This window comes from Manihot esculenta, chromosome 13 (assembly GCF_001659605.2).
Source record: "Manihot esculenta cultivar AM560-2 chromosome 13, M.esculenta_v8, whole genome shotgun sequence".
NCBI classification, from domain to species: Eukaryota; Viridiplantae; Streptophyta; class Magnoliopsida; order Malpighiales; family Euphorbiaceae; genus Manihot; species Manihot esculenta.
The window spans coordinates 9,123,665-9,195,753 of NC_035173.2; the positions used below are offsets into that span (position 1 = coordinate 9,123,665).

General features: G+C 39.2%; 3 protein-coding genes and 1 long non-coding RNA gene across 4 annotated transcripts; 1 reads left to right on the top strand and 3 right to left on the bottom strand.

The window, feature by feature from the left end:
* Nucleotides 1-3,588: 3,588 nt before the first annotated feature.
* Nucleotides 3,589-5,585, bottom strand: LOC110608127 (S-type anion channel SLAH1). The gene is made up of 2 exons (XM_043949523.1): nt 4,480-5,585; nt 3,589-4,047 (listed from the first exon to the last, which is right to left on the bottom strand). Exons 1-2 carry the CDS (start codon nt 5,302-5,304, stop codon nt 3,778-3,780), a joined length of 1,095 nt encoding a protein of 364 aa, XP_043805458.1. The 5' UTR covers nt 5,305-5,585; the 3' UTR covers nt 3,589-3,777.
* A 34,556-nt stretch (nt 5,586-40,141) lies between these two features.
* LOC110607903 lies at nt 40,142-47,991 on the bottom strand. Its single transcript, XM_021747066.2, has 2 exons — nt 47,573-47,991; nt 40,142-40,841 (listed from the first exon to the last, which is right to left on the bottom strand). The coding sequence occupies exons 1-2, from the start codon at nt 47,853-47,855 to the stop codon at nt 40,576-40,578; spliced, it is 549 nt and encodes a 182-aa protein (XP_021602758.1). The 5' UTR covers nt 47,856-47,991; the 3' UTR covers nt 40,142-40,575.
* LOC122721577 lies at nt 41,674-47,566 on the bottom strand. The gene is made up of 2 exons (XR_006348273.1): nt 42,056-47,566; nt 41,674-41,962 (listed from the first exon to the last, which is right to left on the bottom strand). It is a non-coding gene; the product is annotated as an uncharacterized LOC122721577 (long non-coding RNA).
* A 5,978-nt stretch (nt 47,992-53,969) lies between the features above and the next one.
* Nucleotides 53,970-56,660, top strand: LOC110607906. The gene is made up of 5 exons (XM_021747069.1): nt 53,970-54,202; nt 54,401-54,995; nt 55,100-55,184; nt 55,282-56,301; nt 56,392-56,660. The coding sequence occupies exons 1-5, from the start codon at nt 53,970-53,972 to the stop codon at nt 56,658-56,660; spliced, it is 2,202 nt and encodes a 733-aa protein (XP_021602761.1).
* Nucleotides 56,661-72,089: the final 15,429 nt, after the last annotated feature.

The window sequence follows — 72,089 nt, forward strand, 5'->3', positions numbered from 1 at the left end:
TTTTAAGAATATTGTAATATATTTTTTAAAACTAAAAAAATAAATGGGTTTTTCTTTTAGTTGGACACTTTTCCTTAAGTTTCTATAAGATTCATGGAAGGAAAGTTATCCTTAAGTTTCTATAAGATTCATGGAAGGAAAGTTATCTTTAAATGTAAGGAAGGGGAAAAAAAACAAAGGCAAGGGAAAGTTCGTAAGCTTTGATGGAAAGTTTTGGATAAACTATGGAGGCAAGCACTTGGTGACTAGCACAAGACTCTTAATTAATTACATTGAATATATGCAGCAAAGGTGATTTAGATAAGGATGAAGTTTGTGGGAAGTGCATAGAATGAAACTTCTGGGACTTTCCAATTGGTTTCTAGGAAGTAATGTTGATTGTTCCAGAAACATTGAAAAATTCTCAATACTAGAAAGTCCACTCTTGGATATTCTATTCTACAAGCCATCTTTAGAATTTCCTTCTTCCACAAGTTTCTATTAGACTTTTTTTATAAGTTTGTTCATATTCTAGGATAAATTTTTTAAAAATCTATTAGTAAATTTGTCTATAAATTTAATTATGTTGCTACATTTATTAGTAAATTAAAATATATTATTAATAAAATATATAATCCTTTAATTTAAATTTTATATTAAAATTAAATATATTTTATATTTAATATAAGTAATATTAAATATAATATAAATAAATTTATATTATATAAAATATCACATATAAATAATATATATTAAAATATTTCATAATTTTTATTATTATTTTTAATTATTCCAAAATTATTATCTATTTTTTTACATTATAATCATATTTTCAACAAACTTTTCAAAATATTTTTTCACATTTAATAAAGTTTAATATATTAAAATAAATATAATTAAAAAATTATTTTTGTTAATATATGTGAAATATTAAAATAAATAAAAATTATAGAATAGAGAGAGTATTATATTTTTTAAATTGTAAAGTTTTATTTTTTTTCATATTTTAAGTTTTTATTAATAATCTATAATTTTATATAAAAATAAAAATAGGAAATAAATAATAGCATTAATAAAAATGATATTATTATAATAAAAAATATGTATTTAAGGATTATTAGTCAAATAGAATTTTAAAGGGCTATATTATAAATTTATCATTAATTTTTTTAAATTTGATTAGTTCTCTTGCAATAAAGTTAATTTTACTATCAAAATTTAAAATGTTACATATAAATATAAATTATAGTAAATATTTAATTTTTTTAATAGACTAAAAATATTATATATAGGAAAAGATTTTTAAATTTTATTTACAATAATTTTAAATTATTGTTTAACTGTTACTTTAGTAATAATTTGAAATCTCTCCCTAGTCTTAGTAATCGGCTTTAGCTCAAATACTTCAAAATTGAAAGCTCTCGAATTCAAATCTTAATTAGAGTCAATCTAATCATAGAGAATCGAAACAAAACCATCCCTTACTAATCAACAGTACCTAACCTACTCTTAACCAAACCATTCCCAGAGCCCATTGGGATTGTTTGAGATTTTCTACACGCCGAATTCCTTAAACCAACCCATGCACCGTCCACGCAAGGGCTAGAACTTTGAGGCCTATGGCCTCCATCTTATACCAACAACTCTTTTTGAAAATAAGATCCTAACTTCTGCCAACTTGGGCCCCCTCGTTGCCTGCAACTGCCTAACAACCCAAACCCAACCAAATACCTCTTTATTAGACTTAATGGTCGTTCAACGAACACTCCAAATCAACCCAAACATGAGGAAAATTCAGGCAGCCTGCAGATAAGAGGGATAGACTAGAAGGAATAAGAAGAGAGTTTCATTTTGATTCATCAGTTCATGTTGGATCTCTAATCATTTTATCAATGCAAAGGGGAATATTTCAACCAAATTTGCTGGTTCACATGTGTGTATAGAGCTGCTATAGACCAAACTTGTAATCTGAAGAAAATTTAGAATACATGGATTCTAATTCATGTGTTATATAATTAATTTATTAATTACAATAAAAAATTCAACATCGTTAGATTTATATTTATAGGTATAGTAAAAATAATATTCGACTATTATGATATCCTGTGTTATACAAGTTTTCTAATTCTCAAATTTTAATATTAATATGTTATATTCTTGTACTTTTAATGAATTTAATAGGAGTTTACCGACGGGAATCATTCATTACTGCCGTAAACCTTACAAAATATTATTTTGAATTGTAATACGATACTTTAAAATCGAGTCATAATTTATTGTAAAAAAATATATTCGATATTTATTCCTAATCAATATATATAAAAGACTCGAATATAAATTTATTAAACGAGTGATAATTCTTTTAGCAATTGAACCAAATCAGAAAAAAAGTATGTTAGATATATTCTTTTGCTTTAATTAGGTGAACTTCAACTTCTATGAGAATTGCATAAGTTCCAAGCTTACAATGCATGTGTATTGTGAAGTAAAATTAAAGGGAATCACTGAGATAACCAAGCAAGGAGCACTATTTTTATTCTTGAAGATCAAATCTAGACCATTAAAATTGTTAGTCGTACTCTACCATGTTGATTCCCCAACATGATCGGTTGTAGTTAATTGAAACTATAAAATCACTTTTCCAGCTTTTTACGTCATTAAGTACTTCACCTCATTTACTCTCCAATTTCATATGTGATCAACTTGTTCAACAAAACTTCAGCCAAATTCTTTATAATTTAAAATTAAATTTTTTTTTATTGAAAATATAATAAAATTTATATATTAATCTGAAATTAAAATATTTTATTAATTAAACATACAAATCAATTTATATATTCATATGCGTGCAAAATTTTTTAATTTACTCCTTAATCAAATACCTATTCAAAGCGGCTAATATTGATTCATTCCTTTTTTTTACTATTAATTATTTAATCTTTAAAATTTTATAATATAAATCGAATTGAATTTTATTTTTTAATTATGTAAAAAAATTTATTTTTCAAAATCATCATTTCACTATTTAAGAAGAAAGAGAGAAATAAAATTTATTTTTGTTTTTCCATATCTCCCCATTTTTTCTCTGAAAATTATTAAATATATTTATTTTATGTATAATAAATTTATTATATTTATAGATTACAATAAATTTTATAAAAAATTATTATTTAATTTTTATATTATGAGAAAACTCATTAGTTGGTATATTAATTTTAAAAAATATATTAAAATATTAGTGATATTTTAAAAATATATTAAGTAGTCTCTCCATTAATTTTAGTTGTTAATTATTTTATTATTTAATCTTTGTAATTTTAAAAAAAATAATTTTTTATATTTTAAAAAATTATTAATAGATTTTTTAAGGTATTATGGATGTTTTAATAATATATTTTTTAAAATATAGAAACTAATAAATAAATTTTTTCCATAACATAAAATTTAAATAATAAATTTTTCTAAATTTTATGTGAATATCATCGTTAGTCAGAATTTATCTATTGCATATATCATAGTTGCATGGAATAAATTCTCTTTTCCTTTTTGTTCAATGGAGATTAAAAGGAAAAAAAAAAAAAAGAAGGCTAAATATGAGATAAACTTGGCTGAATGGTGGTTTTTGCCCCAACATATTTATCTTGCCTGAATTATATCATGGATCCAAATCACAAATACAAATATCTCTACCTATATATTTGTAACACTAGTCATATTTTTCCTTGCTGAAATTTTTTTTTTTAGTATCACTTTTACAATTGGAGATTTGAAATTATAAACCTCAATCAATCATGTGGCCTAAGGATTGTTACTGCTAGGACTTGAAACTGCAGGATCATTGGGTAGAAAAAGCTTGTCAGTATTCAGAGCAGTGAACACCACCAAACCAAGAGTTACCAGAACTGAGAGAGAAGATAACACCAGCATTACGCCATGTGCAATGGTATTATTCACCTCTTGTGCATAATCTGCTGAAGCCAATGCCAGAATTGTCATTGGGAAAGAGTATGCCCACCATGCCACGTTGAACTTTCTTGTGGATTTCTTGAATAGGGTTGGCCTTGAAATCTGCTTTCACATAAAAAACAAAAAAAAGCAAATTAGAAGCCAATACTAGACTTCAAATATGTCCGTAAAGTTAAGATATCTCTACGATAAATTATTCAGTGCGCCGGTGCATGTGCTCCGTTGCACAGTAAGAAAAAATTTAAAATTGCTTTTTAAAAAAATTAATATTTAATTCTGTATAACAAAAAATTATTAATTAATTTTTTAATTTTAAATGTACCGACTAATTCTTCCTTAGCCGTTCATAGTAAAAAAAAAAAGTTTAAAATGACTCCCACTTGCTGGGGAAGCACATGTTGCAAGATCTTTATGTCCCTACTTGAGTTCTTATTTGAAGACCAATTACATATCAACATCATCAGCTATAACAAATCAAATTTAATTTTACTTCTTGAGCCTAAAAGAAACCCTAGCAAATGCATTATACATTACCAGGGATAAGAAGAGGAAAAGAGAGAGAAAGAAGAGCATCTTTGCCAAGTTATCAAAGCATCCAGAAATGGAGTCCCAAGCCAAACTCGCCATGCTTGGAGCAGCAATGAACAAGAAGAAAACTGGGCTTAACATCGTTGGCAGGCAATTTCCCACGTTTAATCTTTGATATAAGGTGACAAATAGCACAAGATAATGTGCCATGCCTAATGAAAACATGCAAATACAAGTCTCTTTCCACCCCATTTGAGCTGCCGCCCTGGCTCCCACCAGGTTCCCTATCACCGACAGTTGACTCGTCGGATTCGCGGCGGTTGACAAAGACCTCTTTCCTTTGGTAAACCACTGGCCATAGATTTTAACATCAAGAACCACCATTGGAATCACAAAAACCCACCAAAGGACAAGATAATACATAGTCTTTGGGGTGAAAAATGGAGATGATTGAAGCAAAAGAAGCCAAGAAATCCAAGGAGCAAAGAGATAATTTACTCCTACATGGTGGAGGAATTCAAGCTTCACCATCTCAAAGTGAACTAAACATCTAAGTATGTAAAGAAGAGAAAGTGAGGTTACTGTGAAAAGAGCAATTGACCAAATAAGAAGAAAAGCTGTGGAGGGTAGCATTTGAAACACACGACGAAGAGCATGTGCATCTTCTATTGATTGATCTCCGAGGATCTTCCACAGCAGGGCTTGGCTGCAAAGGGACAGGCTTATTCTAAAATATCCAGCATGAAAACTTGCCAAGATTGAAATAATGGAGTCTTTAATGATCTTGAGAGGGCTACAGTGTTGAGGTGGTGGTGGAAACAATGCCTCCATGGTTGAGGAAGCCGAGGGAATGCAGGGTTCTCCATGGGCATGTTGATAGAATTTTTATATAGAAGAAGAGATGCAAAGTGAAGTGATTGATAATGACCAGTTGAAAAGAATGTTATGTGTGGTTAGCGAGCTGAAGAAGAAGATATGTGGCGGCTGACTCGGGTAGCCTTTGTGGACTATGTGTTGTTGATTTTATGAGTTGTTTTCATTTCTTTACAGCTAGATCCCATGCGTGTAAATACATTTTATTTATTTTGATAGTAGGAAAAAAGTGTGAATTTTTATAAATGGGTCAAAATAATTACCCACCTTTGAATAATATGAAGGTACTGACGAGGAGTCAAATCGATTTGAGAGGAAAAAAAGTACAGGTTTATTGGTCAACAATGCTCAGGACTCGCCCAGAAGCTACATGGAGACCGCCTGAGACGAACACAAAAACTCATAGAATTGCTTTTGGCGGTGGCTTTTTGAGAAATGAAGCCGGTGGACTGGTGGGGCCGCGATGACCCTCAATCACCAGTTTCATTTAACCTGCTTTTATTTGAAAACTAAAATTTTTAGGAGAGCGATCTCCGACAGCTTTTCTGTTACTAACAGTTAATGGGAGTTAACGAATAAAATTATTTATAAATTATTTAAAATTTAATTTAATAAAAATTTAATTAGTCTTTATTCGTTTTCTAAATGAAATGAATTCGAATTTACTTTTTAAACTTGTTTAATAAATGAGTTAAGTTTGAACTTAGCAATATTTGACTAGTTTAATTTCGCGAACTGACTCGTGAACAAACTCGTGAACAGACTTGTGAATAGACTCGTGAACAAGTTTATTTGCTAACACTAATCCCATATCGAAAGTTGAAGGAATATAGATAATCATAACTTCTATATAAAGGACAATCCTTCAACATTTTTTTCATTAATTTTAAGTTCGAGAGATTTCAATTAAATAAAAAAAGTTTAATTTAAAAATCTTTTAATAACCTTATAATTTAAATAAATTTAAATTATATTAAATTTATTTATAATGTAATCGAGCTCAAATTCAAATTTAAATGAGTTTAAATTTGAGTTTTTTTGAATGGAGTTTGAATTGGCTCATTAATGTGATAAGCGAGTTTCGAGCTCGAGTTTAATATTTATTTTATGAATCGAGTTTGAGCTTATAAATAAAGTTCGAGTCGAGTTCGAGTTCGAACTCGAGATTTTAAATTTATTTTCTAATCGATCCTGAACTTATCAAAACTCGGTTCAGTTCGATTCGATTACGACCCTACTTATGCTAATTTTTATTGCAAGTCCGATTGATTATACAAAAGATTAGTTTTTTTTTTTTAAATTGATCTTAATGTGCTGAAACTATATAAATACACACATGTTTTAAATATTTGATATGCAATTAAATCATTAATAGTGTGCTATTATAAAAAAATTTAAAATAAATATATCAAAATTATAATTATAAGTCAATATAGAAAACCGATACATTTAATCACAGCAATACTTCTATTTACACGGCTGTAGTGTAACATAACGATTTATGTATTTTTTATAATAGATAATTTTGTTATTAATTCATAAAAATTACGTTACTAATATTTATAGTAATAAATTAGCAATGGATTAACACATGTTCCTATGAACTTGTTATTAATTCAATAGTATCATTCGTTATTAATTTAATAAAAAATTATAAAAATTAAATTCGTTATTAAATTTAGCATATACTGCAATCTGATTTAATAAAAAAATTAAAAATTTAATCTGTTATTAATTTAAAAAACATATAAAAAATTTATTCAATTATTGATTTTATTATTGTATTTTATGCTAAAATATTATTTTTTAGTATTTTAAATTATATTAATTTTATAAGAAAAATTATTTTAAAATTAAATGAGGAAAATTTAAAAAAAGTTTAAAAATGTGAAAAAAGAGAAAATGAGGAAAAAAATAAAATGAAAGAAAATTATGATAGAAAAATGTAGAGAAAATGAGGAAAATGTGAAGTTAAAGAAAAGGAGAAAATAGGAAGATAAAATGAGATAAAAAGAAAGAAAATAAGAGAAACATGAAGATAAAATGATGAAAAAGAGAAGAGAAAATGAAAGAAGATAGAAGAAAATGAAAGAAAAAAAATGTAAAGAAAAGAAAGCAAAAGGAAGGAAAATGATAGAAATGAAAGAAAAAATACGAGAAAATGGAAGAAATGGAGAGAGACGAAAAGAAAAATGAAAAAAAATTAGTTTAAATAAAATTTTGATTTGTTCTATAACATTATTAATTTAATTCATTCATTCATATAAGTTTTTATCCGTTTCACATAATTTTTTTAATTTAAAATGTTTCTAATACTAATTATAATAGTTTAATTAAAATTAAATTAAATAATTTTTAAATTTAACTTTTTTACTAAATTTAAAATAATTAATCTATATTATGTAGTTTTTTTTTTCTACCTATTACATACTCTTTAATCAATTCATAGCCCACGATGTGGGTCTTTTGACCTATATTGAAATGGAAATGGCCTCCCAGCTGTTATCTTTGACTTTACTTGGTTGTGCTTGTACTCCATTAATGCTTCTCATTAGTATGAGCAGACCTACTTTCAGGCAAATCCATGGACTTGCCAAAGATGATTTTTATCTGGGTCACGTTGTTGAAGGGTTGGTATCCATCAAGCCCTTGAGTTCCTGTGATATTCGCTTTGGCCTCCTCTAAATTGGGGTAGGTGGGTAGATTTGGAGTTGTTTTTTATATTGACATTTAATGAATTATTTGACATTATTATTAAAATTACCGTTGAGAAAAATATTTTTTAAAAAAAATTATTAAAATTATTTTTAATATAATTTAATTATAAAAATACCAAATAATAAAACCATTTTTTCTAAATTATTTTTTTCAATAATATCTAAAATAGTATTTTTTTTCGATATTTTTCTAAAAAAACACCAGTCCCACCTTATTAGTTCTTTCTATTTATTGCGTTAATTTTTTTTTTCCATTGTATTATCATAATCTTTTGAACACTTTTACTCAAAGTTAAAATTATTTTATTTTCTATTATGAATTTTTATAATTCTTCTTCTTACTATTATTATTATTATTATTTTTTAATTTCATTTTATATAAGTTACTTAAGAAATTAATTTGATGATTAGTGCGTTGTGACTCAATAATCCTATTTGGCAGAAATTTATTACTGTGACATAGTATGTAATAATTATATTTTCACATATCACTATTTCATGTTTATATCAAATAATAATTTTAAAAATTAATAAATATATTATTATATATCATTGTTAACTTACATAAATAATTACACAATGAAAAGTAACTATTAATTAAAGTTATTCTTGATTTCATATACTCATTTACATTATCATAATTTATTGTAATTATATGAAAATCATTAGTAAGTAAACATTATAAAATCAATAATAACAAATTTATTGAGTTTTATTATTGATACTATACAATAATCACTTAAAATAAATTATGTATTATAACCATAAAATAGAGTTACGTGACAAAAATATGATAAGTTAGTGTTCGATCCCACTCGAGAAAAAAAAGATTCGGACATCGTTACACACGATTTTTCACCAAGACTCACCCTCCTCTAAATAGGTCGAGTCTTGGTATAAAGTTAATATTAACAGACACAAGTCAGCATACTCTTATTACGCTTATAATCGTAGGATCACCGACCGATTAGCTGGCGAAATCCCTTATCATATAGTCGGCCACATCTTTACCGGATTTTCAGAAAACATTATATTAACTCTATCTTCGTACAGTATAAAAGCTAATGATTACAGAGAAAAATGTATGCAATTCTCTTACACAACTACTCTCAAGTTCTACATTCACCTTGTTCTTCAGTTTACTGACTTGAGCATTAAAGTGGCTGCTGAAGGCACCAACCACCTCACGTTCTCTGTCTTGCAGGTTTAGCCAATTACAACACAACTTTATTTTTCGGTTGCATCATTTTATTCCACTGCTGGAAGATTTATTGAGTTCTTTCTATTCATTTGGATTAAAACCGGTCTTTTATTCGTTTTCTTTGGAAAAAAATATCTTTCTTCTCTCTTTAGAAATATCTAGGATCATACGTGTCATTGCAGGAAGACCTGATGTTGGCAAAGAGAAAAATAAACGCATAGTAGAAGACGTCCTGTCAGTTGAACAAAAGCCATGAGCCAAATAGGAAGTAAGGTTCGGACCTGCAGACAAAGTGATAGGATTATTTTAAAATGACCCACTAGTCATCAAGATCCTTCTAAACAAGTATAAAGTAAGGCGAGTATTGGTGGATACAGGTAGCTCCATTAATTTTCTCATTTTAAATGTTTTTAACAAGTTAGGTTTGGATAAAAATAGCATTGTGAAGGTTTTTATCTATTAGTAGGATTAGGAGATAAGATCGTGGCAGTACTGGACACCATCAACCTCTCCTAGTGCTGGGTGACTAGAAACATAAGCAAGAGTTGTATACAGAGTTCACGGTGGTAGATATCCCACTTGCATACAATGTGATATTTGGTCATCCAGTTCTAAACTGTCATGGTATAGTTATTAATATGGGTGTTATGTGTCTTAAATTACCAGCTCCAAGGGGGTTAACTGTGTCCGACCAAAGAATGTTACAGACACCTCATAAAAAGTCTCGAAAAAGCAACAATGCCCATCGACTTGCTAGAAAAACTGGATTCTCACATAAAGTTAGAGCCAGCAGACTCAGTAGAAGAGGTCCAGTTAGCTAAGGATCAAAAGGTACAGTTCGGTACTGCATTAACTAGTGAAACAAAGAACTGTTTAATAGAGTTGTTAAAATGTTGAGTGACCATTTTTGCTTGGTCTCCAAAAGATGTAAGAAGGGTGGACCCGACTCTTATCACTCATAAGCTGTCTATCGACAAAATGGTTAAACTGATCCAACAAAAAAAGAAGAAGGTTAGCACCGTAGAGATAGCAGGTAATCAAATAAGAGGTTAACAAGCTTTAAGTACATTATTAATAAAGGAGCTCTAGTATCCTATATGGCTCGCTGACTCACGGTTGTCGAAACCGGTCAAAAATAACCTTTCTGGTTATCAACAATCTTACAATTGTAGATAGTGGTGAAAGGATCATATCCACAAAGAATTGATACTCACCTATTTTCCTTTTCAAGACCAAGTAATTAAGCTGAAAGCAAATAAACTAAGAGAGAAATAAACTGAAAGCAAAATAAAAGCAGACTGCAATTAAAGTAAAAAGGGAGTTTTGGGATTGTTTCAGTTGAACTAATAATGAAAGAAAAATAATAAGGAAAAGCTAATAATAAAAATAAAGACAAATCAATAATGATAAAGCTCTAGTTGAAGAATTGGATCCACTTTAGTTGTTGGGATTGATCATTGACACTTAGTTTCCCTTAGTTGATTCAATAGATTAGTTATGGAGATGGAGGACGCCTCTCAACACCATTATCTCTCCTTAGGAACAAATCAATTAGGGAACGTCCTCTAATTAATCACTAATCAACAAGTTGCCAAGGAATGTCCTTGGGCCTCAGGCAACAAACAACTGTCAATTGCATTAAGAAATAGAGAGATCCAATCCTAGCTACCCAAACGCTTGAGATGTTGCTAGATCATACAATTTCCTTAGTTTTTACACCAAGTGTTCTTATGTTTGAACAATTCAAGCAATTACGGACTTAAATCATCCAAACTAATATATTATTACTTTGCAATCAAGAATCAACATAGATCTAAACAACAAAGCAATATTGAAATCAAGCATGAAATTGCATAAATATTGAATAAACCAAAGATAACAACTTATGTTCAGATCTCACAATCCATAAAATAACCAAAGTTTCAACCAAAATTCAACTAGAATAAAAGGTTTTAGCCTCTCATGGCTGAAACAAAAACTAAAAATAAAAAGAAAAGAAGAAGATGAAAAACCGAATGGTGGAGAAGCTTGAAGAGGCGCGCGGCTGCCCTTCTTGGCCGAATGGGAGTGGAGGTCCTTATGAGGCTATGCGGCAGCCTTTGAGATGAATTTATAGAGTTCTTGTGATGCCCTAGCTGCTGCCCAAGTTGATGCCACATGCTGCCCAAGGTGCTGCCCCATATCTTGCACATTAATGAGGTGGAGCCTCACTTTGAATTTTGAATTTTGAATGTGCAAGACTTGGTGGGCAAGTATGTCTTCTTTGGCTTCTTTAACAAGCTGAATTTGAATTTTAAAATCTGAATGTGCATCTTGAAGATTTGGCTTCTTGAATAAGGAAAGGAATTCTTGAAGATCTTGAATTTCAAACTGCTCTGTTGACTGCACTTTCCTTATTTAGCACTTTCCTTAATGAGCTAAATCTTGAATTTGAATTTTGAATTCTCTTAAGGATTTAAAATTTGAATTTCAAATTGCTTTCCTTATTTGGCTCCTTTCAGTTGCACTTTGGCATGCTTGCTCTCCTTTGCTCCAATTAAGGCAGGGGCATTTTCTCCAAATTGTCTCTTTACACCATTTTCTGCAGAATATGATCAAAAGCACTAAATTAGGCAGAAAATATGTAAATTAACATCAATAACATCATAATAAAATGGACTAAATTATGCTCTATCAAATACCCCCACATGTAGCCTTTTGCTTGTCCTCAAGCAAATAAACATAGTCAAACAAGCTCTCTTTGCTACTTGATCCTTATTACCACTTAAGCTCAAACTCTAGACCCCTATTTTGAAGCATTGCAGTGAAGAATATATGCATCAAGGTTACTCACCTTCTTTCCTTATTTCCCTTTACCTACCATGGCTAGGATTTGTTTTCCTCAAGAAAGAGATTACACATGTACATATTCTTTGTTCAATTAAGACTTTTTCTAGCTTTCAGAGTGATTTGCCCTTACCTTGAAGTACTGTATTCAGCCTTTTGCACTTAAGTTTTGCTTGAAAAGGTCACCAACCTATTGATGTGAAAGTATATATTTTCAGTTGGTCACCTGTCCAAGTGGCTACTAGCTCTATTCATAGTCTTTCAACCATTGAAACAATTTTCAATTTGTGCTCATGAAGTCTAAGCCTTGGCCGAATCTCATTATCTCAAAGAATCGGGCAAATCAACACCAATTGCTAAAATAAGTCATGTTAAGTTCATTCACACATCTTTCAATTCATTCTCTCTAATGAGCAATATATATTTTTTATCATGGCAAGCTCAAAGATTCAATTCAAAAGGCAATTCCCAAACATGAACACAATTCACTGAAATTGATTCAATATAAGTTTAAAGAGTCATCACATCAATGGGGTTATGGAAAGAAAGCTCATCCAACATAGTCTATCAGTTTGAGTGAAGCAAATCGGAACACAAAAAGGAAGAAGACTGTGGTTGTGAGTGTTATTGAAAGCAAAAACGAAAAATTGAAAAAATCGCATTGAAAATGAAAACAAAAATTCAAACTGAAAATCAAAGCAAAAATAAATAAAAATAAAGATTCAGAAATATGCACCCCCACACCTAAATCATGCATTGTCCTCAATGTATTGAAAAAATTAAAATGCAAAAGAAACTGAGTACTTCCCTGGGTGTGGTGTGCATGGTGCGATCCACTTGATCAAGGCTCAAGTAATTGGAGAAGGGAAAAAGGTCCCAACTGAATTGAGTGAAAAGTGTAGCACTCCTTTTGATATGGTCATAACCCATCCTATTTTTTCCATGTACTCATGAAGTAACATGATTAGTTTCTCCTCTTTCAGATGAGGTGTGCCTCTAGCTCTTATGTTTGCATTTTTTAGCACTTCCAACTTCAATTCATATTTCTCCATGGATAGCTGCAATTTGGTACTGAATTCAGGCAAAATAAATTCTACTTTATTCGGAGGTTCGGGCAAGTATTTATCCGCATGCTCCTTTGGTTTAAGTGCTTGGGCTACCATTTGTTCCTTGTGCGCATGGGCTGTTTGCATTGGATGAATGGCAGAATTAGTTTCAGTTGCCTCCTTCTGCGCAAGATTGGTATGCAGTGGAAGGCTGGAAGGAGTTTCATGCGATGGAAGCTGAATAGGTGCGACTGGAAGTGTTGCAGGACTGTCCTGCGCAAGGCCTGTCTGAAATGGGAGAATGGTGGGATCATCCTTGTAATACCCGGCTAGACTCCGGTATCAGAATTCCTACCGCCCGGTGGAATCTCGGATGTCGGAAGCCTCTAGTAGGGTAGAATCATGTTTTCATAAAATGTTTTAAGGTATTTCATGGTTTTAAGTAAAATGGAAATGAGTTTTTACATAAAAACAACCTTGGAGGAAAACCCAGGTTCGGCCGCCGAACCTCAAGTTTGGCCGCCGAACATGCATGCCTTCGGGAGCGCCTTTAGGCCCCCGAAAGCATAAATGAGGAAGTCCAGGTTCGGCCGCCGAACCTCAAGTTCGGCCGCCGAACCTCAAGTTCGGCCGCCGAACATGGCATGCATGCGAAGGCACATTCGGCCCCCGAACGTGGCCTGGCCAGCCACTATAAAAGGGTCCCTTAGCCGAAAACGGGCGAGCTTTTCCCCATTTTCGGCCAAGGTGAGCTTTCCGCCGCCCCTCACCGATCTTTGATATTTTTCCTCTAGATCTTTCAAGTTTTTCACTTGTTTTAACTTCGTTTTGAAGATTTGAGCTTTTGAGCAAAGTTTTGGAGCTTTGAGGTCCAAGAACTCAAATCTCTCCCAACTCCAAGTTTGGTCGCCTCTACTCTCGATCTTCAAGAGGTAAGAGTCGATCTCTAGCTTATATTATGTTTTAAGTAAGTTTTATGAAGTTCATGGGGATAGAATGCATGATTAGGTCATAGTTATGTTTATGGGTATAAATGTATGTTCTTGAACAATGTGGCTTGTAATGTGTGTTTGATGTGTTGTAGTTGGGGTTTAAGGTAGTTTGAGACCCCTAGGAGCTTGAATGCATGTTTTGGTTGAGCTAAATGCATGTTGGTTTGAGTTTGGAGGCATTTGTGCATGTTTGAACCGAGTTTCTGCCCTTTGGGAGAAACCAGGTTCGGCAGTCGAAGGGACTTTCGGCCGTCGAACCCTCTTGTGGAGGCAGCCTTCGGCTGCCGAAGCTTGCCCCCGAAAGGAGACTTTCGTCTCTGTCTGGGAGTTTCGGCCGCCGAAAGTGCCGCCGAACATGCATGAGTTTTGCCTCTGTCTGGGAGTTTCGACCGCCGAAGGTGCCGCCGAACCTGCCTGACTTTCGGCTCTGGAGGGACTTTCGGCCACCGAACCTGCCGCCGAAAGTGCCCTGTCCAGCCCTTTCTTGCATGTTTTTCTATGATTATTCCATGATATTTTAGGGGGTTTTTGGGGAATAGTTTAGAGTTATGTTCACGTATATTTGGTCCCTCATTTGAGTCCACCTGTGTAGGTTCGGACCCGAGGAACCGAGGACCCCCGCAGTGAGTCTGTTGCCCCAGTGTCTGGTCAAAGCTATCCAGAGGTGAGTGGAATAAACCTTTACGTTTAAAGTAAATAAATTTCAAAGTTTTGAGCATTGTTCATGCATCATGAATGCCATGTGATGAATTAGGTTGCTTGCATTAGAATTCACGAATATGTTGCATTGCACATTTTGATGTTGATGTGGATGAATGTTGAATGATCCTTAGCCCTCGATCTATGATATGACGAGATGATATGTACGGTACGGAAAGTAAGACCAGTGGGACCCATTCTACGTTCGCTGGCACTATGTAAGGGAAAGACCAGGACCCATTCTACGTTCTGGCACAGTTGGACCATGTAGAGGGCTATTGGTGACAAGTTCATCCTTGATGTGATTAGCTGTGATGTGATGCATTTCATGTTATCATATGTTTTAAGTGTTTTATTATTCTGCTCACTGGGCTCTAGTAGCTCACCCCTCTCCCAATTTCCCCAGGATTGCAGGTACAGGGTAGACCAGGAGGTTTACAAGAGTAATGAAGTCTGGTATATGTAATAGATAGTGTGGACATGATGAATGTATTAATATTATGTAAAAGTACAGTTTCAGTCATGTAATGATATTGAGGATTAGATATTGTGCTTGACATTGTGTATGAGGTATCCCTTTTATTACATGATCAAAAATGTTTTATTATGTTCATGATAACCAACTCATCTTATGATATATCGCCCATTGGGGTATTGATGAGATCCCACAGAGGGATCATGATTATGATTATAGCTATGTGCTGTGCATGTTCAGGTTGAGTTGGATGTTTGAAAGTAAAGTTTCAAATTTTTTTTGTATTTTCTTGATCATGTATGGGATTAAACAGGTTTTCAGGATGTATGTTTGGCTTGCTACGGGTCCCGGCGGCCTTAAGTCGACCCGGATCCTAGCGCTGGTAGCGGTCCGATTTTCGGGTCGTTACAGAATGGTATCAGAGCCCTAGGTTCATAGGATCGGACCTAGAGTGTCGGGCTCATAGATATTCTAGAAGGTCAAGCACAATAGGAAGATCATGTCCACTAGGATAGGATGTGGAGTCATGTCTTGTATGATGATGTGAAATGCCATGATTATATACATGTGCATTGATGCTATGATATGAATGATGTATATGTGATGAGGGTTCATGTGTGCCCACATGAACCATATGATGCTAATGTTTATGTGATGTGTATTGTTTTTCAGAAAACAGGATGAGAGGAACCCGTCGATCTGCAAGATTGACCGGAGTGCCGCCTGAGGATGAGGGCACGAGCGCCCGTCCTCCTACATTGCCTAGGGCAATGTCTTGTAGAGTAAACAGAGAAAGAGTGTCAAGGGACCCTAGAAGGTCTTTTGACGCTAGCAGAAGGGGGACTGATAGAGGAGGAAGTTCTTCAGATGTGAGGGAGGTTACGGAAGAGGATCAGAGGAGGGATGGGAACCTGGATGTGAGCATGGAGGAAGAAGGGATAGGGGAGTCTCAGGGAGGCGTTCAGGCCTCGGGGTATGGTTTTCCACCCCATTATCCACCCTTTCCACAGGGTTCAGGGTATCCGATGGGAGGCACATCGGATTACTCCAGCTTTAACCCCTACCCTACCTACATGCCTTATCCACCTTTCTATCCACCTTATACACAGTACCCAGCTTATCCACCCTCACCCTTCTATCCAAACCCAGCAAACCCCACCTCGGGGAATGCTGCACCCCCACCTCCACCACCTACAGAACCAGCAGCCCCAGTTACTCAACCTCCCAGACCTAGCTCAGCCGATGGGAGCAAAGTAAAGATGACAGATTACCTTAAGCTGGATGCTCCCAAATACAAGTCAGGGGATGACCCCTTTGAGTATCTGAGAGTAGTGAAGACAATAACTGATGAGCTAGGGGCGAGTGATAGCAGGGCCATTCAGATGGTAGGGTTCACTTTAAAGTGCAAGAAGGCACGGGAATGGTTCAAGTGTTATGTGGACCCGAGACTAGACGGCATGACGTGGGAGGAATTTGCGAATGAGTTCGCGGGATGGGCTTTTCCAGACAGTTCCAGAGAACTGAAGATGATTGAGTTTGAACAGCTGAGGCAGACAGAGCACATGAGTGTGGAGGAGTTCACGGATAAATTCTTAGAGCTATTGCCTTTTTCAGGGCAAGCTCTAGATTCAGATACGAAGAAAGCCAAGAGGTATGTTATGAAGCTGCATTCTAGGTACTCCTCGTTAATTCAGTCAGTTGAGAGGGAAAGTTTCCACACTGTGGTGGATATGGCTCGAAGGATGGAGGCAAGTGCTATAGTTGAGGGGTCAGTGAAACAGTCAGTGACCCAGTCTTCAGGGGTTAAGACCCCAGGCAGAGGAGGGCCAGGTCTCTCTTCTCAGAGCTCAAGTAAGAAGAGGTGGGATAACACCACCAAGAAGCCGAAGAAGAATAAGTTTTGGAATAAGTTGAAATCCGGTCTGGGTTTTGGCGGTGGCTCGAGTTCAGGCTCAGATGGTACAGAATGCCAGAGGTGTGGAAGGCCGCACAGGGGAGTGTGTCGAGCTGGGACTAATACATGTTTCAGATGCAGACAGGAGGGACACATAGCACGGGAGTGTCCTAGAGCACCTTTTATGGGTCAGCCCCAGCAGACAGCTTCTGGTAGTGTGGCACAGCCAGCAGCTCCAGCCACAACACAGGGCAGTGGCAGAGGTAGAGGGAGAGGGGCAGCCTCTTCTTCTGGTTCCCGAGGTGAAGGTCCATCAGCCCCAGCCAGGATCTTCACCATGACTCAGCAGGAGGCTAACACATCCAACACCGTGGTGTCAAGTAATCTCGTCATTGGGTGTTCTGATGTGTATGCATTAATGGACCCGGGTGCATCTCATTCATTTATTGCTCCGAGAGCCGTTGAGAGGTTGGGTCTGATAGTCTCTGGGTTAGAGTGTCCCCTATGGGTCAGTGGACCCAAGTGTGACCCGTCAGTGGCAGTGTCAGTCTGCCAGTACAATCCAGTTTTTGTTGAGGGAAGATGCCTCTCCACCGACCTTGTGGTCCTAGATTTGACAGACTTTGACGTCATTCTAGGGATGGATTGGCTATCTACCCATGGTGCTACCTTGGACTGCAGGGACAAGGTAGTCAGGTTCAGAGATCAGAACGGGTCAGAGGTCGTCTTCAGGGGAGACAAGAGGGGCACACCTAGAGGTCTGATATCAGCTCTACAGGCTCGTAGGTTGCTTAGGAAGGGATGTCAGGGGTATTTAGCTCATGTGAGAGAGCTTAGTAGTCAGGTCAGGGAGCCAGCCTCGGTGCCAGTTGTCAGAGAGTTTCAGGATGTCTTTCCAGACGAGCTTCCAGGTTTACCACCTGCTAGGGAGATAGAGTTCGAGATAGAGTTGGTGCCTGGAACTAGACCGATCTCTATCCCTCCCTACAGGATGGCCCCAGCCGAGTTGAAGGAGTTGAAAGAGCAATTGCAGGAGCTGGTAGAAAATGGCTTCATCCGACAGAGTACCTCACCTTGGGGTGCTCCGGTCTTGTTTGTGAGGAAGAAGGATGGGTCCCTTAGACTTTGTATCGACTACAGGCAGTTGAACAAAGTCACTACCAAGAATAGGTACCCTCTGCCAAGGATCGATGATCTATTCGACCAGCTAGCAGGAGCGGGTTGTTTCTCCAAAATAGATCTAAGATCGGGGTACCATCAACTAAGGATAAGGGATGAAGATGTGCCAAAGACAGTTTTCAGGACCAGATATGGGCATTATGAGTTCCTTGTGATGCCGTTCGGGTTAACCAACGCCCCTGCAGCATTCATGGATCTCATGAACAGAGTATTTAGTCAATACCTGGATCACTTCGTTATTGTCTTCATAGATGATATCTTAGTGTATTCTAGGAATGCAGAGGAGCATGCCCATCATCTGCGGTTGGTCTTGCAGACTTGAGGGAACATGGCTTGTATGCCAAGTTCTCTAAATGTGAGTTCTGGCTGAGGAGCATTTCGTTCTTGGGGCATGTAGTGTCAGAGAATGGTATTGAGGTAGACCCCAAGAAGACAGAGACTGTGGCTAACTGGCCTAGACCCACTTCAGTGACAGAGATCAGAAGTTTCTTGGGTTTGGCAGGTTACTACAGGAGGTTCGTTCAGGGACTTCTCAAAGATAGCAGCTCCTCTGACCAGACTAACCAGGAAGAATCAGAAGTTTCTGTGGACCGACCAGTGCGAGGAGAGTTTCGAAGAGCTTAAGAAGAGGTTGACTTCAGCACCAGTTTAGCTCTGCCATCTAGTGGAGAGGACTTTACAGTCTTTTGTGATGCGTCCCGTGTGGGACTGGGTTGTGTACTGATGCAGAATGAGAGGGTGATCGCTTACGCTTCTAGGCAGCTGAAGAAGCATGAGTTGAATTACCCCACACATGACCTTGAGATGGCAGCAGTAATCTTTGCACTCAAGATGTGGAGGCATTACCTCTATGGGGTGAAATGTGAGATCTTTACAGATCATAAGAGCCTGCAATACATCTTGAGTCAGAGGGATCTGAATCTGAGGCAGAGGAGGTGGGTGGAGCTGCTGAGTGACTATGATTGCAAGATTCAGTATCATCCGGGTAAGGCGAATGTCGTGGCAGACGCCCTAAGCCGGAAGTCACTAGGCAGTCTATCCCACATCACGGCAGAGAGGAGACCAGTGGTGAAGGAGTTCTACAAGCTTATTGAGGAAGGTCTACAGATGGAGTTGTCTGGTACAGGTGCCTTGGTGGCCCAGATGAGAGTGGCACCCGTGTTTCTGGAGCAGGTGGCTCAGAAACAGCATGAGGACCCGGAGTTAGTGAAGATTGCCAGGACTGTTCAGTCAGGCAATGATAGCGAGTTCAGATTCGACAGTAAGGGGATCCTCCGCTATGGGAGCAGACTATGTGTACCAGATGACATTGGGCTAAAAGGAGACATTATGAGAGAGGCTCATAATGCAAGATACAGCGTTCACCCCGGAGCCACCAAGATGTATCAAGATTTGAAGAAAGTTTATTGGTGGCCAGCGATGAAGAAAGAAGTGGCACAGTTCGTGTCAGCCTGCGAAGTGTGTCAGAGGGTGAAGCTGGAACATCAGAAGCCGGCTGGAATGCTTAACCCGCTACCTATTCCAGAATGGAAATGGGAAAATATAGATATGGATTTCGTAGTGGGGTTACCGGCGGCGTCCAACAGAGTGGACTCCATATGGGTGATTGTGGACAGACTCACCAAATCTGCTCACTTCATTCCTGTCAGGAGTGGCTACTCTGTGGACAAGTTGGCGCAGGTGTATGTAGATGAGATAGTCAGACTGCATGGGGTTCCTGTTTCGATAGTGTCAGATAGAGGGCCCCAGTTCACCTCCAGATTTTGGCGGAGTCTGCAGAATGCCATGGGTACTAGGTTGGATTTCAGTACTGCCTTCCACCCCCAGACTGATGGACAGTCAGAGAGGACCATCCAGACTATCGAGGATATGCTCAGAATGTGTGTGCTAGACTTTGGCGGTTCTTGGAGGCAGCATCTACCTTTGGTGGAGTTTGCCTACAACAACAGCCATCATGCTAGCATCGGGATGGCTCCATATGAAGCTTTGTATGGAAGGAGGTGCAGATCACCTGTTTGCTGGGAGGAAGTTGGAGAAAAGGCCTTGGCAGGGCCTGAGTTAGTAGAGATCACCAGCAGGGTGGTACCCATAATCAGAGAAAGAATCAAGACTGCTGTAAGCAGACAGAAGAGCTATGCAGACGTCCGTAGAAGACAGTTAGAGTTTCAGGAGGGGGATCTGGTATTGCTCAAGGTGTCTCCAATGAAGGGAGTGGTTCGCTTCGGGAAGAAAGGTAAACTAGCCCCACGATACATCGGACCCTTTGAAATCTTGCAAAAGATTGGGAATGTGTCGTACAAGCTGGATTTACCTGCTTCGATGGAAAGAATCCATCCGGTTTTCCATGTTTCAATGTTGAGGAAGTTTGTGTCAGATCCGAGCAAGGTTCTTAATGAGCCTGATGTGGAGGTCCAAGAGGATCTCACCTATGTTGAACAGCCAGTGCGGATCATAGACACCCAGATCAGAAAGTTAAGAAACAAGGAAATCCCGATGGTGAAAGTCCTGTGGAACCACCACAACTTGGAAGAATGCACTTGGGAGACACGGGAGTCTATGCTCCAGCAGTACCCTCATCTCTTTTAAGGTTAGATCCCTATGTGTTTATATGCCTTGTATGTGTGTTATGTTCCTTGCCATGCTATGTGTGCTAGTGAGGAACATTCGGGGACGAATGTTCTTAAGGGGGGGAGAATGTAATACCCGGCTAGACTCCGGTATCGGAATTCCTACCGTCCGGTGGGATCTCGAATGTCGGAGATCTCTAGAAGGGTAGAATCATGTTTTATAAAATGCTTTCATGTTTTTAATGGTTTTAAAGTATGAAACTAAATGAGTTTTTGCATGAAAATAGCATTGGAGGAAAACCCAGGTTCGGCCGCCGAAAGTCAAGTTCGGCCGCCGAACATGCATGCGTTTTGGAGGCACGTTAGGCCCCCGAAAGCATGAGTTAGGGAAGTCAAGGTTCGGCCGCCGAAAGTCAGGTTCGGCCGCCGAACATTTGCATGGATGCGGAGGCACATTCGGCCCCCGAATGTGGCCTGGCCAGCCACCTATAAAAGGGTCCCTTAGCCGAAAATGGGCGAGCTTTTTCTCCCCATTTCGGCCAAGGTGAGCATTCCGCCATCCTTCCCCGATCTTGAGCTTTTCCTTCCTTTTTCCATGATCTTTACAAGTTTATAACTTTGGTTTTGAAGATCTTTGAGCTTAGAACGAGTTTTGGAGCTTGGAGACCAAAAGTTGGAACTTCTCCCATCTCCAAGTTTAGATCTCCTCAACCCTCGATTTTCAAGAGGTAAGAGCTGATCTTAAGCTCAATGTATGATTTAAACAAGTTTTATGAAGTTTTATGGGGTAGAATGGCATGTATAGGGTTGTATGAGTTTCTAAGTAAATGTTAGGTTTTATGTGATTTATGAACAATGTGGCATATTTGAGTATGCTTGAAGTGTTGTAGATGGGGTATATGCATGTTTGAGGCCCCTAGGAACTTGTATGCATGATTTGGTTGAGATATATGCATGATTGGTGAAGTTTGGTGGTGAGAATGCACAAAGGAGCCAAGTTTCTGCCCTTTGGCAGAAACCAGGTTCGGCAGCCGAAGGCACTTTCGGCCGCCGAACATGGCTGGGGAGGCAGGCCTTTCGGCTGCCGAAGTTGCCCCCGAAAAGAGACTTTTGTCTCTGTCTGGGACTTTCGGCCGCCGAAGGTGCCGCCGAACCTACCTGAGTTTCGTCTCTGTCCAGGACTTTCGGCCGCTGAAGGTGCCGCCGAAAGTGCCCTGTTCAGCCATTTCATGCATATTTTCATGTGATGTTTTCAGGATGTTTTAGGGGGTTTTTGGGGAATATATATGAGTTATGTTTTTGTATGTTTGGTCCCTCATTGGAGTCCACCTGTGTAGGTTCGGACCCGAGGAACCAAGGACCCCAGCAGTGAGCCAGCTGCTACAGAGTTTGTCAGAGTCAGCCAGATGTGAGTGGAACTAAACTTAACATTTTAAATTAAGAAATGAAATGATTTTATCATGCTTCATGCATCATGATCATATTATAGGTTGTTTGCATTAGAATTCACGACTATGCCGCATTGTATTGTTGTGATAGATGATAGTGGATGGACATTAGGATGATTCATTAGCCTTCTATATACGAAGTCCTGTGGTGCCCATAATAGGGCCAGGCAATACGAAGACCTGTGGTGCCCATAATAGGGCCGGGCAATAACTCCGAGTACGAAGTCCTGTGGTGCCCATAATAGGGCCGGGCAATATGAAGTCCTGTGGTGCCCATAATAGGGCCGGGCATGGAGTTGAGGGATTTTTGAATCAGTCCATCCGTGGTGTGATTTATTTGTGCAGTGACGCATTCCATGATAGCATGTTTTTAATATTCTTTTTTACAGTTCTACTCACTGGGCATCTAGCTCACCCCTCTCCCCTAACCCCCAGGTTTGCAGGTACGGGATAGATAGAGAAGGCAAGACAAGGAAAAGGTCATATGTATGTAATAGTTAGTTTGTGGACATGACAAATGTATTATGATGTAATGTAAAAATGTTCAGGATGTTATGTAATGAGGTTATTGAGGATAGAGTTGTGCTTGACCATAATGTGTTGTTAATCCCTTGTATATACATGATCTTATGTTATGATGTTTATGTAAACTAACTCAACTCAGGTTGTTTTGCCTTTAAGGCTTGATGAGATCCCACAGAGGGACTATGTTATGTATATGATCAGAGTATGCACAGGTTGAGTTAGTTGATGACAGTACGTATGAAGAAAAGTTTAAATTTTTATGCATGTTGTTGATCATGTATGGGATTGTACAGGTTTACAGGTTTTATGTCAGGCTTGCTACGGGTCCCGGCGGCCTTAAGTCGACCCAGATCCTAGCGCCGGTAGCGGTCCGATTTTCGGGGCGTTACAGTCGTGGCAGACGCCCTAAGCCGGAAGTCACTAGGCAGTTTATCCCACATATCGGCAGAGTGGAGGCCAGTGGTGAAGGAGTTCTACAAGCTTATTGAGGAAGGTCTACAGATGGAGTTGTCTGGTACAGGTGCCTTGGTGGCCCAGATGAGAGTGGCACCCGTGTTTCTGGAGCAGGTGGCTCAGAAACAGCATGAGGACCCGGAGTTAGTGAAGATTGCCAGGACTGTTCAGTCAGGCAATGATAGTGAGTTCAGATTCGACAGCAAGGGGATCCTCCGCTATGGGAGCAGACTATGTGTACCAGATGACATTGGGCTAAAAGGAGACATTATGAGAGAAGCTCATAATGCAAGATACAGCATTCACCCCGGAGCCACCAAGATGTATCAAGATCTAAAGAAGGTTTATTGGTGGCCAGCTATGAAGAAAGAAGTGGCACAGTTTGTGTCAGCCTGCGAAGTGTGTCAGAGGGTGAAGCTAGAACATCAGAAGCCAGCTGGAATGCTTAACCCGCTACTTATTCCAGAATGGAAATGGGAAAATATAGCTATGGACTTCGTAGTGGGGTTACCGGCGGCGTCCAACAGAGTGGACTCCATATGGGTGATCGTGGACAGACTCACCAAATCTACTCACTTCATTCCTGTCAGGAGTGGCTACTCTGTAGACAAGTTGGCGCAGGTATATGTGGATGAGATTGTCAGGCTGCATGGGGTTCCTGTTTCGATAGTGTCAGATAGAGGGCCCCAGTTCACCTCCAGGTTTTGGCGGAGTTTGCAGAATGCCATGGGTACCAGGTTGGATTTCAGTACTGCCTTCCACCCCCAGACTGATGGACAGTCAGAAAGGACCATCCAGACCATAGAGGATATGCTCAGAATGTGTGTGCTGGACTTTGGCGGTTCTTGGAGGCAGCATCTACCTTTGGTAGAGTTTGCCTACAATAACAGCCATCATGCTAGCATCGGGATGGCTCCATATGAAGCTTTATACGGAAGGAAGTGCAGATCACCTGTTTGCTGGGAAGAGGTGGGAGAAAAGGCCTTGGCAGGGCCTGAACTTGTTGAGATCACCAGCAGGGTAGTACCCATAATCAGAGAAAGGATCAAGACTGCTGCAAGCAGACAGAAGAGTTATGCAGACATCCGCAGACGGCAGTTAGAGTTTCAGGAGGGGGATCTGGTATTGCTCAAAGTGTCTCCTATGAAGGGAGTGGTTCGCTTCGTGAAGAAAGGTAAACTAGCCCCACGATACATAGGACCCTTTGAAATCTTGCAAAAGATTGGGAATGTGTCGTACAAGCTGGATTTACCTGCTTCATTGGAAAGAATCCATCCGGTTTTCCATGTTTCGATGTTGAGGAAGTTTGTGTCAGATCCGAGCAAGGTTCTTAATGAGCCTGATGTAGAGGTCCAAGAGGATCTCACCTATGTTGAACAGCCAGTACGGATCATAGACACCCAGATCAGAAAGTTAAGGAACAAGGAAATCCCGATGGTGAAAGTCCTGTGGAACCACCACAACTTGGAAGAATGCACTTGGGAGACACGGGAGTCTATGCTCCAGCAGTACCCTCATCTCTTTTAAGGTTAGATCTCTTTGTGTTTATGTGCCTTGTATGTATGTTATGTGTTATGCCATGCTACGTGTGCTAGTTGAGGTACATTCGGGGATGAATGTTCTTAAGGGGGGAAGAATGTAATACCCGGCTAGACTCCGGTATCGGAATTCCTACCGTCCGGTGGAATCTCGGATGTCGGAAGCCTCTAGTAGGGTAGAAACATGTTTTCTTAAAATGTTTTAAGGTATTTCATGGTTTTAAGTATGAAAATTTAATGAGCTTTGCATGAAAAGTCTTTGGAGGAAAACCCAGGTTCGGCCGCCGAAAGTCAAGTTCGGCCGCCGAACATGCATGCGTTTTGGAGGCACGTTAGGCCCCCGAAAGCATGAGTGAGGGAAGTTCAGGTTCGGCCGCCGAAAGTCAAGTTCGGCAGCCGAACATGGCATGGATGCGGAGGCACATTCGGCCCCCGAACGTGGCCTGGCCAGCCACCTATAAAAGGGTCCCTTAGCCGAAAATGGGCGAGCTTTTTCTCCCCATTTCGGCCAAGGTGAGCATTCCGCCATCCTCCCCCAATCTTGAGTTTTTCCTTCCTTTTTCCATGATTTTTACAAGTTTATAACTTTGGTTTTGAAGATCTTTGAGCTTAGAACGAGTTTTGGAGCTTGGAGACCAAAAGTTGGAACTTCTCCCATCTCCAAGTTTAGATCTCCTCAACCCTCGATCTTCAAGAGGTAAGAGCCGATCTTAAGCTCATAGTATGTTTTAAATAAGTTTTATGAAGTTTTATGGGGTAGAAATGCATGTTTGAGTTAGTTGAGCTATGTTAGGTTTTATGTGATTTTTGAACAATGTGGCATGTTTGAGTATGTTTGAAGTGTTGTAGATGGGGTATATGTTTGTTTGAGGCCCCTAGGAGCTTGTATGCATGTTTTGGTTGAATGGTATGCATGATTTGAGCTTGGGAGGCGAAATGTGCATAGGAGAACTGAGTTTCTGCCATTCGGGAGAAACTCAGGTTCGGCCGCCGAAGGGACTTTCGGCAGCCGAACCCCCTTGTGGAGGCAGCATTCGGCTGCCGAAGCTTGCCCCCGAAAGAAGACTTTTGGATCTGTCTGGGAGGTTCGGCCGCCGAAGGTGCCGCCGAACCTGCCTGACTTTCGGCTCTGGAGGGACTTTCGGCCGCCGAACCTGCCGCCGAAAGTGCCCTGTTCAGCCATTTCTTGCATGTTTTTATGTGATGTTTTCATGATGTTATAGGGGGTTTTTGGGGAGTATATTAGAGTTATGTTTATGTATGTTTGGTCCCTCATTGGAGTCCACCTGTGTAGGTTCGGACCCGAGGAACCGAGGACCCCAGCAGTGAGCCAGCTGCTACAGAGTTGTCAGAGCTAGCTAGAGGTGAGTGGAATAAACCTTAAGTTTTAAAATAAATGAAATATAAATTTTGAGCATGATCCATGGATCATGAATGCCATGAGATATAGTAGGTTGTTTGCATTAGTATTCACGATTATGTTGCATTGCATTTATGATGATTGATGTGGATTGGTTATTGGATGACCCTTTAGTCCTCATATGATATGATGATGTTATGGCATGATATGGTATGGAAGTCCAGGTTGTACCCATTCTACGTCCCTGACACGATGTAAGAGGAAGTCCAGGTTGTACCCATTCTACGTCCCTGGCACAGTTGGACTGTATGATATGTTATGTTAAGGGAAAGACCGGTTGTACCCATTCTACGTCCCGGCACAGTTGGACTATATAGAGGACTATTGGTGACAATACCATCCGAGACGTGATTTGTTGTGATGTGTTGCATTCCACGAAAGCATGAAATTTTAATATATTGTTTCCACTATTCTGCTCACTGGGCTTTGTAGCTCACCCCTCTCCCCTAACCCCAGATGTGCAGGTACAGGGTAGACCAGGAGGTTAGCCAGAGATATGAAGAGTGTATGTAATAGTTAGTTGTGGACATGACAGTTGTATTATGATGTAATGTAAGAGTTTTCAGTATATTATAGTTATGTTATGTGTAATGATATTGAGGATTAGATATTGTGCTTGACATTATGTATTGAGGTATCCCTTTTATTACATGATCAAAATGTTTTATAATGTTATGGAAGCCAACTCATCTCATGTTGTATTGCCTTTTGAGGCATTGTTGAGATCCCACAGAGGGATCAGGATTATGATGATGACTATATACATGTATGTTCAGGTTGAGTTGGATGAATGAAAGAAAAGTTTAAATTTTTATGTATTTTCTTGATCATGTATGGGATTAAACAGGTTTACAGGTTATATGTCAGGCTTGCTACGGGTCCCGGCGGCCTTAAGTCGACCCGGATCCTAGCGTCGGTAGCGGTCCGATTTTCGGGTCGTTACACATAGAATCCTCCAAATCCATGCATTTGTTGGTCATACTCATAAAGAGTAGGACATCGATCAGTTGGGTGTCCTACATATGCGCAAATCCCACATGGTCTGATTCGCTAAAGTTGTTGGGCTTGTTGAGCTAGACCTATAACAAAACTTTTCATAACAGAGGTTAGTTCAGAAATCTGAGAATAGAGAACAGATGTACTTTCCTCATCCATGAATCAGTTCTGCGATGGTGACTTGCTTTGGTGAAAGGATGGGCAATCCGAATGGTGAAGAGAAAGTGAGATGTGCGATGGAGATGTTTCAGAAGAGTGATCTGCGGCTTGATGATGCGATGGAGAGGCTTCAGAGATGGGATCTGCGATGGTGGTTGTTCCTGCGCAGATTCAGATTGTATGGTCTCCTAGATCTGGTCATGAAAGAAAAATAAACAAGTTAGATGAACTCCCTGGCAACGGTGCCAATTTTTGACTCGCGGTTGTCGAAGCTTGTAAAAAATAACCTTTCTAGTTATCAACAATCTTACAACTGTAGATAGTGGTGAAAGGATCGTATCCACAGAGAATTGATACTCACCTATTTTCCTTTTTAAGACTAAGTAATTAAGCTGAAAGTAAATAAACTAAGAGAGAAATAAACTGAAAGCAAAATAAAAGCAGACTGCAATTAAAGTAAAAGGGGAGTTTTGGGATTGTTTCAGTTAAACTAATAATGAAAGCAAAACAATAAGGAAAAGCGAATAATAAAAATAAAGACAAATCAATAATGATAAAGCTCTAGTTGAAGAATTGGATCCACTTTAGTTATTGGGATTGATCATTGACACTTAGTTTCCCTTAGTTGATTCAATAGATTAATTATGGAGATGGAGGACGCCTCTCAACACCATTATCTCTCCTTAGGAATAAATCAATTAGGGAACGTCCTCTAATTAATCACTAATCAACAAGTTGCCAAGGAACGTCCTTGGGCCTCAGGCAACAAACAACTGTCAATTGCATTAAGAAATAGAGAGATCCAATCCTAGCTACCCAAACGCTTGAGATGTTGCTAGATCATACAATTTCTTTAGTTTTTACACCAAGTTTTCTTATGTTTGAACAATCCAAGCAATTACGGACTTAAATCATCCAAACTAACATATTATTACTTTGCAATCAAGAATCAACGTAGATCTAAACAACAAAGCAATATTGAAATGAAGCATGAAATTGCATAAATATTGAATAAATCAAAGATAACAACTTATGTTCAGATCTCACAATCCATAAAACAACCAAAGCTTCAACTAAACTTCAACTAGAATAAAAGGTTTCAGCCTCTCATGGCTGAAATAAAAACTAAAAACAAAAAGAAAAGAAGAAGATGAAAAACCGAATGGTGGAGAAGCTTGGAGAGGCGCGCGGCTGCCCTTCTTGGCCAAATGGGAGTGGAGGTCCTTATGGGGCTGTGCGGCAGCCTTTGAGATGAATTTATAGAGTTCTTGTGATGCCCTAGCTGCTGCCCAAGTTGATGCCCACGTGATGCCCAAGTGTTGCCCAAGGTGCTGCCCCATATCTTGCACATTAATGAGGTGGAGCCTCACTTTGAATTTTGAATTTTGAATGTACAAGACTTGGTGGGTAAGTATGTCTTCTTTGGCTTCTTTGAAAAGCTGAATCTGAATTTCAAAATCTGAATGTGCATCTTGAAGATTTGGCTTCTTGAATAAGGAAAGAGATTCTTAAAAATCTTGAATTTCAAACTGCTCTGTTGACTGCACTTTCTTTATTTAGCACTTTCCTTAATGAGCTGAATCTTGAATTTGAATTTTGAATTCTCTTAAGGATTTGAAATTTGAATTTCAAATTGGTTTCCTTATTTGGCTCCTTTCAGTTGCACTTTGGCATGCTTGCTCTGCTTTGCTCCAATTAAGGCAGTTTTAGGAGTATTTTCTTCAAATTGTTTCTTTACACCATTTTCTGCAGAATATGATCAAAAGCACTAAATTAGGCAGAAAATATGTAAATTAACATCAATAACATCATAATAAAATGGACTAAATTATGTTCTATCACTCGCCAATGTGGTCCTAATAAAGAAAGCCAACGGGAAATAGAGAATATGCATAGAATTTACTGACTTGAACAAAGCATGCCCAAAAGATCATTAACCATTACCATCTATCGACAGGTTAGTAGACTCGACCTCGGGTCACACAGTGGTTTCCTTTCTTGACGCTATTTTAGGTTACCACCAAATCATGATGGACATCGAAGATGCATAGAAGACTGCGTTCGTTACATATAAAGGAGTTTTCTGCTACAAGGTGATACCATTTGGACTAAAAAATGCAGGGGTGATTTACCAAAGGCTGGTGTTAGGCATTTTCAAAGACATGGCGGGGTGAACAGTCGAAGTATATGTGGATGACATGGTGGTAAAGAGCTGATCCTTGAAAGACCATCCGGATGATATCCGGAAGGTCTTTGATGCGCTAAACAAGACAGGTATGAAATTAAACCTTGAAAAGTGCACCTACGGGGTAAAAGTTGGAAAGTTTTTAGAGTATATAGTTTCAAAAAGAGGTATAGAGGCAAACCCCAAAAAGATTAGCGTCATCCAAAACATGAAAGTGCCTAAAACCATTAATGAAGTGTAGAAGTTGAATGGGTGAGTCATAGCTCTAGGTTAGTTTATATCATGCTCAGTCAGAAGATGTCTCCCATTTCTTAAAACCTTAAAAGACAAAAGTAAGTTTGTGTGGGGGAAAGAATGTGCAGAAGTATTTGAAAGTTTAAAAACCTTTTTATCATCTCCCCTATTGCTAAGCTCGCCTGTTGAGGGCGAGGTTTTGTTTCTATACTTATTTGTGATGCAGAAAATAGTTTGCTCGGTACTCATTCATAAGAACAATGGAGAATAAAACCCAGTCTATTATGCCAGCTAAGTCTTGAAGGGACAGAGTTGAAAAGTTGACATTTGCAGTCCTGATGTTAGCCATAAATCTGCATCCATACTTTGAGTCACAAACCATAGAAGTCAGGACAGATTATCCTTTGCAAAAGGTTCTACATAAGCTGAAGCTTTCAAGGCGGCTATCCACCTAGGCGGTAATATTGTCAGCCTTTGATATCAGGTATGTCTCCAGAAAGGCCATGAAAGTCCAAGTAGTAGCCAATTTTATCGCAGAAATGACTCCGCCGTTAGAACCTTCAGAATCTCCTGAATCAGCCATGGAGGAGTGGAAGGTTTGAGCGAATGGAGCTTGCAGAACCGGGGGTTCTGGAATTGAGATACTTTTGCAGAGTCAAACCGGTATAAAGCTTCGATATGTGGTAAAACTCACCTTCAATGCTACCAACAATTTAGCCAAGTACGAGACTGTAATAATGGCTTTGAGAATCATCAAGAAATTAGGTATACAAAATTCTACTATTTTTAGTGACTCACAGTTGGTTGTTAATCAGTGTCAGGGACAATTTAAAATTTGAAAACTGAACCTTGTCAAATACGAGGAAAAGGTTCGGTCTTTAATGGAGAGGATTAAAGACGAGTAGGGCGGCTACGAGTTTCGCCAGGTGGCTAGAGGTGACAATGAAGAGGCAGATTTACTAGTCAAAATAGCGGCGGCGGGTGAACAACATCTGACTCAACCGTTTCAGTTTGAGGAACTGTACACTCTAGCAATAATAGACCTTCTCTTCATGTTCTGGTACACTGAAACCTACTGGCTACTCAACATAAATTTCTTCTTGTAGTAAACCATTAAAAAAAGCAGACTTCACGTCCATTTGAAAAATCATTTAGCCTTTTTGTGCTGCTAAAGCCAAAAGCATTTTGATTGTATCTAATATGGCTATTGGGGCAAAAGTCTCAAAGAAATCTACTCTCCAAACTTGTGTATAACCTTTCACCACTAGTATAGCTTGTGCTTGTTCACTAAGCCAGGATTAAATTTAGTCCTGAAGACCCATTTGACCCAAATTACTTTTCTATCTTCGAGCCTCTCCACAAGCTTTTAGGTCTGGTTTTTTTTTTCTATCATAGTCAACTCCTCTTCCATTGCATCTATCCATCTTTGATGCATTTTTGCTTCCTCATATCTAGTAGATTCAAAAACAGCAACATTGCAACTTTGATAAATGTTTGAAAGTAACCTTGCTCCCCTGACAAGATGTTCATCTTCTAATTTATCAGGCTCTAATGGTGCATTCTGTTGTTTGACTTGAGATTCCTCATTTCAATCCCATTGTTCAGGTTCAAGCAAATTGGATATCTCTGTTTGTCACTATCTTCTCTGATTGAGGTTGAAAAATTTTGTAAGCTTTAGAAACTAGGTTGTATCTAATGAAAATCCCAGGTTCAGCCTTCTCATCAAGTTTGTCCCTCTTTACTTGTGGAACATAAGAAAAACAAATGCATTCAAATATTTTAAGGTTTTTTTAGGATAGGTTTAACACCATGCTAAGCCTCAAATGGAGTTTTCTTCTCAAGTGCCCTTATAGGTAGCCTATTCAGCAAGAAAACAACTATATTTGCTACTTCTACTCAAAATTTTTAAGGTAGATTTTTCTCATGCAATAAGCATCTAGTCAGCTCTATGATCGTTCTATTTTTCCTTTCACTAACTCCATTTTATTGTCAAGAGGAAGTGACAGTAAATTGATGCTCAATTCTGACTTCTTTACAAAAAAATTGAGTTTTTAGAAGTATATTCAGTTCCATTATATGATCTAATGACCTGAATCTTGCAACCACTTTGAGTCTCAATCCAATTTTTGAACTTCAAAAAAATTTAAACAACTTTTGACTTAGACTTCAAAAAGTAAATTCAATACATCCTTGTTAAATCATCAATGAAAACAATATAATACCTGCTGCCATTCAATGATGGAATTGTTTGTGGACCACAGAGATCGGTATGAATCAACTATAATTTCTCTATAGCTCTCCATGTAGACTTCTTAAATGGAAATCTAATTTGCTTGCCGAATAAACAAGCCTTGTAGCTTGAGAGATTCTGCTCCAGATTTGGTGAAATTCATTTTTTTTTTGCATAAATAGCAATGCTCTGTGATGGAAGTGTTCCAGCATTTTGTGCCAGGTTTCTACAATAGTAAGCTGACTTGAGCATGCCACATGCTCCACCTCCAATGGATTCAAAGAAAAACTTTTATCCTGCATCTTAATTTTGAATAATTCCTGACCACTTGGATCAATAATCAGGTATAATTTATCTTCAAATAATATTTTGAATCCTCAATTGTCCAACATTCAGCAAATTTTGATCAATTTCAGGAACATAAAAAACCTCAGAAATTAGTTTTGTATCTGAAAAACTTTTAATGGCAACAATTCCTTTTCATTTTACTGAGATATAGTCTCCATTTCCAATTTTGACCCTTGATTTTGCTGATCTATCAAGCTCCCTAAAGAGCTTTTCATCACTGGTTATGTTGTTTGTACAACCACTATCAATGAGCCAACTGTCACTCACAATACTGGATGCAAAACATGATACAACAAAGAGTTGTTCAGGCTATTGTTGATTTGCAACTTGAGCATCTCCTTGCTGCTATGTCTCCTTTTCCTTGCAAATAATCTCTGCATGTCCAAATTTCTGACACTTTCTACATCTCATGTAAGTCTTTCTCCAACATGTGTAGTAAGGATGATTCTTTCTGCCATAACATTGACATGGAGCATATTTTCCCCCTTTGTTGCTGCTTGCAGTGTTAGTGTTATTTTCAATTGCTACGCTTTCAGAGTTTTTGGCACTTTCTTTCTTTCTTTTCCACTTCTTACTTCTACCTCCAGAATTCAGCTGCAACTTTACTTGCAAAGAACCTTTAATAATTCCCTCTCATCTCATCAATCTTCTTTGTTCCTATGCTTGAAGTGAACTCAATAATTCTACCAAACTAATTTTTGACAAATATTTAGAATTTTTCGAGGAAGCAATGGTTGCCTCAAATCATTCAAGTAAAGATACAAGAATTTTTTAAACTATTCTAGTATCAGTGAGCTCAGTTCCAAGTATTCTTATCTTATTTGCAATACTAATCAGCCTAATTGAGTAGTCTTTTATAGTTTATGATTCCTTCATATGCTGCATCTCAAATTCTCTAATTAAATTCTAACACCTTCATCCCTTTGATTCTTTCATCTCCTTGATACTCTCTCTTGAGAAGGTCCCTGATGTCCTTAGCTAAGCTACATGTCATGATTCTACTGGAAATAGTTGGAGAAACTGTAGCAAAGAGACAATGTTGAATGTTGACTTAAGAACTGCTTTGAAGGTTGTTTGAATATTAGATCATTATTTGTTATTCAGTTGTTATTTTTTAGGAATAATCAAATATGCTATCAATCATATCTGGTATGCATCATTATTTTGTTTATTTTGTTGAGATTCTGTTATTTTGTATGCCTATATATTTCTCTGTAATCTTGCATCAATAATATATTAGCCTTCATAAATTTCCTCTTAACATCTTTTTCTCTGTTTCTGAAAAACATATATCTTACATAGTGGTATTAGAGCTATTATCTTAAAGGACCTGTGAGATTGGGTGAACCAAAATCAAACCCAAACACCAACCCGTGAGATGGAGGGAGGGTCCAGTTTTGGTGCAATTACTCCACCAATATTTGATGGAGTTAATTACAAAGCTTGGGTTGTTAGGATGGACACTTACCTCAAAGCTTATGATCTATGGGAGGCTGTAGAAGAAGATTATGATGTTCCACCACTTGGAAATAACCCAACAATGGCTCAAATCAAGATTCATAAAGAGAAGGTGACAAGAAAAGCTAAAGCCATGAATTGCCTGTTTTTCGCTGTTTTGCCCTCGATTCTCAATAGAATTATGCAAAAGAAGTCTGCTGCAGAAATATGGAAATATCTTGAAAAGGAGTATCGAGGAAATGAAAGGTTAGATAATATACAAGTCATGAATTTAATTTGTGAATTTGAAACGCAAAGGATGAAAGAATCAGAAACGACAAAGGAGTACGCTGACAGACTTCTCGATATTGCCAATAAAGTGAGACTTTTTGGCAAGGATTTTTCTGACGAATGAATTATTCAGAAAATCCTAGTTACATTACCTGAGAAATATGAAGCAACAATCTCATCTTTGGAGAATTCTAAAGATCTATCAAGTATTACCTTGGCAGAACTTTTAAATCCTTTACAGGCTTTGGAGCAAAGGAGGCTTATGAGGAATGAAGTATCTGTAGAAGGTGCTTATCAAGCGCATTCTCGAACTGGAGATGGAAAACTGACACAGAGGATAAGAAATGCCAAAAATTATCCACCATGTCTTTACTGTAAAAAAACAAATCACTCTCAACAAAGGTGTTGGTGGAGACCAGATGTCCAATGCAATAAATGTGGTCAGTTAGGACATATTGAAAGAGTATGCAAGGGCAAACTACAAGAAGAGGTTGAGGCTAAGGCTGTCGTTGATGAAAATCAAGAGGAGCACTTATTTGTAGCGTCATGTGTTGCTACAGACAACTCTGAAGGATGGCTTATAGACAGCGGCTGCACAAATCATATGACATATGATCGGGAGTTATTTAAGAAGCTTGACACAAGCATCATCACCAAAGTCAAAATTGGTAATGGTGAACGTATTGCTGCAAGAGGCAAAGGAACCGTGTCCATAGAAAGCCTATCAGGTCAGAAACTCATTTCTGAAGTTTTATTTGTACCGGATATTGATTGAAACTTGTTGAGTATTGGGCAGCTGCTAGAAAAAGATTATGAAGTGTTTTTTAGAAAAAAAATGCTGCACAATTATTGATCCTAAAGGAAGAGAGGTGTTTAGGATCAAAATGAAAGGCAAAAGTTTTGTTCTTGACATGCTGGAACAAGAACAAACCTTTGTTGCACAAAGAGACATCAATATTATGCTTTGGCATAAAAGATTGTGGCACTTTCATCATAATATCATACTCTTCATGAAGAAAACTCAAATGGTGAGAGGTTTACCAGATTTGGAGAAAGATTTGCCGATGTGTGCAGCCTGTCAATATGGAAAATAGACCAGATTGCCTTTTCCATAAAGAACAGAATGGAGAGCAACTCAGAAGCTGGAACTTGTACATACAGATGTTGAAGGTCTACTTAAAATATCATCATTGAATGGTAGTAAGTATTATATTACATTCATTGATGATTGTACAAGATTCTGTTGGATATGTTTTTTAAAATCCAAATATGATGTTGCTAGTATTTTTTGGGAGTTCAAAACATGGGTTGAAAATCAAAGTGGATGTGAATTACATGTCATAAGATCCGATAACAGCACGGAATACACATCTGATAAATTCAACAAATTTTGTAAAGAAGCAGGAATTAAACATCAATTGACGGCACCATACACTCCGCAACAAAACGGAGTAAGCGAAAGAAAGAATAGAGTGATAATGGAGATGACAAGATGCTTGCTGCATAAGATGGAATTACCGAAGAAATTTTGGGCAGAAGCTGCAAGTACTGCAATATTTTTACTCAATAGGCTTTCCACTAAAGTTTTGAAGAATAAAACTCCTTTTGAGGCTTGGTTTGGATATAAACCGTTTCTGTTAAATTTAAAAATATTTGGATGCTTGTGTTTTTCTTATGTGCCTCAGGTGAAAAGAGATAAGCTTGATAGAAAGGCAGAAGCAGGAATCTTTGTAGGCTATAGCAACACATCAAAAGCCTACAGAGTTTATCTAGCCCAAGCAGATAAAGTTATAACCAGCAGAGATGTGAGATTTCTGGAAGACAAAAAATGGAATTGGAATGATACTGAAAAAAAAATGAAATTCCAAAGAACATTGAAAATCATGATGATGCTATTGATGATGAACCAGTAAGGGGCACAAGATCACTTGAAGACATTTATCACAGGTGCAATGTGGCTATCATGGAACCATAAAAATTTGCCGATGCTGTTTTAGACAAAAAATGGGTTTCAGCAATGGAGGAGCTGAGAATGATTGAGAAAAGTGACACATGGGAGCTTGTAGATAGACCAACTCATAAGAAGGCCATTGGAGTAAAATGGGTATATCGGGCAGAGCTGAATTTCGATGGATCTATCAACAAACATAAAGCAAGACTGGTAGTCAAAGGCTATGCCCAGATGTTTGGAGTTGATTTCTCAAAAACTTTCGCTCCTGTGGCCCGTCTTGATACAATCAGAATGCTATTGGCTATAGTTGCACAAAAGGGATGGAAAGTTCATCAACTTGATGTAAAGTCAGCCTTTCTAAATGGCTACTTGGAAGAAGAAATTTTTGTGGAGCAGCCCGAAGGTTTTCTGGTTAATGGAGATGAAGATAAAGTATATCATTTGAGAAAAGCCTTATATGGCTTGAAGCAAGCCCCTAGGGCTTGGTACAGCCGTATTGATTCTCATCTTCTAAGCTTAGGCTTTGAGAAAAGCTTGAGTGAATTCACTCTATAAGTTAAGAAAATAGAAACAGATATACTTATAATATCTTTGTATGTTGATGATCTATTAATAACAGGTAACAATGGAAGATTGATAGATCAATTCAAGGCAGAGATGATGGAGGTGTTTGAAATGACAGATCTTGGAGAAATGTCATATTTCCTTGGAATTGAGGTGCTTCAAAAAGAAAATGAAGTTTTTATTTGCCAACAAAAATATGCCAAGGAGATTCTAAACAAGTTCAAGATGGAGGATTGCAAGTCAACCACAACTCCAATGAATCTGAAGGAGAAATTTTGCAAAGAAGATGGAGCTAAAAAGGTAGATGAGGTGTTGTACAGGAGTTTAATAGGCTGTCTATTGTATCTAACTGCAACCCGACCCGACATCATGCATGATGTAAGTTTGCTATCAAGATACATGCATTGTGCTAGTGAGATTCATCTTCAAGCAGCAAAACGCATAATTAGATATATTAAAGGCACAGTAAACTATGGTATTAAGTTCAGTCAAGTCCAGAATTTTAATTTCCATGGTTTTTCTGATAGCGATTGGGGTGGTTGCTTAGATGACATGAAAAGCACTTCAGGTTACTGTTTTAGCTTTGGTTCTGGTGTATTCTCCTGGTGCTCCAAGAAGCAAGATGTGATAGCTCAATCCACAGTTGAAGCAGAATATGTTGCAGCTACTTTGGCAGTAAATCAAGCTTTGTGGATAAGGAAATTGTTAGCTGACTTATCTATGGAAGAAAAAAGAAGCACAAAAGTTTATGTTGACAACTAGGCTACAATTTCGATAGCAAATAATCCAATATTTCATGGAAAAATCAAGCATTTCAAGATTAAGTTGTATTTTCTTAGGGAAGTTCAAAAGAATGGTGAAGTTTGGTGCACTGCAATTCAATATTTTAAAATGCTGATATTTTGACTAAATCCCTTTCCAAGGCTAGATTTGAGTATTTAAGAGAGAGGCTTGGCCTTTGCTGCTCTTAACTCAAGGAGGAGTGTTGAATGTTCACTTAAAAACTGCTTTGAAGGTTGTTTGAAGATTAGATCATTATTTGTTATTTAGTTGCTATTTTCTAGAAATAATCAAATATGCTATCAATCATATCTGATATGCATAATTAATGCATAATTATTTTGCTTATTTTGTTGAGATTCTGTTATTTTTTATGCCTATATATTTCTCTGTAATCTTGCATCAATAATATATTAGCCTTCATAAATTTCCTCTTAACATCTTTTCCTTTGTTTCTGAAAAACATATATCTTACAGACAAGCTTTGGCTTTGGATTTTCTTGTCTTCTTCTCCTTGTGAGTTTTGATTTGAGCCAAGGTTGGATTTCATGGTAGAGGAGGCAGTTCATAATCTTCCTCAACAGCTTCCCACAAGTCACGCATTCAAAAAAAGCTTCCATTCTTACTGCCCACACCTGGTAGTTTTCTCCATCAAACACTAGTGGAGCCATAACTGGGAGGGAACTCTCACTTTCCATTGCCAGAAGCAGATTTAGTGGTTGTTTTAGGTGAACACTCAATCAAAAGTAGCCTCACAAGTCTCTAATAAATCCCTTAAGAAAAAAGAGCTCTGATATCACGGCTGTTATTAACAGCCTGGATTTTGCAGAAAATAAGAAGAGCTGATCTGAAAGGTTTATAATTTTATTAAATTTGAGATTCAAATATATACTACTATTGCAGAACTGAAATTACAGATTAAATGGCTAAAAACTTACTAACGTGACTGAAAAATAGCAACACTATAACAGCTAACAAACAGATTTCCTAAATATAAGCAAAAATCTAAGATTCTACTTTAATTTAAAAATAAATACATAATCAGATCATGAGCCACTTTTAATAATATCTTATGAAGAATATATAAAAAGAATATAATTAAAGGGTGAAAGTGAATATTTAAAAATAAAAAATAAAAAGACTCAAATTCGTATAAAGCTACCTAGTTTCTTAATGTTGTTATATACTCACTATCTTATATATATATATATATATATATGAAATTTATGAACATTGTAATTCATGTGGGTCATATGAAAGTTTCCATTTGTGAATGGTGATATTCACCATTTTGTTTGTTTTACAAAAAAAATATTTTATAAAAAAATATTTTTTATATTTTTTAAATATTTGAAGCATTAAAAAAATTAATTAATAAAAAATATTTTTTTAATAAAAAAATAAATCATTTTAAAGAAAATAACTTACTCTTTTAGAAAGAAAAAAAAATCATTTTTCACAATCTTTTTAAGATCTCTTTATATAAATTTTATTTTTTAAATTAAAATTAAATAATAAAAAATAAATTATTTCATTAAAAAATATAAAGAATAATTTTCGTAGGAAATATTTTTTAAATATAAATTATTTTTCCAAAACAATAAGTTTAGTCCTGCTTAGCTTTTGTTTTATTGAGCTGACTGTCCTTTGTTCTTTGTCATATTTGGTTAAGGAGGCCTCAAGTCTTATTGATGCCTAAAAAATGAGAATTTTAAGAGGGAGTGGAAGAACACTTTCTAGCTGTATTTTAATTCTCTGTTTGGTATTGTAATTGGAGGCTAAAACTCACTTTTATATATATATATAATGCTGTTGAAAAAATAATGAAAAAAATTATTTTGTCATTTCAGTATTTTTATCACTAAAACTTTATCAAATTTAGTTTAAATAATTTTGTAACATTCATTCTCTTGCTAATATATTTTCAAAATTACGTATATTTCTTTGAGTTAAAAGTGCATATGTAATTGTGCACCAATAATTTCTCTAAATTATATCATCCTGTTTAATTCATATTATCAATATACTTGCGTGCATCAGACATTCACAAATGAGAAAATTCTTAAACTAACACCCAGTATATTTTAATTCTTTTCCATCAAATTTTATTGTATTTATTTATTTAAATAAAATAAAATTCAATTTCAAAAATTCTCAACTTTTTTTTAATTCTCTTATTATGATTATTAATTAAGTAAATAACTAAGATTAATAAATAAATAAAAAGTGTTATTTTACCTTGTACATTTTTTAGTTTTTCCAAGTTGTATATTACCTTATATTTATTAAAGAAAAAAAAATATAATTGCTCGCTAACTCCACCTTAAATAATAAATCGTTCATTAAAACAATAAATAGTTACAATTTAGAAAAATAACTCCTTGTTTGAAATTAAACATTTCAAAAGAACTCAATTGTTTTTTATTAAATTTATTATTTAAAATAAAAGAATAGATAATATTTTCATTTAATAAAAAACATATTTATATATTTTATGAGAATTTATTTAATTTTTTTTAAAAATATATATCATACTGAATGAAGAATAAATGCTAAATTGCTAACTTTAAAAGCAAACTCTTTAATGCCCAACTAGAATTATAAAAATTCAATTGAATCGTGCATTTTAAATAGTAATCAAACCAAAAGCAGGAAAATTTATTTCAATTGAATTCTATTGAATTGAATTAATTCAATTGATTTCCACAAAATTCTTGTTTAAAGACTAAAACCAAACATTAATGTAAAACTGGGAATGCACCGACAAAAAAAAAAAAAAAAAAAAACTATCTATTTTGAGCTTTGAGCAGTTTCTAACATTAAACTTCCATCATTTGCATTTAAGTAGAAGCTACCATTTCAAAATCCCTAATTGTCTTCTCTCTCTAAATCCAAAATCCCAAATCCAAAATTGCTTCATGGAGATCAAGAAAAAAGACGGAAATTGCATTGGGTAATTACTAACTCACATATTCTTCTTGCCATCAGATTGTGAAGAACTCTGGTCTATCGACTCCCATTGGTTCAGCAGGCGCAGCTAGCAAGCAATCATACTCTAGAAGGAAACCTTCAGATTACTTTCGCTTAGCCTCAGCTTCAGCTTTTGCAGCATTTGCCTCCTTTGTTTTTGCCTCGCATTCAAATTCTAAATTCTTGATCTTAGACTTCAAGTTAACAATTTCTTCCCCCAGCGCTTTGATCTCCTCCGACCCACCATTTTTGCCATCATCAAGGCTTCGGCTTTGTTTCTTAGCAGCCTCCATTGTCTTCCTCAGCAAACGTAGTTCTCTAATGTAATGATGCAGTCTATCTATCATCAATGCGAGGAATAGCAAGAATCCTGCATGAATAAATCACTTGTGAATCAAATACTAAACTTTATGCAATGACATCGCTTGAATTATTTGATGATGGCAGCTAATCCAAGTCAAAGCCTCCGACCTTTAGTAACATTCTACACTGGAATAAAATATTTGACCCCATTCCAGCAAAATATAAAGTTAAAATATAAAAAGTTAAAACAAAAAAAGAAAATAAGTCCAATTAAGACCCTATAGTTTACTCAAGAACCAAATAAATCCAATTTAAAATTTTGGACCAATTAAACCCTTCTACTATTATTAAGGGCCAAATAAGTCCTAACATAATATAATATTATTTTTTTAATAATAAAATATTATTTTTTAGAATTTAAAAAATCAAGAATTTAGTATTTTAATTACCATAAAAATTTTAAAAAATACATAGATATAATAAATAATTTTTAAAATTACAAAAATAAAGTTTTAACATATAAAAAAATATTTTTATTATTAAAAATAATATTATATTAGATGAGGACTTATTTAACCTTTGAGTAAAAGTAGAGGGACTTAATTGCCCAAAATTTTGAATTGGGCTTTATTCAGGAGCTTAATTGGACTTATATTAAAAAAAAAGTGCTTTCTACAGGAACTTGTGCGCGCATGATAACCATTACAATCCTTTTCCTGCATATAACAAATACACCATTTACCATGCTATATTAGAATGTGAGCAGCCACTAGAAGACCAGATAAATGAAATATTAAAGGACTACACCTGAAGTTCTAGTGGTAACATGTCAAAAAAATTAAAATAAAAAAATAAAAAATAAGTTTTAGCGGTAAGAGGCAGCAAGAAACAACAGATGATCACTATGATATCTATCCTTTCATTCACATCACCAAGATTATTCAGAGAATCAGAAGAACAAATTCTATCCCAGTAGTTAGTATGATTTATTGTGAACACGTAGAAGTGTTCATTTCCGCTTTTATCCCACATCCACTCATATGCCCATTCATTCGACAACATCAATATATGGATCAATTTGATCCTTCTGATATTTTGTTCTCTCTATGCCATACTTTTTGAATCTTTCCATGACCACTCGCATGATTTTCAACCTTGATTCAAAACTTCATGAGATCCATTGATCAACTGTCAAAAGAATACGAAGTGGATTGATGAATTCATTCACCCAGAATTCACCCTCTCTAAAACACACGGAAGGCTAAAGACAGTATATATTACCCATTTGTTCTCCTCTATACAAAGTTTGCCTCAAAGATTATGACCCGAGTACACAATAATTGTGCCTGCAAATCTCATCAAAGCAATCTTCTCCCATACAATAACTAATAAAACGCATATTGTTATTGGTTTCCTTACTATAAGCTCTAAGCCCTACCATACCAAAAAAACTTGAATGCTCTAGAGACAGAGAGAATATCTTATTACAAGTCTTAGCTGATAAATAGGAGCATTAAAGGAAATGAATCCACTACAAACCTGACATGCTTGCAACAAACTCTGCCACAGCATCTACATTTTTATCTAATTTCTCGACGTATTGCATATTGATGCAGTCAAGCAAATCAAACATTTAGGAATTTCAGGTTTCCATAAGAAAGCTTATAATATTTAGAAATCTATCATTACTAGTATTTATAACATGCTTGTCTTGTTATTTATACCCACTGTACATACTCGTTATTTAATTTCATATATAATTTTCTGTTAATTTTTCTAAGACATGATATAATATTATTTTTCAGTTAATTTTTCTAAGACATGATACAATATTATTCTAATACAAATGATTTTAAATAGCTAATTAAATTTAGCTTCACATTATTATAATATCAAATTACCACGATTATTTTTACTTTTTATTTATGTTTGTTTTATGTTTTTTATTCTTTTTACACATTTGGTTTGTTAATCCTAAACAAAATCAAACTGTATTTTTTTAACCATCCTCTTTGGTTATACTGTTTTTATAGTTTAAGATTTCTTTGGTTCTACTATTTTTAGGGTCAAGTTATCGTTTTTTACTATTCTTAGCAATACAGATATCATGCTGTTTTTATAAATGGTATTACAAATGCATATTAATTTAAAGTTTCTTTATGTTATATTGTTTTAAAATACTTTCATTTTGCTTGCACATATTCTGTTGAATTTGTAAATAACATAGCCATGCAAATATCAGTTTAGGTTTTAGTCCTTTTTTTTTATTTTACAATATTTTCACTTTGCTTAAAAAATAATTTTCAATAGTTAATTAAATTTAATAATTTGTTGTTATACCACCAAATTATCATGGATATTTTTGTCCATACTATTATTCTCTCTCCTTCTCTTTTTTTATAAATTATATATTTATATTTATATAGATCATAGATTTCTTTTTTAACATAAAATTTCATACTAAAGTAATACAATTCTAAAAAATAATATACTGTATATTAAAATACAATTCATCATGTTTTGATAAAATTATAAATAGATAGACAGACAGATAAATAAATAAATATAGTATTACTATAAAATTATTTTGTTAGCTTAGTTTACACATGATATGATAGGCTAAATTCTTATATTATTGTATTATTTATTTCATTAACCCAACCATAAATCCTATTTTTGTTTGAATGTTCTTAAATTCTTATAATGCTTTTCACAATTACTTAACCCTAATCATCATACATTATAATGTAAAAACACATTCATTTATTAAATAATCAAATAATTCATGAGAATATTTTATCATAATTAATAATAAAAACATACATTATATTACAAGACTAAAAAATCTGCATAAAAGAAAGTTTTATCATTATTACGTTCATTATATTTAATATTGGAAGATAAATTTTATTATGATAACTAAAAATCATATAAAGAGTCATAAAAGTAAGATCATAACATCTAAGGCTGATTGGAATTCTAATTTTCTAAAAGAAATCATTAGAAAAAAAAATTTTTTTTTGGCTATAGATCAAACGTTGACTTCAAGTTTTAATTAAATTGAAATTGGTTTTTTATGAAAATATAAATTTATGATTTTCTAAGGAAACATAAATTAACGTCTATAATAATTTTTTTTTTTTAAATAGAGAGATATATTCTTTAATAGAATAGAATTTTAATTAAAAAAATAGAGAGATATTCTTTAATAGAATAGAATTTTAATTTAAATAGAAAATTATTCTAAACAATTAATGAAAGAAATTTAAACAATAACAAATTTATATATTACTTTTTAGCCAATCAAAATAAATAACACCTTGTAAATTATTAAATTCAACAACATATTTTTTACCCTCTACAACATCAACCCACCAAACCATAACTAAAGAAACACTTGCCACTTTCCCAAGCCAACCTAATTGTTTGGAGGGGGAAAAAATCCCAACCATGGCAAAATAGACTCTTGCTATTACCACTCTAAACCATCATTTTCCTTCCATCTAAGAGCTGCACTGGAAGAGAGGAGTTTCATCATATAGTTGGTTACAAATAAGCCAATAAAACACAAATGCATGCCTGTGAACGAGCAATAAGAGCACGATGAAGCACACTTGGTACAGAAGTATTTATCCGCTTTCAAGTGATGATTGCTCCATCTATTAAGATAGAAAAGATAGAACATAAAGGGCCTTGTTTATAAAAGCATACTCTCTTCTCTGATGTGCGCTATATTATGGTATCCTATATTCATTAAAACGGTGATTGGGATTAAGCCACGTGATGATATTCATGAAAAACAAAAAACTCTATTTTTTTGCTTAGAGATTCCCACGTTTAAAAATAGCAGCTTCTTTGCTTATTTGGCAAAACAAAGAGAGATTGATTCAAGAGCTACTACTGAAAGACTTCTTTGCTTATTTGACAATCAAAGATTCCCGTTCTCGGATGAGGGTTCTCCTTCATTCTTCCAGAATTTAAATGTCATTCAAGAGCTATTGTATCTATTATTCCACCTATTCTTGATCGACAACATGCACTTGTTTTAAAAAGCCAACAAGTGTTTGTAGTTATCCATGTTTAGCATTTTCAATATTTTGAATTACATAATTAATTTGAACAAGTCTTTCAGTAGTAACTGCTAGATTCATCTACCTTTGGTTGCCAAATAAAGAAAGAATTTTCTATTGATAGACATTGGAACCTCTAAGTGAAAAAACAAGAGTTCTTTTGCTCCTTCAATAATATAATATAGTGCACATCAAAGAAGAGTATCCCCTTTATAAACAAAGCCCTCTGTGCGCTTTCTTAATAGATGAAGCAATCGTCACTCAATTGCTCAAAAGAAAATTTGTACAAAACCATGTGATTTGTACTCGTTTACATACCATGCGTGCTTCCTCGAACCCTTACTACTCCTCATTCGCTGCTGTTGCTTGTCTTTTAGTGGTCTATTTATACTCAACTACATGATGGAACTACTCTTAGCCGGTGGTCACTCAACAACTCCATCCTTGCCTATGTGTGACCAAAGCTATCTCTTTTGATTGATTTGATCAAACACTTACTTTTCCCCCCAGAAAAGATGGATAAAGCCCTTTTCCATCTCGCTTTGTTAGTCCACTAACACCAGTTACACTAAGTTAGTACAACACTAGCTACAGTAGTAACTAGTGCAATGAGTTAGATTTAACCTTTATCTCAAGAGAATTAAAGGATCGTTATAAACAAGAAAGATTAAGTATTGAGATAGCCTATTTTGCTGAATCCTAAAAGATCCACCTCCACCTGGAAGTGTCAATGGACTTCCTCCATTGGCTCATGATCCAAACAACCCAATGCTTTAAATAGGGCCCTTGCAGAAGAGGTTGAAAAGTTGAAGTTTGTTGTTTGCACGCTGAAAGTCTTGAACCAAGCAAAAATTCATATATACATTACCCTTGAACAGCTTTGTCACATGGTGGGAATAGTCCCATTTGGCAATCTCATTACCTTTATTCATTTGGACTTACTTTAAGGCTAAGGAATTCAAAAATCATCTTGATGCTCTCTCCACATTATGAATAGTTAACTTCTTCCTACCTTATCCATTAGAGAGAGGTAAATGGAAATATTAACTTAAAACATTCTCGGTGTAACGCAACAGGAAGAGTAGGATGCTGGGCTTAATAGCTCTAAGAAGGGTTAGATGCTACTTCTAAGAACTAAGAAGTTCAAAACCTCTAAATTTAAGAAGATACAAGGGTTAGATAACATATACAAGAAGTTCAAATACCAAAGTCAAATCCCCATAGAAGGGATAATGAGGTAAGTGATGTGTGATACAAACTCAAGCCTCCTAAGACAGGATTTTTTGTGTAACACCAACCTTTGGTAGGAAATTAAAGATACATGAATTACAAAAAAGAAAGAAGTAAAGGAAATCACAAATCCTAAGATAATTTACAGCACCTAATTATATTAAACATTTATAGGAGCTAATAAAGGGTCAAATATCTCACCACTCCCCCTTAAGTTGGAGAGCATAAGTCATATGCTCCAAGCTTGTTACAAATGTATTCAACTTGAGGACCTCTAAGGGATTGCTAAAAGTAATTTAGGTCCAAGACCATTCACAAGACTCTTTACAAGTATAGTGAAGAAAGAAGAAAACAAGTGCAGAGAAATTTGGATGGAAGTATTCTAGGGCAAGCAACTGGAGATGGATGGCAAGAACTTGTTGTGGTAGAGGGAGTCAAGGAGGGAATGCCACCTGGAGATGCTAACAGAAAAGCCTAGCTCGAATATCTGTATACAATGGGGGCAGGGAGAGGAAGGAGAGTATGGATATATAATACAATACTGTGCCCTTTTTTCCTTCTTTATAAACACTCAGTTTTCACCTTATGGATTTGGTTGTTGCTTATCGTTTTGTCAATCGGTTAGTTCTTTACTCTGGTTCAGTTCAGTTTCTCAAATGAATTCTGGTATTTTTGCTTACTAGGTTGGAACCTACCCTGATGATTTGGACACGCCTAAATTCAGTAAAATTTCTATTTGTGCATATCTAATCCATTTTCAAATTCTAGTAAGCAACTTTGTTATTTCCTTATTTTTATATTCCTGTGTTGTTGAAGCAAGAATCAAGAGAGGGAAAGATATATTCTAAAGTCAGCAACTCTCCTATAGGAAAAAGAAGTAAAGAGGGGGTTTTGCAATTGTCCACTTTTGTACAAGTTAACAATAGACACAATATAGGACCATTATTATTAAGTGACAACATCAAAGGTTGAAAAAATGAGATAAGAATCCTGTTTCCAAAGTGGTTCCATACAAGAGCATGCCTATGATCCATACAGCTCCAACCAATTTAACCAAGTAATTTCATGAAATAATCGAGAAGCATCTAACCCTCCTCTCCAAATTTCAAATAAATTTAAGAAAAGAAAAAAAAATTCAACAGTTCTCTAATTTGCGCGTGTATCTCATTTCTAAACAAATCTTCCACCATTTTTTGGGTACTCAGTCCCAATATTTTTAGCAATCACATATCTAATAACCTTAAAACAAAATAAATTAAGAAAACAACTCAAAAACTCAGTTCACATCAATGTGTCTGCGCGAAATTCAACAACCAAACAAAGAATTGAAAATTGCTTTTAGTAATTGCTATTTCATTCAGATATTTATGTTATCATCGCATTCAATTTTTCAATAAAATCAAAATTCAAGAACAATCAAAAACAAAAATGTCAAAGAAATAATGGGTCTCACAGAATGCCAAAATCAAGGTAAAAGCAAGCGATAGAAAAGAATTACCCATGAGAGACGCTTCAAGCATGTGGCTGGACATGAGTACCTGGTCCGTAGGGTTGGGAGAACCGGCCTCGATCGCACGGTTTTGGATCTCGATGATACTGTACAGACTAGACAAGAGCACAACAAAGACAGTACCGGCTACGGTCTTGACCATGACGGGCCCTCTCCCTCGCTTCACCCGATCCAAAGTCGCGATAACGATCTTCCTCAAAGGGGTTTTAAACAGAAGTATCATAACCAGCGCCATTTCGGCAAAGATTACTGTGTAAAGTAGATGTATCATGTTGTGCACGATTAAAGACAAGATCGACAAGATTGAGAACAAGCAAAGAACGCAGAGAGGAGGAGAGGGAGAAGATTGAAAGAAAAGGGCAAAGAAGCAAACGTTGACAGGTAGTTATGATTTTGAACTAGTAAATCACTATAAGGTCCCTTTATAAAATATGCTTATCAGAGGCCCTTTATAATGTGAAAATTAATTAATTAGTGCTTTTTTTACAAAAAACTTGATCAAAAGATCCTTGCATTGGTCCAAGATGACAATGTGTTGGGATAATATAATTAGGTTTACTTTTTGAATTTTTTTTTGAAAACAAAACTAAAACTACTTACTGTATTAATAAAATTCCATCAAACAAATAAGAATATCATCCCAAATAGAGAGACGATTATGCCTGAAAGATTGTTTAGCCAAAAGTATGAGTAGCTAGAGTAGCATTACAACGAACCCATCTAACAAAAATATCAGTTGTAGAATCTAATAAAGATTTACAATTATTCAAAATCAAATCCCTGCATAAGATAATTTGGCAAAATTATCTCTTCTTTCTTTCTTATCTCTTGAATATAAATCATTAAAATCTCCTGAACAAAGCCACGGAAGAGAGTTTCTACGAGATAAAACTCGAATAAGATTCCAAGACTGATGTTGTCCTTGTGATTCCGGAAACCCATAATAACTAGTAAATCTCCATTGAACATTACCTTCTGAAATAACCGAATCAATAAAATTTGAAGAAAAGCCAACTACAAAAACATACCCATGACTCCTCAATAAAATTTGAAGAAAAGCCAACTACTGAAATATACCCATGACTCCTCCACCACATTAACGAAATGCCTCCTCTCAATCCTTGTCTATTGACTGAGAAGCAACCATCAAAATGTAAAAAACTACGAAAAAATTCCATACGAGAACTAAGAGCTTTTGTTTCCATCAAAAATAAAATGTCCGACTTGTAACTAGGAACCAAATCCTTCAATGCGATAACTGTCCGAGGATTACCGCCATAAATCTGCCAAAGAGGTCTGCATATTCTGAAAATTGATTGGATTGTATGTGAGAAACATCCCCACCATACATAAATCATAAGTGACGATCGGAATATCTTTGGAGCTCTTAATAGGGACAACAACATCTTTTTCTTCATTAATAGTCAATTCTTCATTGATAGTCAATTGATGCAGATCGTCTTACATGGGGAAGGGAAAAGAAGAAGTTAAGTTTAAGGAAGAGGAAAAGGCGAGAGCATCGAGTCACAAAGAGACCACAGAGGAAAACTTGCATCCATAAATTTAAAATTACTTTTTGATTTTTAAAAGTTTTGATTGTACTTATTTAATTTGATTTTGATAAAAAAATTTAAAAATATTAAACCGAATCAAAATAGTTATTTTTAAATGATTTTATAAGTAGCAGATGAGAACCCTGAGTCTGGCTCGCTTACAGATGACTCTGCCAAGATAAAACAGCGTTCCTCACCATTTGGGTGATGCCAATTTTCTTCAGAGACTTAGCCATTGTCAAAAGGGAAGTTAAACCCTCATCCTCCTCCCTTCTTAGTGGGACCCCATCATTCCTTAGTTCCACCCATAAGTTTCAACTCGTTTGGAGATGCCCAAGACCTCCAGACTTTTGGTATCAAAGGATAAAAAACTTATTTTTCTATCGCTTTAATGAGGAGGGTATTTAGTTGAACATCATCTAGCATTTGCATTCGTTAAAAAATCAGAACTCCTCATTTTTTGGGTACCCAACTAGTATAGCTGGAAGAAGAGTGATACACTCGGTTCGATGTGGTTCTTAAGACAGACGAACCGGAAAGCCACCAGGATTCTCCAATTATTAGGATGCAGCTGGGCAACCGAAAGCTTGTAGAATTGAAGGACATCAGCAAAAAATGAGTCTATGGAGGGGCAAAGACACAAAAAGTCTCTCAAGGAATTTGTAGGTACCATAAAGGCAGTCTATATCTTGCTCTGATAGGACAGACGGAATGTTACTAATTGAGCTACCTTCATTTCTTGAAGCCTCCCTCAATGGAACGATAGGGGCCGGGGCATGGATAGGGTCGTTAGAGGAGGAGCTTGAGGCGGAATCTCCACTAGGGGTTAGAGAAGAGGAGCTATTCCTATTCATCCTAAGAGGAAAAAAAATAGAAATTACCGTGAAAGTAAGGGAGTGCAATCGAAAAATAAGGAACGACCGAGCCTTCCTAAAGGCAAAGATTGCAATAGAGAGCAAAAGTGATATTTGAAGAAGAAGAATGATTCTTATAAGATGGTTTTGACGGTAGGCTTTAAATGCGTCTCAGGAAATAAGGCAACCATCATTAAAAAGCTAGGCAGGTAAAGCAGCGTAAGCCAAGAAAAAACCAATGTCCGTAAGCCACGTGCCTCAGATCGTGAGAACAACTATCACCTTCAAATATGAAGAATTGAAAACTAGCGGGAGACCTATTATGCTACATAATAATCATTCAAGGTACATCATACGCTATCACCACATAACATGTCTACATGGCAAGGATCTAATAAGTAAGTAATGCGATTCTGCTCGAGAAAAGGAATATTCGGACATTTTAACATCCGATTCATCATTAAGGCTCGCCCACCATTTGAAAAGGTTGAGTCTCAACATAAAATTACCGTTATCAAACACAATCCAACATATATCCATTACTCCTCTAATCATGGAGTCATTGACTTATTAGCTAGTAATATTCCTTGTCAAGCAGCCAGCCACATCATCGCTGAATTATTAAAAAATACTATATTTATCTCTATTTTCTTACAGTATAAAAAAGTTTTTTTTTTTTTTTTTATAAAATTTCACTGTAACTAAATACAATTTACTTATTGAAATGTTCAAAATAATTTTTTTTTAGATGTTTTTTTAGACCTATTATATATAACAAAGCTCAGCTTATTTATGAAAACTAGTTTATATTTTAAAAATATTTTTTATATGTAATATTTTGTGTGCAATATATTTTTCGTAAAATCATAACTTGTTTTATTGCTTGATTATAATTTAAAAAATAAAAATATTAAAAATTTATGTATAACAGTATTAATAAGATTTTCAATATTTACAAGAGTGAGACATTTTTTATAAAATTAATTTAACTTTTTTAATTAGTAGAGTTAATTAATTTTTTTTCTAAGTCATCCAAACAATAAAAAATAAAAAATAATTATTTTCTTATGATGACTGCCGGGCCTAACACGTCTAGGAAAGAGGCCAAGCCCACGAAGGTTACCCCAGCCCAAGACCCGAGGAGCTTCTCTGTTGGGCCAGTCTGACCCCTTCAGCCCAGACATAGCCTAAGAGGGCAAACTAAGTTACCCACCAACCCAGAAACACCAACCACGAGCTTAGCCCATTGACATGACATGAGGAAGGACAGCAGGCCTAGTCATCTCGCAGCCCTGCCTGCATGCGCCCCGGGGGGAATTAAATGGCCGCCTGACGTGGAGAGGACGTCTGACACTATTCGTACGTACGTACCTGTCCGACAGGAACATGTGACACTGTAGCAGAGAGGCCGTTAGGAGTGGCTAGCGGACAAACGAAAAAAGGATAAGAAAGGGGGATACCATCCAAGAAGATTAAGCTTACACAACCACTGTAAACCCGATTCTTTGGATATCAGAACATCAATTGGCGCCATCTGTGGGAACGAAGGAGACCTTTTGCATCATCGGAGTTCCTTTCTTAAAAAATCCACTGAGATCCATAATGGCAAACCATAATGAAAACCATACTCAAATGACCTGAGCTCTGCCCAAGAAGGGCAGCAGTTCTCTTTCTCTAGCCCTGCTACTCCCACCAGCCAACCACCAATGCTGCCTACACTTTCACCAAGCTTAGCAGGGAACACACCCCAAAATACCATCTCCAACCAAGAATTCCAAACCATAGCCCTTCAACTTCAAAGTACCGCCCATTGGCTAGGGCAAATAATGCAGCAAAGGGGCCTCAATACCCCATTGAATGTGTTCCCCGCAGTAGAGGGAATCCCCATCACTGAACCTCAACCCACCTTCAACCACCTAATCCCATAACAAAGCAACCATGAAGTAGGAGCAGGAAACAGAGGAGCCGATAGGGAGGAGGAGCCAATGGCTAGAGTTCACGGAAGGAGAGTGAGAGAACTTATTGATAACGATGATGTGGAAAGCTACTCCATGGAAACAGCCAGGAGGACAGAGAGTGAAGAATGGAGGGAAGGGTATCGCATGGAGAAGAAGCCAAGACAAGAGGAGGAAGATGTAGATCAGAAGTTGCAGAAGATGAAGAAGCAGCTCCTAGCCGAGCTGGGGGCAAAAGACAACAGCCATACTCTCTTGCCCACGTCATTGTCTTTTTCGGGGTGGATCCAACAAGAAATCATTCCCAAAAAGTTCATGATGCCTCCCATGGCGACATATGATGGGACAGGAAACCCAAGGGAGCACATCTTGAACTACAAGACGTTCATGGAACTGCAGACCTTATCGGATGCCTTGATGTGCAATGTATTCCCTACCACACTCACGGGACCAGCAAGGGCCTGGTTTAACAGTTTGGACACCGGAAGCATCAAGAGTTTCAGTGACCTAGCTAGCATCTTCATCAGTCGGTTCATAGCAGGAGTGCCGGCTGACAGAAAAACTAGTTATCTGGAGACAGTCAAGTAGAAGAGGAACGAATCCCTGAGGGAATATGTAGCTTGTTTCAATACGGAGGCCCTGTAGATCCCCGAGCTAGACGAAAGTCAGGCTGTGGAAGCCATGCAGAAAGGAACCACCTCTCCTGAGTTCTTCGGCTCATTATGCAAAAAACCGCCCACCTCCTTGGCAGAACTGATGAAGAGAATAGAGAAGTATATAAGGCAAGATGATGCCTTAACAACTAGCAGATTTGCTAAGGAAGCTACAGATAGAGGTAAAGCCCCGAAAGAAAGGAGGTCAGACAGACCTGAGAAAAGATATAGTAGAGGGCCCGAGGCATACAGACAGCCTTGGGACAGAAGAGAGTAGAGACCGCCTCCACCTCAAGTCCCGAAAGCAATAACCCCCCTTAATGCCTCCAGGGCTAAAGTGCTTGTAGCAGTTCAAGACAAGGAGTTCCTTCAATGGCCCAAGCCCATGAAAGCGAAAGCAAACTGGAGAGGTCTTGACAAATACTGCCAGTACCACCGCACTCACGGCCATAACACCAATGACTGCTACCAGTTGATAAGTGAGATTGAAAGACTAATAAAGAGGGGACATCTTCGAAACTTTGTGAAAAAATCAAAAGGAGAGAGACCCCAGCAAAAAGACCCCGAAGACTGGGAGCGGGACCGACAAATGACGATTCCAGTGGAACCATCAACATGATTGTTGGAGAAACTGGAGGTCGGATGAGCAGAAGAGGAAAGAAGAGAAGCCGAGATGGGGAGGGAAGCAGTGGTGAAATCATGCAGGTGGTAGAACATTCCCCCACGACCATCTCTTTCTCTCCTGAGGACGGCCACGGCATTCAAATGCCTCACAACGATGCCCTTGTCATCGAGGCTATCATCCACAACTACTAAGTCCGGAAGATTCTGACTGATGATGGAAGCAAAGTGAACTTATTGCCATACAGGGTCTTCCAGCAGATGGGAATATCAGAGGAGCAGCTAGTACGGGATCAAGCCCCGGTGAAAGGGATCGGAGGAACTCCAGTAACCGTGGAAGAAAAGGTGAAGGTGGCCTTAACTCTGGGAGAACCACCCCTGTCTCGAACTTACTACGCCATGTTTTTGGTAGTGAAACTCCCTCTAAGCTACAATGCAATATTGGGGAGGCCTGTGCTGTACAACTTTAAGGTGGCGACCAGCATCAGGTATCTGACCATAAAATTCCCTACAGAGGCAGGGGTGTGAGTAGTTCGAGGGCGTCAGGAAGAAGCAAGGGCAGTATACATAGCCACGGTAGCATAATCGAGCTCGGCAGATGGAAAAATCGACTCAGAGGTTATAGAAGTCAGAGATGAGAAGAAAGAAGCCAGGACAGAGCATGTGGGGAGCTAGAAACTTTCCCTTTATCAGAAAGAGAAGTAGACAAAGTTTTCAGCCTTAACGCCGACCTAACTGAAGAATAAAAAATGGCAGCAATGACTTTAATCCGAGGTCACGCCTCAAGCTTCGCGTGGAAGCCATCCAATATGCCGGGAATAGACCCTGAGGTGATGACCCACAAGCTGAACGTTCTCCCTGGGGCAAAACCTATAAAGCAAAAGAAGAGAGTGGTTGGGAAGGAAAAGCAGCAGGCTACCAGGGAGGAGGTACAGAAGTTAGAGGAAGCAAGATTCATAAGGGAAGTCATGTACCCGCAATGGTTAGCAAATCCTGTACTAGTGAAAAAAGCCAATGGCAAGTATAGGATGTGTATAGACTTTACCGATCTGAACTAGGCTTGTCCCAAAGATTTTTATCCCCTCCCTGATATTAATAAAATGGTCGATTCTGCGGCCGATTTTGATTACATGTCGTCTCTTGATGCAATGTCTGGTTATCACCAAATCCCAATGGACAGGTCGGATGAGGAAAAGACTTCATTCATAACAGAGGATGGAACCTATTGTTACAAGGCCATGCCTTTTGGGCTAAAAAATGCGGGGGAGACGTATCAGAGGCTGATGAATAAAATTTTCAAGGGACAGATAGGAAGGAACGTGGAGGTGTATGTGGATGATATGGTAGTAAAGAGTCAAACGTTTCAGCAACACTTGGTAGATCTGAAAGAAGTGTTTGGGGTGCTGGAGCAATACAGAATGAGGTTGAACCCAGCCAAGTGTGCTTTCTTTATCAGAGGGGAAAAATTCCTAGGATACATAGTCAGCGGAAAAGGTATTGAGTCAAATCCAGAAAAAGTGGAAGCCATACTAAAAATGCCCGAGCTGACCTACTTGAGAGATGTACAGAGGCTCACAGGCAGGGTAATAGCACACAACAGATTCATGTCAAAATCAGCAGAGAAATGCCTGCCATTCTTCAGGAAGCTAAGAAAAGTCCCAGACTTTGAATGGACTGAGGACTGCCAGCAAGCTTTCAGAAACCTTAAGCAGTACCTCAGTTCACCACACGTACTCAGTAGTCCCATAGCTGGGGAGGAACTTCTTATTTACTTGGTAGCCTCAGAATAAGCTATAAGTGTTGTGCTAGTATGGGAAGAAAGAGGAGAACAGAAGCCAGTATTTTACGTCAGTAAGGTGCTTAAAGACGCCGAGATTAGATACTTAAACATAGAGAAGCTGGCATACGCCTTGTTGCTGGCAATAAGAAAATTCAGGGTATACCTGGAAAGCCATCAAGGAGTGGTAATGACAGATCAGCCCTTGAAGAAGATCCTCTACAGACCAGAGACATCAGGATGAATGCTAGTTTGGTCTGTCAAAATTAGTCCATATTGTTTAGAGTATCGACCTCAGAAAACCATCAAGGCCCAAGCTCTCGCTGACTTTTTAGCAGAGTGCTCCTTCAATGAAGAACAAATGAAACCTGACAGCATAACAGAGGAAGGGAAGGGGGAGCAGCTCGTGCAAAAGTTCAGCTGGAAGCTGTACGTAGATGGGGCATCTAGTGGTGGAGGCTGTGGCGCAGGAATAATGTTGAAAGGACCCGGAGAGTTCAAAGTTTGTTATGCCCTACGATTAGAGTTCGGTGCTTCCAATAACGTGGTAGAGTATGAGGCCTTAATAAATGGGATGTTGATAGCAAAAGAAGTAGGGGTGATCGACCTCGTAATAAACAGTGACTCCCAACTGGTAATCAACCAAGTGACTGGAGCATACCAAGCAAGGGATCCCACTATGCAAAAGTACCAAGCAAAGGTAAAAGCTGTAGAAACTGAGCTCGGCGAGCAAGGAGTTACAGTGCGGTATCAGAGAATACCTAGAGAAGAGAATGGAGAAGCAGACTTGCTCAGCCATCTGTCTAAAGAAGAATTGGAACAACTCCCATACAAGGTGTACATACAGCACATCAGCACCCCTGCCTATGAGAAACCCGCCGAAATAATGGAAATTGGAGAAGGAGAGAACTGGATGACCCCATACCTGGAATGTTTAGAAAAGGGAAAACTCCCTGAAGATAAAGCTGAGGTAAGGAAAATTGCAGCCCGAGCCGCCAATTACCAAGCAGTAAGGGGAACCCTGTACAGAAGGGGGAAATCTAGCCCATGGCTACGATGTGTAGGCCCAGAAGAGGCAACCAGGTTCATGGAAGAGATCCATCAGGGAATGTGCGGAGCACATGAAGGAGCAAGGACGCTGGCGAACAAAGTTTTCAGGCAGGAATACTACTGGCCAACAGTTAAGAAAGAGACAGAAGCGTTTGTCAGAAGATGTGACGTATGCCAAAGGTTAGCCAACGCAATTAACGTCCCAACCACTCCTCAATCCAGCATATCCAGCCCATGGCCGTTCTGGCAATGGGGTATAGATATCCTGGGACCTTTTCCCAAAACCACAGGATAAAAAAAGTTCGTAGTGGTAGCTGTGGAATATTTTTCAAAATGGCCAAAAGTTGAAGCAATCCCCACCATCATAGCCAGAAAAATGATAGACTTTATCTGGGGCAACATCATCTGCAAGTTTGGAGTACCGAGAGTACTTATATCAGACAACGGCAAGCAGTTTGACTGCAAGGCATTCAAGGAGTTCACAAGAAACATGGGCATATGGCACAAGTTCTCCTCAGTGGCCCATCCTCAAACCAACAGCCAGACGGAGGTTACAAATCGAGCTATACTCCAGGGATTGAAAAAGCGACTAGATGGAGCAAAGAAGAACTAGGCAGATGAGCTTAATAACATCCTGTGGGCATTCCGGACCACCCCTCGAATGCCAACGAAGGAAACACCCTTTGCACTGGCGTTTGGCACTGAAGCCGTAGTACCCATTGAATTACAAGTCCCTACCCACCGAGTCCAGTTCAATAACGAGGACACCAACGGCGACAAATTGAGAAGTAACTTGGACGTCCTAGAAGAGATCAGAGAAGAAGCTTAAGTCTGCACCGCTGCTTACCAACAAAAGGCAGCTTGTTACTACAATCAAAAAGTCAGGAAAAGGAGCCTGAAGGTAGGAGATCTAGCACTAAGAAGGTTAGAGGCCGTAGGAAAGAGAGCTGCAGTAGGAAAGTTAGCGCCGACTTGGGAAGGTCCTTTCAGGATAATCAAAGTAGTCAAACCCGGAGTATATCGAATTGAAGACCTACAAGGAAATCTGAAATCTCACGCTTGGAACATCCAGCATCTGAAGAGGTATTTTCCTTAAATGTACAAACAGCGTAAACAAATATTTGTACTCTGACAAATAGGAATGAAATAAACAAAGAAATTATGTCAAAATGTTATTTTATCATTTTTGTCTGAATTTTCCTTAAAAGAGGAAAAAGAATAGGCACTAGAAGACCTCAGTGAGGTGGGTGACCGGTCTTGGAAAATGACCCCCGGCACTACAAAACCGGCTGAGATGATGAAGCGACAGTAAGGCCAAAGAGCCTGAATCTTGCGCAAGACCTCAGTGAGGTGGGTGACCGGTCTTGGAAAATGACCCCCGGCACCATAAAATCGGCTGAGATAATGAAGCGACAGTAAGGCCAAAGAGCCTGAATCTTGCGCAAGACCTCAGTGAGGTGGGTGACCAGTCTTGGAAAATGACCCCCGGCACCATAAAACCGGCTGAGATGATGAAGCGGCAGTAAGGCCAAAGAGCCTGAATCTTGTGCAAGGCCTCAGTGAGGTAGGTGACCGGTCTCGAAAAATGAATCCCGGCACCACAAAACCGACTGAGATGATGAAGCGACAGTAAGGCCAAAGAGTCTAAATCTTGTGCAAGACCTCAGTGAGGTGGGTGACCGGTCTCAGAAAATGACCCCCGGCACCACAAAACCGGCTGAGATGATGAAGCGACAGTAAGGCCAAAGAGCCTGAATCTTGCGCAAGGCCTCAGTAAGGTAGGTGACCGGTCTCAGAAAATGACCCCAGGCACCACAAAACCGGATGAGATGATGAAGTAATAGAAAGGCTGAAAGGCCAAAATCTCAAGAGCTCGACGAATAAACAGGCTTAAAACCAGTACGTACCCATAACATGCAAACTAAACGAGACAAGGCTAAGGGAAACATAGAAGGAATAGGCCCCATACAAAGAGGCCCATAACCTCAGGACACAGTAAAAATAGACAAAGTAAAAATGATGAGCTTCCAGCCCGGATCGACCGTTAGTGCGAAAAAACCCAATACAAATCAGCTAAGTAAGAAAAAAAGGCCAAAAGGCAGAGCTCACCTCCAAGAGAATAAGAAAAACTCGCAAGTCAGAGGCTTAGCTAGATGCCGACCTCTCAGGCATACAATCAAGCGTTGGAAGTAAAAGGGCAAAAGCACAATACAGACATAAAAAGGAACAAAATCACTGTTTTATTCAGTCATCTAGGATTACAGGAGGAAAAATCATCCTTAGAGGACTAACATCAATGACTACATTATTATTTATATCATGTAACGACCCGGAAACCGGACTGCTACCGGCGCTAGGATCCAGATCGACTTAAGATCGCCGGGACCCGTAGCAAGCCTACTATACATCCTGTGTACCTGATAAAATCCCATACATGATCATACATTTCATAAAAAAACTTTAAACTTTTCACATATACCAAGCTTGACCTGTGCATGCATCATAACTGTAAACATAAAACCCTTTACTGGAGCCCTCACCAATTGCTCCAGTTGGGTCAACATCTCATATGCCAAGCCTGGTTCAACATATCTCATCATTAAAATATTTACATAAAGATCATGTACCAAAAGGGATTAACCATACATTAGGGCCAAGCACAATACTAATCCTCATTACATTACTGTACAATACACCATTTTACATTTCATGTCCACTACTAGACTATTACATAAACATAACCATAGCCATTACCCTTGCTGACTCCTTGAGCTATCTCTGATCCTACAAACCTGGGGGTTAGGGGAAAGGGGTGAGCTACTAAAGCCCAGTGAGCAGCACAGTAAAACAATTCATTAAACATATGCTTTCATGAAATGCATCACATCACAAACAATTCACATCAAGGATAGATTTGTCGCCACTAACCCTCTACATTTCCAATCGTGCCAGGGGCGTAGAATGGGCCTCACTGGTCTTTCTCTTAAACATGACATAGCATAACATATCCAATATGCCAGGGGCGTAGAATGGGCCTCACTGGTCTTTCTCTCACATCGTGCTAGGGGCATAGAATGGGCCTCACTGGACTTCCATACCGTATCATAACATATCATATCGAGGGCTAGTGGGTCATCCAAAATCCATCCACATCAACAACATATTATGCAATGCATCATATTCATGAATTCTAATGCAAAACAACCTAGTACATATCATGGCATTCGTGATGCATGAACATGCTAAAAACTTCGTTGCTTTGAAAAAATAAAAGAAGTTATGTTCTACTCACCTCTGGCTAACGCTTTACTAACTTTGAAGCAGCTAGCTCACTCCTGACCTCCTTGGCCTATCAGGTCCGATCCTACACAGGTGGACTCAAATGAGGGACGAAACATACTCTAACACGACTCTAAACATCTCTCCAAAAACCCCCTAAAACATCATAAACATGTATGGAAAAACAGGCAAAGGAAGGCTGGGCAGGGGACTTTCGGCGGCAGGTTCGGCAGCTGAAGGTCCCTCCAGACCCGAAAGTCAGGCACTTTCGGGGGCAGGGTTCGGCAGCCGAAAGTCCTTCCAGAGCTGAAAGTCACAACCTTCGGGGGCAGGTTCAGCCGCCGAAACTCCCCTCCAGAGCTGAAAGTCCAAACTTTCAGGGGCGAGTTTAGGCAGCCTAAACTGCCTCCTCTGGCAGGTTCGGCTGCCAAACCTTGCTTCGACGGCCTAACAGGTGGTAGTCTTGGAAGCTCGTCTGGGAAAACATCTGGAAATTCTCTAACCACGGGCACGGAGGCGGGCTCCCTGACCTGACTAGCTAACTCTCTCATGTGGGCTAGAAAACCCCTGACCACCCCTCCTGAGCAACCTACGAGCCTATAGGGCTGAGATCAGACCTCTAGGCATACCCCTCCTGTCTCCCCTGAAGATGACCTCTGACCCATCCTGACCTCTGAACCTGACTACTTTGTCTCTACAGTCCAAGGTAGCACCATGGGTAGATAGCCAATCCATCCCTAGAATGACGTCAAAATCTGTCAAGTCTAGAACCACAAGGTTGGCTGGAAGGCATCTATCCTCAACAAACACAGGACTATACCGGCAGACTGACTCTGCCACTGATGGATCACACTTGGGTCCACTGACCCAGAGGGGACACTCTAACCCAAAGACTAACAAACCCAACCTCTCTACAGCTCTCGGAGCAACAAAAGAGTGAGATGCACCAGGGTCCATTAATGCATACACATCAGAACAACCAATGACGAGATTACCTGACACCACGGTGTTTGACGTGTTTGCCTCCTGCTGTGTCATAGTGAAGATCCGAGCTGGAGCTGATGGACCTTCACCCCGGGAACCTGCTGAAGAAGAGGCTGTCCCTCTCCCTCTGCCTCTGCTACTGCCCTGCGTCATGGCTGGAGCTACTGGCTGTGCCACACTGCCAGAGGCTGTCTACTGGGACTGTGCCATAACGGCTGCTCTAGGACACTCCCGTGCTATGTGTCCCTCCTGTCCACATTTGTAGCATGCTGATGTCCCAAACCGACAAACTCCCTTGTGCGGCTTCCCACACCTCATGCACTCTGAACTCTCTGCACCTGAGCTCGAGCCACCACCTAAACCCAGACCAGACTTCAACCGGTTCCAGAACTTGTTCTTCTTCGGCTTCTTAGAGCCTCTGTCCCACTTTTTGCTGCCTGAAGCTGCTGCACTCACAGAAGAGGGATCTAGCTTTCCTCTGCCTGGGGTTTTAGAACCCGAAGACTGTGCCCCTATTTGCTTAAATGACCCATCAATAATGGCACTAGCCTCCATTTTCCCTACTGCATCTATAATGGAGTGGAAGCTTTCCCTTTCTGCTGCAAGAATCAAAGAGGAATACCTAGAGTGGAGCCTCATGGTATACCTCTTTGCTTTCTTCTGATCTGTATCATAAGCTTGTCCCACCAGCGGCAACAGCTCTAAGAACTTGTCTGTGTATTCATCAACACTCATTTCCTCTGTCTGCCTCAGCTGCTCAAATTCAATCATCTTCAATTCCCTGGAGTTATCAGGGAAAGCCCATCCTGCAAATTTATTTGCAAATTCCTCCCAGGATAGACTATCTAACCTCGGGTCCACATAGTTCTTGAACCATTCTTTTGCCTTCTTTACACTTCAGTATGAACCCTGCCATCTTAATGGCTCTACTATCATTCGCCCCTAACTCATCTGTTATCATTTTGACTGTTCTAAGGTACTCAAACGGGTCATCATCTGATTCATACTTGGGAGCATCTAGCTTTAGGTAGTCTGTCATTTTTACCTTACTCCCCCCAGATGAGCTAGGTTTAGGTGTTTGGGCTACTGGTTATGTGGGTGGAGGAGGAGGTGCAGCATTCCCTGAGATAGGGTTTGCTGTGCTTGGGTAGAAAGGTAAGGGTGGATACATTGGGTACTGTGGGTATGGTGGGTAAAAAGGTGGATAAGGCATGTAGGATGGGTATGGGTTAAAGCCGGAGTAGTCCGATGTACCCCCCATCGGATACCCTGGGCCCTGTGGAAAGGGTGGATATTGGGGTGGATAACCAAACTCCGAGGCCTGAGCGCCTCCCTGTGACTCCCCTGTACCCTCCTCAGACATGCTTACATCCAGATCCCCATCCCTTCTCTGATCCTCTTCCATAGCTTCCCTCACATCTGACGAGCTCCTACCTTGATCTGTTCCTCTCCTACTGCTTGCATCAAAAGACCTTCTAGGGTCCCTTAATGTTCTTTCTCTACCTATTCTACAAGACATTGCCCTTGGCAATGCAGGGGGACGGGCATCCATGCCCTCATTCTCTGGCGGTACTCTAGTCAATCGTGCAGATCTACAAGTGCCTCTCATTCTGTTTTCTGAAACACAACACATACACATAAATATTAGCATTATATGGTTCATGTGGAAACACATGAACCCACACATATATAGCATATCATTAATGCACATGTATAAAATCTTGGCATTTCACATCATCATTCAAGATAGGACTTGACATCCTATCCTAGTGGACATGATTTTTTTTTTCCTAGTGTGCTTGCCCTTATATAACATCTATGAGCCCGACTCTATATAGGTCCGACCATATGAACCTAGGGCTCTAATACCACTCTATAACGACCTGAAAATCGGACCGCTACCGGCGCTAGGATCCAGATCGACTTAAGGTCGCCGGGACCCGTAGCAAGCCTAACATGCAACCTTTATACTTGATAAAATCTCATACACGATCATACATTTACATAAAAATTTTAAACTTTTCCATATACCAAGCCTGTCTCGCATACACTATACCTGTCACATAAAAACCCCATACTAGAGCCCTCATCAAATGCTCTAGTTGGGTCAACGTTCCATAAGACAAGCTTGGTTCAACACCAACATCATTAAAATATTAATAAAAACAGATCATGTATAAAAGGGATTACAACAGACTATAAGGCCAAGCACAATACTAATACTCATATCCTTACATTACATTACACTTTATAACATTTCACAAATCATGTCCACACTAAACTATTACATAAACAACCTTTAGCCTCGAAGACTCCCCGGTCTATCCTGAACCTGCAAGCCTGGGGATTAAGAGAGAGGGGTGAGCTAAAAAGCCCAGTGAGCAGAACAATAAAACATTAATATAAAACATGCTTTCATGGAATGCATCACAACACAATTAATTCACATCACGGATGGACTGACCCAAAATTTCCTCTACTCTGTGCCCGGCCCTCGAAGGAGCTCCTCAGGACTTCTGTTACATACAATGAAAATCTAGAGGGCTAGTGAGTCGTCCTGTTGTCCATCCACACCCACAATGAATAATGTAATGCGTCATATTCGTGAGTTCTAATGCAATCAACCTATTATATATCATGATGCATGAATCATGCTTAAAACATTTAATTTCTTGAAATAAGAGATTAGTTAGTTCTACTCACCTCTGGCTGACTCTGAACTGACTGAAAAGCAGCTATCTCACTGCTGGGGTCCTGGGTTCCTCGGGTCCAAACCTACACAGGTGGACTCAAATGAGGGACCAAACATACACTAACATAACTCTAAACAACTCCCCAAAAATCCCCTAAAACATCACAAAACATTCGTAGAAAATATGCAAAGGAAGGCTGAACAGGGCACTTTCGGCGGCAGGTTCGGCGGCCGAAAGTCCCTCCAGAGCCGAAAGCCATGCACCTTCGGCGGCACCTTCGGTGGCCGAAGGTTCCTTCCAGATCCGAAACTCATGCATGTTCGGCGGCACCTTCGGCGGCCGAAACTGCCCTCCAGAGCCGAAAGTCCAAACTTTTGGGGGCAAGCTTAGGCGGCCAAAAGTGCCACCACAGGCAGGTTCGGCGGCCGAAAGTGCCTTCGGCTTCCGAACCTGAGTTCTTCCAGAAATGGCAGAACTCAGCCCTTATGCACATTTAAGCCTCCCTAACCTTCCAAACATGCATTTGGCTATTCTACAACATGCATAAACACATTCTCAAGCATATAGGGGCATAAAACTAACCTAAACCCCAACAAACATCAACATGGCAACTCATTTTAACATACATTTATCCTTAAACTAACATTTTTACAACTAACCTAAACATGCATTTCTACCCCATAAACCTTCATAAAACTTACTTAAAACATCGAAGGAGGTGAGGATCGACGCTTACCTCTTGAAGATCGAGAGAAAATGTGACCCAACTTGGAGATTTGGGGAAAACGAGTTCCGGAGGTCTCCAAGCTTCCAAACTTCGATCTTTGCTTAAAAACTTCAAAATCAAGCTAAAACTTATTAAAAACTTGTAGGATTTGAGGAGAAAACACAAAATCATCAAAGGGGTGGCGGAGACTCACCTTGCCCAAAAATAGAGAGAGAAAACTCGTCTATTTTCGGACAGGGGGCCTTTTATAGGTGGCTGGCCAGACCACCTTCAGAAGCCAAAAGTGCCTCTGCAACTCCACCAAGTTCGACGGCCGAACATGAGGTTCGACGGCCGAACCTGGATTTTTCTCCTTTGTCCTTTTTCTTTCAAAACTCAATTCTTTCTTACTTAAAACCTTAAAAACATGTAAAAACATTTATAAAAACATGATTTTACCCTTCTAGAGGTTTCCGACATCCGAGATTCCACCGAAAAATAGGAATTCCGATGTCGGGGTCTAGCCGGGTATTACACTCAGGGGCTCGCAGTCGGGCTAATGGGGTGGAGGGGGCATCCCTAGCCTCTTTCAAACCCTGGTTGAACCCGGAGGTGAACATGTGAAAAGCTCTGTGCCATAACTCGTTCTTCATTGTATCAGAAGTTTTGAACTCTGCAAGTCGCGCCTCACAAGCCTCCTCGATCTTGGCTTTCAGCTCAGGGGAGTCCTTATAACGTTGAAGATGATCTTCACAGGCTTGCCTGATTTTAGTTTGAAACTCCAAAGAGTCCTTGTACTCTCGCAGACATCTCTGACAAGCCTAATCAATCTCAGCTTTTAGCTCAGCAGATCCCTTAAACTCCTGCAGACATTCCTCACAAGCCAACCGGACCTTGTCTTTAGTTAGCTTGGCATCCTCGAGCAAGGCAGAACACTTCCCCTCTCTGACCTTAACCTCCTGATAGAGCTGCTAGTTCTGAAGTTTCAATCCCTTTGCCGTCAAAGTCAGCCCCTTCAGATCCTCAGTGCGCTTGTTAAGCTCCTGCTCGAGAACAACAACCCGAGCTAGGGCCTCCTCCCTTTAGGATTTCACTGTCTCGAAATGAGCTTGGGCATTGTCACGATCTGCCCTGGCTACCTCACACTAGCGTCAGGCCTCATCCCTTTGAGCCACAGCTTCGTCCCTCTCCCGCCGAGCTTCCTCCAGAGAGGATAGTTGAGCTGAAACTTCCTCGCAGCGAGCCTCCGCTACAGTTGCCCTCTCGTCAGCTCTCCTGACGGCATCCTGTGTCCAAGTCAGCTCCTCTCTAAGGGTCTTCAGATGGCCATGAGCTGCGGCGAGCTGACCCCTGGCATCGCTGGTGGCTATGAGGTTTTCCTCATGATGGGCCTCCTCGATCTGGCGGTCCACCGAGCTCTGGAGTGTAACGACCCGAAAATCCAGTCCGCTACCGGCGCTAGGATCCAAGTCGGCATAAGGACGTCGGGACCCGTAGTGTAACGACCCGGAAATCCGACCCGTTACCGGCGCTAGGATCCAGATCGGCTTAAGGCCGCCGGGACCCGTAGCAAGCCTACATACATCCTGTGTACCTGTTTAATCCCATACATGATCAACAAACATACATAAGAATAAAAACTTTTCTTTTCCTTCATACACCAAACTCAACCTGTGCATGCACTGTATTCATCATATACATAAACATTAGTCCCTCTGTGGGATTTCATCAAAGCCTCAATGGCAATATATAATCTGTGTTGAGTTGGTTCACATATACATCATAAAAAAAAGATCATGTACATACCAAGGGATTAACACATACTATGGTCAAGCACAACTCTATCCTCAATAACATAGTTACATAACATAGCTGTTCAAACTTTACATTACATTCTTATCGCATGTCATGTCCACATACTCTAGCTATTACATACATATAACTTGACTTCACTCTAGCCGACTTCTTGATCTCTCCTGTACCTGCAACTTTGGGGATAAGGGGAGTGGGGTGAGCTAAAAGCCCAGTGAGCAGAAACTAAAAACATTTGTTTTAATTCCTCCATTTTTAGGTACATTATTATTCATTTTATTTATTATCAAATAACTTTTATTTTCTTTCTTTATCTTATTCATGCTTTCATGTATGCGTCATAACACAAACATTTCACAACAAGGATGAACTTGTCACCATTAAGCCCCTATCCTTCTTATTTATACATGCCGGGGGCGTAGAGCCGTAGCAGGCACACCCGGACTTCCATCATCAATCATAGTGCCAGGGGCGTAGAGCCGTAGCAGGCACACCTGGACTCACATAGGCTATCATGTCATACGAGGGCTAATGGATCATTCAATGTTCATCCACATCAACAACAAATTATGCAATGCAACATATTCGTGCATTCTAATGCAAGCAACCTAATATTGCATGGCATAATGATGCATGGGCAATGCTTTATGATTCATTCATTTATTTATTTATTCATTCACTTTAAAGCTTAAGAGGTTGTTCCACTCACCTGGTACCTGAAGCTTGACAACGAACTCTGAACCACTATCTCACAACCGGGGGTCTCGGTTCCTCGGGTCCGAACCTACACAGGTGGACTCAAATGAGGCACCAAACATACATGGACGTGACTCTGAAAAGCTCCCCAAAAACCCCCTAAAACATCCTGAAAACATCACATGAAAACATGCAAGAAATGGCTGAACAGGGCACTTTCGGCGGCAGGTTCGGCGGCCGAAAGTCCCTCTGCAGCCGAAAGTCATGCAGGTTCGGCGGCACTTTCGGCGGCCGAACCTCCCAGACAGAGACGAACCTTGAGTTTCGGGGGCAGGCTTCGGCAGCCGAAACTGCCTCCACAAGGGGGTTCGGCGGCCGAAAGTCACTTTCGGCGGCCGAACCTGAGTTTCTGCCGAAGGGCAGAAACTTGGCTCCCTTGTGTCCACAGCCTCCAAAACATCTCAAAACCTGCATAAACTTGATTCTACTCATGCATACACATCATACCAGTCCTAGGGGCCTCAAACAAACACATACCCCATCTACAACACTTCAAACACACATCAAGCAAGCCACATTGTTCAAAAATCACATAAACCTAACATATGCTCAACTAACTCTAACATGCTTCTCTACCCCTTAAAACTTCATGAAACTCATTTAAAACATACATTGAGCTTAAGATCGGCTCTTACCTCTTGAAGATCGAGAAAGAGACGACTCAACTCGGAGATCCAAGCACGAGAGCTCCTGAGTTTCCAAAGCTCCAAAACTTGCCTTTAAAGCTTAAAACTTGCAATGTGGGTTTAAAACTCAAGAAAGATGGAGGAGATCTAGTGAAAGAACACAAGATTTGAGGAGAGGGAGATCGGAAGCTTGTTGTGGCCGAAAATGGGAGAAAACCTCGCCCATTTCGGCTAAGGGTCCCTTTTATAGTGACTGGCCAGGCCACGTTCGGGGGCCGAAGGTGCCTCCGCATGCATGCAAGGTTCGGCGGCCGAACTTGGAGTTCGGCGGCCGAACCTGCATTTCCCTCACTCAAAACTTTCGGGCGCCTAAAGTCCCTCCGAAAGCATGCATGTTCGGCGGCCGAACCTCAAAGTTCGGCGGCCGAACCTGGGTTTTCCTCCAAAGATTTTTCATGCAAAAACTCATTTAATTCTTATTTAAAAACATGAAATACATGAAAACATTTCATAAAATCATGGTTTTACCCTTCTAGAGGTTTCCGACATCCGAGGTCCCACCGGACGGTAGGGATTCCGATACCGGAGTCTAGCCGGGTATTACATTCTCCCCCCCTTAAGAACATTCGTCCCCGAATGTTCCTCAACTAACATACAAAGCATGGCATCGATCATAACATACAACATATCATACATGCAACACATAGAACAACTAACACTCACCTCAAAACAGATGGGGGTACTGCTGGAGCATGGACTCCCGTGTCTCCCAGGTGCATTCCTCTAAGTTGTGGTGGTTCCAAAGGACCTTTACCATCGGGATTTCCTTGTTCCTCAACTTTCTGATCTGAGTGTCTAGGATCCGCACTGGCTGTTCTACATAGGTGAGATCCTCATGGATCTCCATATCAGGCTCACTAAGAACCTTTCCAGGATCCGACACGTACTTCCGTATCAGAGAAACATGGAAAACCGGATGGATTCTCCCCATCGAAGCAGGCAAGTCCAGCTTGTACGACACATTACCGACCCTCTGAAGCACCTCGAAAGGACCGATGTACCGTGGAGCTAACTTACCCTTCTTCCCGAACCGAACCACTCCTTTCATAGGAGACACCTTGAGCAGAACCAAATCCCCCTCCTGAAACTCTAGCTGTTTCCTGCGGATGTCTGCATAACTCTTCTGCCTGCTGGTGGCAGTCTTTATCCTTTCTCTGATCATGGGCACCACCCTGCTGGTAATCTCTACAAGCTCAGGCCCTGCTAAGGACCTCTCTCCTACCTCTTCCCAGCAAACGGGTGACCTGCACTTCCTCCCATATAAAGCTTCATATGGAGCCATCCCTATGCTAGCATGATAGCTGTTATTGTAGGCAAACTCCACCAAAGGTAGATGTTGCTTCCAAGAACCGCCAAAATCTAGCACGCACATTCTGAGCATATCCTCTACGGTCTGGATGGTCCTCTCTGACTGTCCATCAGTCTGGGGGTGGAAGGCAGTACTGAAATCTAACCTGGTACCCATAGCACTCTGCAGACTCCGCCAAAACCTGGAGGTGAACTGGGGCCCTCTATCTGACACTATAGATACCGGGACCCCATGCAGTCTGACGACTTCATCCACATAAACCTGCGCTAACTTATCCACAGAGTAGTTGCTCCTAACTGGAATGAAGTGAGCAGATTTGGTGAGTCTGTCCACAATCACCCATATGGAGTCTAGTCTGTTGGATGTTGCCGGTAACCCCACTACGAAATCCATAGCTATGTTCTCCCATTTCCATTCTGGAATAGGTAGCGGGTTAAGCATTCCAGCCGGCTTCTGATGCTCTAGTTTCACCCTCTGACACACATCGCAGGCTGACACGAACAGTGCCACGTCCTTCTTCATAGCTGGCCACCAATACACTCTCTTCAGATCCTGATACATCTTGGTGGCTCCAGGGTGAACACTATACCTGGTATTATGGGCTTCCCCCATAATATCTCCCTTCAGACCAATGTCATCTGGCACACATAATCTGTTCCCGTAGCGGAGGATCCCCTTATCATCAAATCTGAACTCACTATCTTTGCCTGACTGAACCGTCCTGGCAATCTTCACTAACTCTGGGTCCTCATGCTGTTTCTGAGCCACCTGCTCCAGAAACACTGGTGTTACCTTCATCTGTGCAATCAAAGCACCTGTGCCAGACAACTCCAACTGTAATCCCTCACTCATAAGTCTGTGGAACTCCTTCACCACCGGCCTCCTCTCTGCTGAAATGTGGGATAGACTGCCGAGTGATTTCCGGCTTAGGGCGTCTGCCACAACATTCGCCTTACCCGGATGGTACTGAATCTTGCAATCGTAGTCACTCAACAGTTCTACCCATCTCCTCTGCCTCATGTTCAGTTCTCTCTGACTCAGGATGTATTGCAGGCTCTTATGATCTGTGAAGATCTCACACTTTACCCCATAAAGGTAATGCCTCCACATCTTGAGTGCAAAGATCACTGCTGCCATCTCTAGGTCATGTGTGGGGTAATTCAGCTCATGCTTCTTCAGCTGCCTAGAAGCATAAGCGATCACCCTCTCATTTTGCATTAGCACACAACCCAGTCCCACACGGGACGCATCACAATATACTGAGAAGTCATCATCACTTTTTGGCAGAGCTAACACCGGTGCTGAAGTCAACCTCCTCTTAAGCTCCTCAAAGCTTTCCTCACACTGATCGGTCCATATGAACTTCTGATTCTTCTTTGTCAATTTGGTCATAGGAGCAGCAATCTTTGAGAAGTCCTGAACGAACCTCCTGTAGTAACCTGCTAAACCCAAAAAACTTTTGATCTCGGTCACTGTGGTGGGTCTAGGCCAGTTAGCTACAGCCTCTACCTTCTTGGGGTCTACTTCAATACCCTGTTCTGACACAATGTGCCCCAAGAATGAAATGCTCCTAAGCCAAAACTCACACTTGGAGAACTTGGCATACAAGCCATGCTCTCTCAAGGTCTGCAAAACTATCCTCAGGTGATGGGCATGCTCCTCTGCATTTCTGGAATACACTAAGATATCATCTATGAAGACAATAACGAAGTGATCCAGATACTGACTGAATACTCTGTTCATGAGGTCCATGAATGCTGCAGGGGCGTTGGTCAACCCAAACGGCATCACAAGGAACTCATAGTGCCCATACCTGGTCCTGAAAGCTGTCTTCGGTACATCTTCATTCCTTATCCTCAACTGATGGTACCCTGATCTCAGATCTATTTTGGAGAAACAACCTGCTCCTGCTAGCTGGTCGAATAGATCGTCGATCCTCGGCAAAGGGTACTTGTTCTTGATGGTGGCTTTGTTCAACTGTCTGTAGTCGATACAAAGCCTAAGGGATCCATCCTTTTTCTTTACAAAGAGCACTGGAGCACCCCAAGGTGAGGTACTCGGTCGGATGAAACCCTTGTCCACCAATTCTTGCAACTGTTCCTTTAGCTCTTTCAACTCTGCTGGCGCCATCCTGTAGGGAGGGATAGAGATAGGCCTAGTTCCAGGCATCAGCTCTATTTCAAACTCTATCTCCCTTCCAGGTGGTAGTCCTGGAAGCTCGTCTGGGAAAACATCTAAGAACTCACTTACCACAGGCACTGAGGCGGGCTCTCTGACATAACTATCTAACTCCCTCACATGAGCTAGAAACCCCTGACATCCCCTCCTAAGCAACCTACGAGCCTGAAGAGCTGAGATCAGACCTCTAGGTGTACCCCTCTTGTCTCCTCTGAAGACGACCTCTGACCCATCCTGATCTCTGAATCTGACTACCTTGTCTCTACAGTCCAAGGTAGCACCATGGGTCGATAACCAATCCATCCCTAGAATGACGTCAAAATCTGTCAAATCTAGAACCACAAGGTCGGCGGAAAGGCATCTTCCCTCTATGAAAACTGGACTACATTGGCAGACTGCCTCTGCCACTGACGGGTCACACTTGGGTCCACTGACCCATAGGGGACACTCTAACCCAGAGACCATCAATCCTACCCTCTCCACGACTCTCGGAGCAACAAAAGAATGAGATGCACCCGGGTCCATTAAGGCATACACATCAGAACACCCAATGATGAGATTACCTGCCACCACGGTGTTGGATGTGTTGGCCTCCTGCTGAGTCATAGTGAAGATCCGTGCCGGAGCTGATGGACCTTCACCTCTGTATCCTGCTGATGAAGAGGCTGACCCTCTCCCTCTGCCTCTGCCACTGGCCTGTGTTGCGGCTGGAGCTACTGGCTGCACCACACTGCCGGAGGTTGTCTGCTGAGACGGTGCTGTAAAGGCTCCTCTAGGACAGTCTCGAGCCAAATGACCCGCCTGTCCGCATCTGAAACATGTGTTTGTCCCTGCCAGACATACTCCCTTGTGTGGTCTCCCACATCTCATACATGCTGTAATCTCTGCGCCAGAGCTTGAGCCACTGCCTAAACCCAGACCTGACTTGATCTTGCTCCAGAACTTATTCTTCTTAGATTTTCTGTGGCCTCTGTCCCACTTCTTACTGCCTGCAACTGCTGCACTTAGAGAAGAAGAGTCTACCCTTTCCCCACCTGGGGTCTTGGAACCAGAAGACTGTGCCACTGACTGTTTTACCTTCCCCTCAACGATAGCACTAGCCTCCATTCTCCTAGCCATATCCACTATGGCATGGAAACTCTCTCTCTCTGCTGACTGTACCAAAGAGGAATACCTGGAGTGCAGCCTCATAATATATCTCCTTGACTTCTTTTGATCTGTGTCCAAATTCAGCCCAGCATATGGCAACAACTCCAGGAACCTGTCTGTGTACTCGTCTATACTCATGTCATCAGTTTGCCTCAACTGCTCGAATTCTATCATCTTCAATTCCCTTGAACTATCAGGGAAAGCCCATCCTGCAAACTCGTTTGCAAACTCTTCCCAATTCATGTTGTCCACTCTCGGGTTCACATAGTTCTTGAACCACTCCCGTGCCTTCTTGCACTTAAACGTGAACCCGGCCATCTGAATGGCTCTACTGTCATCAGCCCCTATCTCATCTGTAATTGCCTTGACCCGCTCCAAATACACGAACGGATCATCACCAGTCTCAAACTGGGGAGCACCCAGCTTCATATAATCGGTCATCTTGACCTTGCTCCCTCCAGATGAGGTAGGTTTGGGTACTTGTGTTTCC

Bases quoted from the DNA above. Each gene is read 5' to 3' on its own strand.
- LOC110608127 (XM_043949523.1), bottom strand. From the start codon at position 5,304: ATGGAGGCATTGTTTCCACCACCACCTCAACACTGTAGCCCTCTCAAG. The intron at 4,048-4,479 runs GTAATGTATAAT...ATGTGAAAGCAG, and splicing joins TTTTCCTCTTCTTATCCCTG to ATTTCAAGGCCAACCCTATT.
- LOC110607906 (XM_021747069.1), top strand. From the start codon at position 53,970: ATGGCAGCAATGACTTTAATCCGAGGTCACGCCTCAAGCTTCGCGTGG. The intron at 54,203-54,400 runs GTTAGCAAATCC...CCCAATGGACAG, and splicing joins GAAGTCATGTACCCGCAATG to GTCGGATGAGGAAAAGACTT. The intron at 54,996-55,099 runs GTAGCCTCAGAA...CGCCGAGATTAG, and splicing joins AGGAACTTCTTATTTACTTG to ATACTTAAACATAGAGAAGC.
- LOC110607903 (XM_021747066.2), bottom strand. From the start codon at position 47,855: ATGATACATCTACTTTACACAGTAATCTTTGCCGAAATGGCGCTGGTT. The intron at 40,842-47,572 runs GTAATTCTTTTC...TTATTCATGCAG, and splicing joins GCTTGAAGCGTCTCTCATGG to GATTCTTGCTATTCCTCGCA.